General features: G+C 44.2%; 2 protein-coding genes and 1 pseudogene across 2 annotated transcripts; 1 reads left to right on the top strand and 2 right to left on the bottom strand.

Annotated features, from left to right (window-relative positions):
• The first annotated feature begins 14,519 nt into the window (after positions 1 to 14,519).
• IFNE (interferon epsilon) lies at positions 14,520 to 15,146 on the top strand. The gene has a single exon (XM_028115272.1). The coding sequence runs from the start codon at positions 14,520 to 14,522 to the stop codon at positions 15,144 to 15,146; it is 627 nt and encodes a 208-aa protein (XP_027971073.1).
• An 11,317-nt stretch (positions 15,147 to 26,463) lies between these two features.
• On the bottom strand, positions 26,464 to 29,234 carry LOC114218198 (interferon omega-2-like; annotated as a pseudogene).
• Positions 29,235 to 35,490: 6,256 nt separating this feature from the next.
• Positions 35,491 to 36,189, bottom strand: LOC148162414 (interferon alpha-1/2-like). The gene has a single exon (XM_088019274.1). It carries the CDS (start codon positions 36,052 to 36,054, stop codon positions 35,491 to 35,493), a length of 564 nt encoding a protein of 187 aa, XP_087875400.1. The 5' UTR covers positions 36,055 to 36,189.
• Positions 36,190 to 72,089: the final 35,900 nt, after the last annotated feature.

Here is a 72,089-nt window from a genome sequence, read left to right as displayed (position 1 = left end):
TTTAAAAAGTGGTTTTGCCTGTACTTATATCTCAATAAATTACAAAAGGCTTTGTTTGCAATGTTCTGCCCATCTTTTAATGCTCTCAGCTTCCTACCTTCCTCCTTCCCTGCCATACATATATGCAGTTTTTCTTCTCACATTTGTGTGTGATCTTCTAATTATGGCTGAATAGTCATGAATTAGAGATGGAAAATTTCAGTTTTGCTAAAATCTAAAATTAAGCACTATACTGTGCAGAATCATAGTTTTCTTTAAAAAGAAATCACTGTCCTTAAACTGGCTGGGATGTTAATGTGAAAGTACAAAGGATGTGGCCATGAGCTACTATTCAGAATTACGTGTATTTTTTTTAAATCCTCGTAATGAATATAAAATGATCTCCTCCTTGGTCTCTGAAATTCCAACAAATAACTTCAAAGTCTTGTAGTACTACAATACTTTGTATTCAGCGCTCAATTCCGAATAACAGCTGACCAGCAACATTTCATAGTGCCCATTTCCCCCTTTGATGATATAAGGTGTTTTCTTTAAAAACGTTCTTTTCTTCTTGGTACATAAAGATCATGCCTGCTGATGGTTCAAAAAGAAACACAATTCTGAGAGCTTCAGAAACTGATGTAACTAAACCATCTTGAAAGTGTCAGTACACCACCAGCCAGGCAGTCCATTCATTTCAGGGTGATCTTAATCTTGTTCTGACCTTCAGGAAGGGTGAGATGAATAGGAAGAGGCTCCATTTATATTCCCAAGGTGAATGAATGGTTTCATTATATGACCTGACTGAATCTGCTGCCCAGTCATAGTGACAAAGAGGACATTTGTTTCTGTGCCTAAAGACTTCTTTTAAAAAAAACCTGTATTAACCTGCCCCAAAAAGGAGAGCTGTCACCACACAGGATGCTTATCAGAGAGACTGTCATAGTTCCAGCTTACTCCACCCATGCCCCAGTTGCTACCTGTTGTTGGGTGTGTGTCACCATTTCCAAGCCATCTTCTCTTGAATTTCAAGAAGGGACACTCTGGGCAGCTGTCTCTCAGTTTTATATCCTTAGAATGACCTTCCTCATCTTGTGTTCACACATGACCCAAGGAACATAACACACAGATTGGGTTTCCTGGCTTCTAGGGTTAGCCAGAATAAAGTTTGACACTGATAGATGGGGTCAAACTAAGGCACCCTCAGGACGTTCATCATGAAGATACATTGACCCAATGAATGTTAATAAGTGTAATTATGCCCCCCAAAATTGAAATTTAATTTAAGTAAATCTGTTAAATACTCCTCCCTCTTTGAGCTCCAGGCAAAGGTGTTTGTTCTTTATAAAGAACTTTATAAAATCTGCTGCACCTTTAATAAGATTTTTTTTTTTAAGCGGGCGCCTGGGTGGCTCAGTTGGTTAAGCGACTGCCTTCGGCTCAGGTCATGATCCTGGAGTCCCGGGATCGAGTCCCACATCGGGCTCCGTGCTGAGCAGGGAGTCTGCTTCTCCCTCTGAACCTCTTCCCTCTCATGCTATCTCTCATTCTCTCTCTCTCAAATAAATAAAATCTTTAAAAAAAAGATTTTTTAAGCAGTGGTATCTTGTCTTAGTTTTTCGTTTATTTATGTAGAAGAACATCTTGTTTATTGGAGACAGTAATTCTTATTCTAGGTCCAAGAGTATTTTATCTGGAATTGAGGTAAACTTGGATTCCTGGCATGGCAGTCTGTAGAGCATTTGCTATTCTCCCATCTCACAGGTCTTTTGATAATAATCTGAGAATTTCCTGGAATCACTTTAGGCCATAGTCTTCCCACTAGTGATCCTTCCAGTCCTGGTTATTGACTGTGTCAAGAGAAGTGTGTGACCAGGTAGTCAGACTATGTTACTTAGCAAACTCATTAATCTCTAGACCAGCTCAGGCACCAGTCTTCGTATCTGCTTTCTGGTGGTTACACAAGGTACCAGTATTGATTTTAGACAACTCTGTCACTTGATAATTGCTCAGAGCCCTGAAAAATGTCTGCTAGATTAAGAAGGCAAAGGGCAAAGTTTACAGCTCTTTAATATTTTATAATCTACTGATTTATTTTTCTCTTTGCTCTACCAACGAGTGAAGCTTGTTGAGTTTGTCTCAAAACTCAGAGAATAATGAATCCCAAATGTGAAGAGCCCCAGGAGGTTACAGTGGTTTCTCTGGTGTTTTTCTTTTTGGGTACCTCAAATGTTTCTTCAGGAAAGGAAGCAGTGACAAATCTAAACTGAGAGAGTTGACATCAGGGACCAGTGGTATGGAATCTTAGTTCAGTTCCCATATCAGGAAGATTTCATAGTATCAAATAAAATAAATATGAATTGGAGGGGCAGGGGAAGGACTCCAGAAGGACAGGAAACAAATTTTACCAATACTAGAAAGTTTATATATGTTACTTTATTTAATCCTTATAACTGCTTTGCAAGGTTATTATTACACACCTATTTTATAAAAATGGTGGCTTACTGCTGTTAACTGGCTCTCCAAGAACTGGGCAGCTCGCGTGCTACTTCAGTGCCAGGACTATCTCAGTGCAAACACAGATTCTTTCAAATATATCATTTTGTCCCAAGGAAACAAGACAGCATTCATTACAACAATGTGAAGTCCACTGGCACATTTCCTAAAATATATATTTTGGCAGATCTTTTTCTATAATGATTTCCATCTAGAATCCTTGTTAACTTTTTTAGGTCAAAAGAGTAGTATCCATTAAGACATTGTATACTATTCTGGAAGAGATATGTTCACTCACATTATCCGGCCCATTAGATTTAAATGTGGCAAAAGTTTGGTGCAAAAGGACCCAGGACCCCTTGGCACCCAGGACCACCGCCTTAAATAACGCGCGCGTGCGCGCACGCGCACACACACACACACACACACACACACACACACCCCACAGCTTTTCCTGAGCCTGGTTCAGGCCTTCCAAACAGTCATATTTACTTTCTTGAGCATAAGTAAGAATTTTAGGATTCACCTACCAGCTATTGACAAAAGAGTTATGTGCCTATGTGCCAAGGATATGATAAATAACTTCTCACATGTTATCTCAATTATTGCTATGTATTGTTATATATCAAGCCTTCTCTCTATCTCAATTTTACAGATGGGGCAATGAGCTCAAAATTTTAGAGATGTGTGCAAGTTCACCTAGCTAAATTACAGAGCTAGAATTAGAGCCTGTGTCTATCTTGATTCTAAAATTGTTCTCTTCCCTGTGACATGTTTACATTTGCCCTTCTACTCAGAGTCCCTCTGCTTGGATGATATTTCTTCCTTAGTTGTTAGCTGTGGTTTTCTCAAGACACTGTAAAATGTAAAATGAGAAGCACTCAGGGAAATGAGAATACCTTAGAGTCACGTGGAGCTGGGTTTTAATTCTACTTATGACCTAACCATTTTTGTTGTGTCTTTGTTGTTTAGTTGTTAATCCTATCTAGTGACATTTTCAGATACTGTATTTTTCAAATCTTGAATGTCTCTTTGGTTCAGTTTTTTATTTTCCATTTCCCTTCTCATTGTATTTATGTTCGTTTTCCATGTGGATCTTATTTATAATAGCTGCTTTAGTATCTTTGTGTGCTATTTCCATCATCTCTCAGTCCATTTCTGTTAACCCATTTTTTCCTGAATATGGGTCACATTTTCCTATTCCTCATAGGTATAGTAGTTTTATATTGAATGCCAGACATTGTGATTTTATGTTTTAGTGTGCTGGATTTTGTTGTATTTCTTTAAAGAATTTTGGGTTCTGTACTGGCAGGCAGTCATTGGTTGTAGATTAGTTGGTTTTTTGTGTGGTTTTTTTTTTCCCAGTCTTGTTCTTAAGCTCTTTCTGGACAGGTCTAGATGAGTCTTAAGGATTAATTTAGCTTCCTATTTGAGAGTGGCTCTTTTGGGGTTCTTTATTGAATGCCGTATGTGTTCAAGAAGGTCTCCTCTAGGCGGCTGGTGGGAACTTGAATGATTTCTGACCCCGGTTGTGCTCTTTTGCTTCAAGCTCCATGATAATTATTTTCTTCCTCTGGACATTATACTTGTTTGGCCTTGTAGGGCTTCACCTGATGTGTGCACAGACTAGGATTCACCAAAGACTCAAGAGTACCCCTATGAAAATTTCTGGAACTTTTTCTCTGCATAGCTAGCTCCCTCATTTTGGGTACTCTACTCTGTACGTTCTGGCTGCTTTGGCCTCCCCAAACTCTGATCTCTGTTTCTTCAACTCAGAGAGATTGTCTAGGGAGGCTCCTCCTCCCTGCTGCCTAGTCTAGAAATTGCCTCCAATCAGAAAGCCTCATTTGCTTCTCATCTCCCAGGAATCACAATCTTAAACTACCTATCATTCAGTGACTACAAATAGTTGTTGCCTATATTTTGTCTAGTTTTCTAGTTATTTACTGTGGGAGGGTAATTCTTGATCCTATTACTCCCTCATGATCAGAAGTGTAAGTCCCTGTGGTTGGAAATGTTATTTAACTTTTTTAAATCACAGGTGTTTTTTTTTTTCTTTTCATTTTTAAAGAGGAGATAAGACCTACCTCTCAAGCACATTTTAAGATTAGAATTAATATTACTGTATTCTCTTTGTACTGCACATTTGGATTTAATATGTCTGTGTCTTGATTTCCTTATTTGTGCAATGGGGATTGTGTGGATTAAATGAACTAGTATCTGTATTACATGGTTCTAAGTAACTTTGCCAAAAGTAATGCCTTGCACACAGTAAGAGTTATAGGTGTTAGCTAAATAAATAATTTTAGACAATTGTGGAGATGTTGTCTGCTGTCAGAAAGAAAATAATCCTACAATTAGCCAACAGCAAACACACGTGGAGTTTAGAGGACATACAAGAAATTTCTTAATTTTCCCCACTGAGATACTTTTCAGTTTATAGAGACCATTTTCATGGTTGTCCAGGGCTCCATCTCTCTTCTCCTGCCCTTCATTTTCCCTCAGTCTTAACATCTTTTGCCTTCCCTGCCCAGTTACCTGGTTCACTACTGGCTGCATGATGAAATGTTTTCAAGATCATGATGACCATTCTTGCAAGCATCTTTGAAGAGCTTTGTTGTACCTTTTACTGTTGATCTTAGAAAAGATTAGGTTTTTTTAATTTTGTCAGAAGGGATCATATATAGCAGAAATCTTTCTCTTGTTATCAGGACCACTTCTTATAACTTTGATGTGTTTGATGTGCTAAGCAACAGATGTTGCCTTACAATATTTTATCAAAGAATCCTGCTGAGGGTTGGGGGTAAAGAAAAGAAGGAGGTGATAAATACCAAATCCACAAAGCTTTTTGAGAAAATATGTATGTAGCATATGTAATATATATTAAGTGGTGGCTATTATTTGGATATTGCCATGTGAGTGGATATGTAAGTAGCATTGTTATCTAACCAAGTATTAATATTAAGACTAGAGAAAATAGGAAGTCATTTGCGAAATGTGATCAGGGAAATTTAGGTGGACTATATTGCCCCTGAACCTGATCATTTAGGTATAATCCAGACTCACCTATTATCAATTCCAGGGTTTAATACTTCCACTACTCTCTTACTAATATCTTAGGGTCCCTTGTTTCATTATCATTCAGTTGAACACCCCCTGACAAAGTCCCAATCCTGGATGGACTGTGGACCTTCTCTGCTTCTATTTAAAGCAAGGTAAATTGATGTTATTATTAACTAGGGTCACTAAGCAACCTAACCAGGTATATTAGTTAACTAATACACACATATACATTAAATATGAAATATAATTATATATTATTTTGATGCCTACTTTTTTGCCCATTCTTCCTGCTAAAGACCAAGCCTGCCATGAGTTCCCTCTCTTCTTCCTCTCTCTACTGGCTTCTTCCGGTCAACAGGTTGCCTTTCTTACCTTAAAAACAAACCAAAATAAAAAAAAAAATAACAAAGCCTTCCAAGATTGAACATCCCATTCTTGTTTTCACTTTATTTTTCTCCTCCATGGAGTGATCAAATTTTTGAAGGCATCACTAATTGTTTTTTCCATTTCATCTTAAAAGCATTAAAATCTGTCTCCCACCCAGACTATTCTGATGAAAATTCTATTTACGAAAGTCACTAATGACTTCCATGTCATTAACTCCAATGTGTGCTTTCAAGTACTTCCTTTGCTTATCCACTCAGCAGCATTGGACACTGTTACACTGTCCTTTCTTGAAGACTGATTTCCCTTCTACTGATCTAGATACTCTATTTCCCTTTGTCGTATCCTCTTCTCATTCCTTAAATACTGGTGTTCCTCGGGGGTTGATCTTAGGCGACTTGCTTTTGTCACTCTGTATATGGAAGTTCTAAGCCAGGCGGTCTATAAATGGAAAGAAAAGATGCTCCCAACTGATCTTATTCTGATCCACTTTTTTTTTTTTTACGATTTTATTTTTCAACAGAGAGAGACAGAGAGAGAGGAAACACAAGCAGGGGGAGTGGGAGAGAAGCAGGCTTGCCGCGGAGCAGGGAACCCGATGTGGGACTCGATCCCAAGACCCTGGGATTATGACCTGAGCCGAAGGCAGACGCTTAACGACTGAGCCACCCAGGCGCCTATTCTGATCCACTTTTATGTTATGTTATGTGTTATAAATTCTTTATACATTACTGTTTTTTCCTTCTCATCCTACCTAATCCAGTTAAGCTCTATTCCAGGGATCTTTATCACTGGCTCACAGAATAGGCCTAAATAGTGATAGGAAGATAATAAGCAATCAATAAAACTTTGTTGAATGAGTTAATGTCATGAGGTCCAGTACATGTTGCGTAAGTGCTTTTAGAGCATGCACCCACTTGATCCTTCTTTCTTTGGATTAATTGACATTTATTGAAAAAAAACATTGATGGAAGGTAGGCTTCATCTTATTTCCATCTGTGATTGATTAACAGGGGACTGTGCTTGGAGAGCTATGTTGAACGTACTTGTCCAGGGGTCAGTGGAAAGAGGTGTTGCAATCTATTAATACTGTGCCTCATACAACATAATAATATCATTTATAGAGCATGGACCATGTGCCAAACACTGATAAGCACATTATTTCAATTAGAGGTCACAACAGCTGCATGAGATACTGTTATTACCCTTGTCTTTGCATTGATATAACTGAGATACAGAGATGTTAATAACTTGCCCAAGACCACACAGCAAACAAATGGCAAAGTTGAGATTTAAATGTAGTCTGTCACACTTTGGAAGCCATGGACTTAAGCATCATGCTATACTCATAAGGTGGAGTGGTAGTCTTTTCTTTCCCTGTATTTTTGCCATTCCTGGCCTAAATTAAACTATGAAGATGGGACAGAAGAACAGTATAGGTCATGTTAGTATGGAGAAAGAAGATTACTCTGCCCAATGAGGCCTCAGTTATCACTCATCTCAAAAATGAATTATTTCATTAAAAAATACATGCACAAGCAAACACACACATACTTTTTTCCCCTTTTGAAATAGTCACAAAAATTGCAAATATAAGAGAATCTTGGTTTTGTAACTAGTTAAGAGTAAGCTGCCAGTCTGATGCCCCAATATTCTCACACACTCTAATGTGTATTTCCTATAAAGAGGAACATTTCTCCTGCATAACCACAATGTCATCATCAAAACTAAGAAATTAACATCCTGGGGTACCTGGGTGGCTCAGTCAGTTAAGCATCCGACTCTTATTAAGTATCCAACTCTTGATTTTGGCTCAGGTCATGATCCCAGTTGTGAGATTGAGCCCCAAGTCAGGCTCCATGCTGAGCATGGAGTTTGCCTAAGATTCTCTCTCTCCCTCTCTGTCTTCCCATCCCCCACACTCACACACTCTCTCTCTAAGGAAAAAATTATAGAAAAGGGAAATTAACATCGTTACATTAGAACCATGTAATACTCAGCCTTCATGTTTAGATTTGTCCAGTTGTACCAATAATATCCTTAATAGCAAATGGACACTGTTAAAAATCACTGTGGGGGCGCCTGGGTGGTTCAGTTGTTAAGCGTCTGCCTTCGGCTCAGGTCATGATCCCAGGGTCCTGGGATCAAGCCCCGAATCGGGCTCCCTGCTCCGCGGGAGGCCTGCTTCTCCCTCTCCCAATCCCCCTGCTTGTGTTCCCTCTCTCGCTGTGTCTCTGTCAAATAACTAAATAAAAATCTTTTTAAAAAAATCACACTGTAGTGTTCAGTTGACATATTCTTCAGTTTCACAGAGTCTCCAGCAATCCACCAATGACAGTTCAGGTTTCCTACCCCAACACTGGTTCCCACAGGGGTTTCTACTTGTGACTCTCCTTTGGAAAGCTGTTAGTCCCTGGATTCTCCTGCCTCTCTCCCCAGTTTAGGGGGCGTTGGTTTGCCCTGTGTCTTCCTCTATCTTATGGATCCAAAAAGAGTGATTGATTTTTCAGTCTGCTCAGCTTTTTACTTAATAGGATAGAGTAATGACTTCTAAGCTCCTTATATGCAGAATAGGAAACCAGAGTCCCTTTAGTCTCCTTTAATCTGGAACAGTTCCTGTCTTTCTTTCACAACCTTAAACTGTTACAGGGCAATTATTCTGTAGAATGTTCCTTAATTTTGGTTTAAGTGATGTTTCCTCATGATTAAATTCAAGTTATTTACATTGGTGGAAATAGCCCAGAAGGGATGTTGTGCTATTTTGAGTTACATCTTATAAGGTGGTGCATGATTTCAATTTGTCCCATTATTGATGAGGTTCACTTTGATCCTTCGAATAAAGATGGCATCTAGGCATTTTTTTTAAGATTTTATTTCTTTATTTTGATAGAGAGAGACAGCGAGAGAGGGAACACAAGCAGAGGGAGTGGGAGAGGGAGAAGCAGGCTTCCCGCTGAGCAGAGAGCCCTACGTGGGGCTCCATCCCAGGACCCTGGGATCATGACCTGAGCCAAAGGCAGATGCTTAACGACTGAGCCACCCAGGCGCCCCAACATCTAGGCATTTTGATGTGACTGCCAGGCTTTCCACTATTTAACTCGTTAAAACTAGTAAGTATTTAGGTAGCTATGTGAGGTAATGGATATATTAATTAGCTTGACTGTAGTAATCATTTCACAATGTACATGTATATCAAAACATCATGTTGTATACCTTAAATATATACAACTTAAATAAATAAACAATCAAGTAATTTCTAGGGCAGTATTTTGAAACTTTGTCCACAAGAACTTTGCCTTCCTCACCCCACTTTGGCTGTGACTCTTCACAGAAACTGTACCCCCACAGATACTCCACTCACTTTTCTCAGGCTCCAACACCACATGCCAGGTTAGCTCTCCATTTGGACGCTTGCCTCATCCTTTTTGAACCCTGGCATCCCACTTTGGACTACCATGCATCCCTGCCCCTTCCAGCACAATGCTTATTTTTTTCTGCCCATCTATTGGCTTTAGGACTAAATTTTTCAGGAAGGGAACAGGAAGCAGATATTATAGGTCATTTAAGACCACTTCTAACTATAGCATTCTAGGACAGATAAATTTATATGGTTAAATATTTGCAAGTTTATGCTCAGAAAATGGGGGTAAATGTGTGTTGAAACCACTGGGACAAAGGACCATGCCTAAAGTAATCACCGAGCCTGGGGAAAGTGAGGCACTGAGTAGCCTGGACAGGGCTAGATGTGTCGGATGGGGACTCAGGCCAGAAGCACAAGATCCAAGAGGAGGCAGAGAAGTCAGGCCATCCGTAACAATAACCCTCAGAAAGGGAGAGGTGATGACAGTGAATAACCAGAAAGCAACAAATGTCCATTAAAGCATTCAAGGCAGGAAAAGGGAAATATTTAACAATACCTTAATATGAGTTAGAGTGATTAGTAATCTTATGCATTATGGGAACAATTCATTTTTTCAAAGTAATAATGTGTTGCTGACCACATGTTATTAAACCACTAGATGCCACGAACTTTTTGATTTCTCTTGCCAACAGTGCAAGTTGATAACCAGGCTCTAAGTAATTGATGTTATGCTGCCATCCTTTGGTCGACTTTAAAATGTCTTCCTTACTAATGAACTATTTGGTATGTTTTTAATATACAGAGGTAACCAGAATTTTAATTACAGCATTATATTTTTTAGATTGACAATGTTAAATGTGAAAAAAGGTGAGTAGATAAAAATGTATACTTGTGCAATAAACTTAAAAGTCATTTACGAAGTCCATTCTAGTCAGATAGATTGCCACTCTTAGTTTATTCCATTTTCTTCAAAGACTTTGTCTTTTTTTTAGACAACTGACTGAGCCACCCAGGCGCCCCTAGCTATACCACTTTATTTTTATGGTAGTTTCTTTAGGGCTTAAAGTTTATATATCTTTATTTAGCATATTACAGTTTATTTTCAAATAATACTACATATAGCTTAAAGTTCAGTGCAGAGGATATTACAACAATATATTTCTTTCTCCTTCCTCTCATCCTTTTTGCTATTGTTGTCACACATTTTCATGTTTTAAACCCCACAAACATTGATACTATATGTATTTTAAATAGCCAATTACATTTTAAAGAGATTTTTAAAATGAGAAAATATTTCATCTGTATTGACTGATTATCAAGTATTTACCCACATAGTTACCCTTTCTGGTCTTGTTCATTCCTTTTGGTAAATCTAAATTTCTATTTGGTATCATTTTTCTTGAATAACTATTCTTCTTCTTGCATAACTTCCTTTAATAATTATCGTATCTTGGGTCTGCTGGCAATGAATTCTCTTGGCTTTCTGTGTGTCTGAATAAGTATTTTGTCTTCAGTTTGGAAATATATTGTTGCTGAGTATAGAATTCCAGGTGGAGATAGTTTTTCTTTCAGTACTGTAAAGATACTGTTCCACTGTCTTTTGGCTTGCATGATTTTTGAAGAGAAGACGGCTGTCATCTTAATTTTATTTCTCTGTGCACCATATGTCTTCTTTTTCCCTGACCGATTTTAAGGTATTCTTTCTACCATTATATTTCAGCAATTTGATGATAATGTGCCTTGGTGTGATTTTCTTCTTGTATCTTCTATTAGGATTTTCTTAAGCTTCTTGAATCTGTGGGTTTATCATTTTAATTAAATTTGGAAAAGTTTCAGACATTTTTTATTTCAACATTTTTTATCTCCTTCTGGGACTCTACAGAAATATCAGACCCATTCAGTATGATCATATAGGCGACTGATGTTCACTTAGTCTTTTTCTCTTTTGATAGTTTCTATGGTGATGTCTTCGAGCTCACTGATACTGTTTTCTGCAGTATCTTATCTGAATGTTAATCCATCTAGTGTATTTATTGCTTTAGGTAGCATGTTTGTCATCTCTAGAAATTCACTTTGCTCCTTTTTGATATCTTCCATTCTTTCTTCATCACATTCATCTTTTTTCCTATCTTGTTGAGCTTATGAGGTAAATTTATAAGAGGTGTTCCAGCCTCCTTGTCTGCTAATTCTGTCATTTGTGTCATTTCCAGGCATTGTTTCTTGATTATCTTTTCTACTGTTTTTAGGTCCTATTTTCCTGCTTCTTTGTATGTCTGATAGCTTTTGACTAGATTCAGAACATTGTAATTTTGACATTACTGGATTTGTGAAGTCCTTCATATATGGTTGGGCTTTGTTTTAGGACATAGTTGAGTTGCTATGAGGACACAGTTTAGTTACATAGTTGAGTTACTATGTTGATTCCTTTGGGGCTTGCTTTTAGTATGGATGGAGCAGACTTCAAAGTCTAGGGCAATGTCCTCTCACTACCAAGGGACTATCCTCATAAGGACTGTACTCACTGGTCCCTATTCTAGGAAATCTGCACTTTGCCTGGTGGAAATATGAAATATTCCCAGGCTTCTGTCCACCCTGGGGATAGTTGGCCCATTCCTTTCTGAGCATTCTTTCCCTGGTCTCCAGATCCTAAGTGACATGGGCTCTAGATACTCTTAAAAAATGTTGTGTGTATGCATGTGTGTGTGTGCATGGGCTTGAGTGTGTATCTGTACACATGGCTGTGCATGTGGAGAGTCATGAATGACATTCAGAGCCCATGAGACAGTAAAGCCTGGTGCGTGGGTCCCTTTTGTCTAAATCTAAGGACGGTATTAAGGGAATCCACTGCAAGCTTACACTACTTTAGAGAAAAACAATGGAAAACTATCAGGATAGTGAAAAAAAAGTGCTAAGTATTAAGCATCACTGATTAAGACAAAGTCTTTGGGGACACCTAGGTGGCTCAGTCAGTTAAGCATCTGCCTTTGGTTCAGGTCATGATCCCAGGGTCCTGGGTTCAAGTCCCATGTTGGGCTCCCGGCTCAGCAGGGAGCCTTCTTCTCCCTCTGCCTGCCACTCCCCCTGCTTGTGCACTCTCTCTCTCTGACAAATAAAATAAATAAAATCTTTTTAAAAAGCGGTATAGCTGATAAACCAATAGTGGAGATAAAATGGAATTATTTTTTGTAATCAATCCCAGAAAAGGGGAAAAAATTAACAATTAAAAAATAAATAGCAATATGGTAGATGTAAATCCTGCTGTAGTACATTAATTATATTTACCTATGTGCATAACCACATTAAATGTAAATGTGACAAGTAAAAAAGTAGCCATATATGAGACAGAACAAGAAAGGCAATTTTTAAAAGATATACAGTGCTGTGAGGATCCAGAAGAGAGATTATAGCTTCTTTTTTTTTAAGATTTTATTTATTTATTTATTTGACAGAGAGAGGCAGCAAGAGAGGGAACACAAGCAGGGGGAGTGGGAGAGGGAGAAGTAGGCTCCCCGCTGACAGGGAGCCTGATGCGGGGCTCGATCCCAGGACCCTGGGACCATGACCCAAGCCCAAGGTCTGACTGAGCCACCCAGGTGCCCCGAGAGATTATAACTTCTTAAAAATAAAATCAAGGCTGTAAAGAAGAAGTAATCCTTAGTCCTTGCACAGACAGGTACTGGGGGTGAAGGAGGTGTGGGTGATGTTTCTGAGAGAGAAAGCATCCAATAAACAACACACACACCCTGTCTAGCTGCATTAAGGAAATAGTGAGTCATTAACCTTATCTGGAGTTCAGGTTCCCTCACACAACATTTGGAGCAAGAGTGGGAGATAAGATTGGAAAGGTAGGTTGGAGGCATATTCAAGAGGATTTAAAATATGGAACTGGGTATTTGCCATTCAAGAGGCATTATTTATTTAAAGATATTGATGTAAAATTTACCATAGTTATAGGTACCCTAGGGAATATACACTAGCCAACTGCCCCCGATCTGTTTACATATAACTTTATTATTTATAATGGTTACATAGCAGGGCACCTGGGTGATGCTGTTGGTTAAGCATTAGACTCTTGGTTTCAGCTCAGGTCTAATCTCAGGGTCGTGAGATCGAGCCCCAAGTAAGGCTCTGTGCTCAGTATGGAGTCTGCTTGGGCTTCTCTCTCCCTCTCCCTCTCCCCCACTGTGCACATGCTCTCTCTCTCTCCCTCTCTCTTTCTCTCAAATAAATTTTAAAAATCTTTTTTAAAAATGGTTACATAGCATTTTTTTAAAAATTTTATTTATTTGAGAGAGAGCGGGCACAAGCGGGGGGAGGCAGAGGGAGAAGCAGACTCCCCACTGAGCAGGGAGCCCAATATGGGACTTGATCCCAGGACCCTGGGATCATGACCTGACCTGAAGGCAGGTGCTTAACCGACTGGGCCACCCAAGCACCCCTACATAGCATTTAATTATATGGATTTACCAACATTTATCTAACCCTTCCCTTATTTTTGGACCTATAGGCCATTTCTAATATTCTGCAGTTACAATAATTTTATAACAACCTTCTTTTGCTAATTTTTTTCTCTTTCACATTACCTTTCATAGGCCAGAAACTTAGATATTCAACTGCTTGAGTAAGATATGAAACAATTTAAGATTGCTCATATGTATTTTAAGGTTAATTTGCTCAAACATTTGTGCAAATGTACAGTTCTACTTGAGGTTTTAAATTTAGTAGTCTGTATAGATTTTAATTTTTCCCCCCGAGTGCCCTATAGGTGCTGCTAAACCTCTGATAAGTATTACTCAGATATATATTTAATATAGATATTTAAAGAGTACTCCTTTAAAAAATACTCTCAATAAAAGAACTTTAATAAGCTTGACTAAATATTTAGAAAGCATATTGTGTTGAGTGAAACTTTGTATGTAATAGGGTAATAGAAAATCATACTGGATGACTAGTCTGTAATTATCTGAAGGAACACATACAATGAAACAAGTTCTTTTGGTTACTTCGTCAAACAGCCAACACAATGGGGAAAGTGGAGGAAATGTCCCATAAACGCTATAAAAAGGGAACCAGAAAACCTAACATGTAATCTTAGAGTAATGACAGCACTAGAAAACAAAACCTACAAAAGAGAACACCTTCCAGAACTATCTGAGATGCATGAAAAGCAAACATTCACTAAAGCTGGAGCTGTACTAAGTCTGTACAGAGATAAGTGGCATATTTGACCTTCACCATGATTAACAAGCATTTCTTTGAAATTGTGTTAGTGCTGTTGGCCTCTTCTACTCTCTTCTCCCTCGGATTGAAACTGGCTCTCATCCAACAAAGAGTAAACAGAGAGAGTTTAAAACTCTGGAATAAATTGCAAAAATCATCAATTCAGCAGTGTCTAGCACAGAGGACAAACTTCCTACTTCCCCAGCAGTCTATGCATCATCACTGGTACCAGAGAGGACAAGCACTGGCCATTCTTCATGAGATGCTTCTGCAGATCTTCATCCTCTTCAGGGCAGATATTTCTCTGGATGGTTGGGAGGAAAGCCACATGGAGAATTTCCTCACTGAACTTCATCAACAGCTGGAATACCTAGAAATGCTTAGAGGCCTGGAAGCAGAGCAGAAAAGTGGCATTCTCAGTGATGAGAACCCTAGGCTGCAGGTTAAAATGTACTTCTGGAGGATCCATGATTACCTGGAAAACCAGGAGTACAGCCGCTGCGCCTGGACCATTGTTCGAGTAGAAATCAACCGGTGTCTGTTCTTTGCCTTCCAACTGATAAGAAAGCTAAGAAAACAAGAAATGGATTCCTTGAAGAATGTAGAGCAAGAGCCAACTGCAGGCTTTAAAAGCATAGGGTAAGTGGAGGGGTGGGAGGACTTTTCCAGACACTATTATTCCTTTTTTCATAAGTTGGTAGTATTGTTTTGGTTTTGTGTGTGTGTGTGTGTGTGTGTATTTTAAACCTGTTCTTTAAGATTATGCATATTGACAATTGTCTGTATCTTGTAATGTCACTTTGTATTTTCTATTCATCTTAAGTTTTATGAGTTAAAGTGGATTCATTAACGTTTCATAATTGGTTCTTCAAATGGGTATATTTTCATCAAAGTTGACCAGGTAAATAAAATGAAATATGTCTCCACTGTAATAATACTTTTCTTAACATAGAACATCCATTCCAATGATTCCTTTGCCAGAAATTAGTAGACACAATGAAAAATACTAGGGATAATGTGCACTGCGAGATTTGAAAATATCAATACACACTGAATATTTGTTACAGGTGACACAATAGAAATAGGGCCAAGGGACGTAAGCAAGCAGATTGCAGAGGGAAAACAAATGCATGAGAAGAGATTCAACCTCACTTCAGATTACTGATCTCATGTTTTCCCACAATACCATCCTAGGTGGGAGATAGCTGATGAGGAGGGTTTTTTTCTTTTTCTTTTTACTGCCTTTTCACAGCAGCAGATTCAATGGTCTTTCTCCTTCTTAAAGAAGCTGAATATAGAGACTAGGATACCCCAGGTGCACCCCGTGACAGTAACCGTCTTCTCAGGAAAATGATCCAAACCAAGTTTTTGTCTGGAGGGGTTTCTGTTCCTCATGCCTGTGATTGTATGAAATCAGACCTACAACCGTAACCCAACTGGATGAGGAATACGATGTGAACACAAAGGAAATCAAACCTCTGAAAGATAGAAGATTCTAAGGTAAAAGATGGCAGACTGGTTCAGTAATCCAGAAGTATAGATGTTTGGTAAATACAGAGATTTGGGGGGCATTCTTGGAATTGCCTTTGGCTGAAATGAGTCATTTAGACCAAGTTTTCTCCCCTGTTATCCAATGACTGGATGTGGGAGGAAGAAGGCTCAGACACCTCACTCACCCTCTGAAGGGTCATTGCAGCTTCATAGCCCTGTCCCCCACCCAGGTTTTGACTGAAGCCATGTTGTGACTGGCCTGAAATTCAGCTTTTCCTCTCTTCCACCTCTGCCTTCTCTTCTTATATGTGTTGTGCCCATAGCCCTCCCTAAAAAAAACTCCTTGCATGGCAACTTTGTCTCGGAGTCTGCTTTCTCAGCACCTGACTTCCAAAAGCGTTAATCCACAGACCTTCCATTTGAGGCCATAGAAAAGCCAAATTCAGGGACGCTGGGGTGGCTCAGTCGGTTAAGCGTCTGCCTTTGGCTCAGGTCATGATCCTGGGGTCCTGGGAATGAGTCCCGCATTGGGTTCCCTGCTCAGCGGGGTGTCTGCTTCTCCCTCTCCCTCTGCTGCTCCCCCTGCTTGTGCTCTCTCTCTCTCTCTCCCTGACAAATAAATAAAATCTTAAGGAAAACCCAAATTCACATATTGCCTTGGTCAAGTATATATTAGCTTCCTAATATGTGTTACTATCTCATTCTTGCTCTTTATGACTCCTTAAAATTTTTCACTTCACAGAAAACCCTTAGAGTCTGATTTGCCTAAATCTGTTTGCCTCTCCAGAGCACAACTACTACCATGTCACAAATCACACTGTACTATGAGGGATTACTTCTCTTTCAACAAAAGTATGACCTACTTCAGGGTGGGGAAATGACTTCTTAACTCTTTGCCTAGCACATTCTTGAACACATAAAGGGCAATCTAAATATTGAATGAATAAGGACATTTAAAATGCATGTTAACAGAAAGAAGAGATATACAGGGGATGCCTGAGTGGCTCAGTCGGTTAAGCATCTGCCTTTGGCTCAGGTCATGATCCTGGGGTCCTTGGGCTCCCTGCTCAGTGGGGAATCTGCTCCCTCTCCCTCTGCTGCTCCCCCTGCTTGTGCTCTCTCACTCTCTCTCCTTAAAAAATCTTAAAAAAAAAAAGAAAAATATGTAAATACCATATTGTCATGGTCATTTATATGTGTGAGAAGACACTCTACCTCGAGATGAGGAAGTCTTGTTTATGTGTCTGCTAAGAGGTTAAGTTCTTATTTTTGTTTTTCAGTTTGTCTACTTTTCCTGGATGGACAATTTGGATAAGCTATGTCTTGCAGTAAAAAATAAAGTCTCTTTCTTTCTCTAATGAAAGGTTGTTTTTTATCCTTGCATGGTATGGGGACAATAAGATAATCACATGACATGTAGAGCAGAAGTGCTGGTGGGAGCCCCTCTTCTAATTGTTCTGCTTATCTGAGAAAATCCTTTCCTGAACCCACTCTTCACGGGCCTTTGATCCCTGTCTGCTGGTGATGGTTAGTCATGTTTTCAACTGCCAATTAATATAGAAACCACTGACACTAAACTTGAATATTTCCTATTCTCGGTTCACTTAAAAAAATGTAGTAGAAAAATATAAAACAATACATGTAAATAGTGTAAATGGCTCACTTTTACAGTTGTATAAAGTGTAACACTTCTCCCATTTTTCTGTTCAAAAGACCACTTGTCTTGTTATTGTCCAAGGTGGGTGGCTGCCAGTTTTTCCACCCACTATTAGTAGAGATTTGTTGACAAAATTCCTTATTTCTTTGGCTTGTATACCTGAAACATTATGGGTAAGGAAGATAGCCAGCATGTAGCATCTGGAGACTAGTAGCCAGAGTCACATTACAACGATGCAAGGAAGTGATCATAACACAAAAATGGTCCCATGGTTTTACCTTCAATTCAAGAAGAATCCATCTTCTTAGAAACCTGTTCAGACAAGTTTTAGTCACTGGAGGTGGAGATGTGTACCTCTTGGGAAGGGTGAAGCAAGGTTCAAGGAGAACAAAGAATAGGGTTAGCCTTGACCCATAAATCATGTGACTTTTTCTACCTAAGAGAGCTAAGTGCACATTGTTGTAGTGAAATTTATTCCAAGTTTCAACATAAGCCTTATAATTAATAAGGTGTTTCCCTAGGAGAAAATTTAATTATTCCAAATAACAGAAATTCATGTGGGTTCTTGTCAGATAAACAAGGTAGTTATCAATGTGGATAAAAATATTTATGATCAAAATGGAGTTAATTTGAGAGCATTAAAAATTGAATTTTTAGCTGGTATATTATTCAGTATAGTGGACTTATTTTAGTAACAGCTCCTAATCTATTGTCACTCCTTGGGAGGAAGGTTTGAGTGGAAGAGAAAGAGGCTCACTGAAACTGGGAAGGAAATAAGCATATTTCCAGAGCAAATTATGGGATTACATGAGAAATACCTTGAAGGACCTATTTGTGCCCACTAGAGGGGGAAGAAAAAGAAGATGCATTCTTTGGGTGGGATAGGGTTCAGGAACTGAAACAAAAAAGTCCTCAAAATACCTCTGGCTAAGTGGATTTCTACTATGGGTTGAAATTAGAAGGGCAAAGGGAGGTGTTTGGACATTTCAAGGTCTCAGCTGTAGCCTTCTACAGGGAAATTGTCTCAGAAGACACACAAACTAGGGTCCTGTGCAGGAAGGATGTTAGAGATTTCACCAACAGATTCATCTCTAAGTTCTGGGCAAAAAGTTCCTTGGAACACTTGGGCCCATATCTGAGGCATTAGACATCAAAAACCACATGTGGCATTATCCATACATGGGGTAGAGCACATGGTTCCAGAGGAAAGAGTTCTTCCCTAAAGCATCTCTCTCAGATTGTTGTGTGCAACTAATGCCTAATATATTAAAAATAAACAAAACATAAACAAAAAAACTAACTCTCCTCATGACCCTGAGGTCAGACCTGAGCCGAAACCAAGAGCCGGTTGCTTAACCGACTACATCACCAACATGCCCCAATACATAATTTTTTTAATTTTTTAATTTTTTAAAAAATGATCAGCTTTTTTTTTAGGATTTTATTTATTTATTTGACAGAGAGCACAAGCAGGGGAGCAGCAGACAGAGAGAGAAGGGGAGGGAGAAGCAGGCTCCTCCCTGAGCAGAGAACCTGACGTGGGACTCAATCCCAGGACCCTGGGATCATGACCTGAGCTGAAGGCAGACACTTAACGACTGAGCCACCCAGGCGCCCAATACATAAATTTTTTTAAAAGTCTTTCCAGTAAAGAACTATCAAAATAAAAAGACATATAAAAAATCTCAAAAAATATTGATATTAATATTTTCAACATAAAAAACTGAAAAAAGTTTAACTGCAATAGCAATGTCAGCAAGAAATACAGAAGCAATTTACAAAAGCAGATATATTACAAGTAGATAATATACATAGATAGCCTTCCTAGGGATCATACATATAAATGAAAAAATCTGATAAACAACAAGAAGGTTTGGAGATGGCTGGGCTAAGAGCACACACCTATACACAGTAGAAGTGTAAAATTTTCAAACATGGGTGGTTATTTTGGTAAAATCTACCAAAATTTTTAAACCACTGGACCCAGCAAATGCAGTTCTCGATATTTATATTACAGAAATACTCTGTCCATACATCTGCCTAAATGTGTGCCCAAATTTATTTATTGCAGCATTATTTTTATAAAAGATAATTGCAGCCAAATTAATGTGCTCTTATAAAAGATTAGATAAGTAAACAATGGGCATTCCATATTATAGACTACTGTATAGCCATTAAATTCATTTACATAAAGAATATTCACTTGCATCCAGGCTCATGTTAAATACTAATGCATAGATTGTTTCAAATTTTTCCCAGTAGTCTGTTAACCTTAAAAAAAAACAACTGCCAGTTATTTACCAGAATAGATAGTTTATTCAGGAATAGCACAGAATTGCAATCAGGCACAGCAAGGTATAGCAAAAGAGTAGGCAAGTTTGGAATAAAAAGAAGGAATGTAGGGGTGCCTGGGTGGCTCAATAGGCTAAACGTCTGCCTTGGGCTCAGGTCATGATCCCAGGGTCCTAGGATCAAGTCCCCCATAGGGCTCCCTGCTCAGTGGGGAGTCAGCTTCTCCTGCTACCCCTCCCCCCTGCTTGTGCGCTCTCTCTCTCTCTCTCTCATGCTCTCTCTCTCAAATAAATAAATAGAACCTTTCAAAAAAAGGAATGTACTTTTATAGAGAAAAGTGGTAGGGGGCATGGGGGGAGCTGTTATAAACAAAATTCCATTGGAAAAAACCAGGAGCTCAAAGTATAGTGGCTTCTCATTGGCTGAATTGTGACTTATTTCTCATTGGCTGGGCTTTTGCCAGGGGAGGAAGAAAGTTTTCTTCCTCCTGCTGGAATAGTAAAGTAGTATTGGCTTACAAGGTCCATCTCTTCCTATTGGATTTGCAATTGACTTTGGTCGCGATGGTAAGGCATGAGAGTTGCCTGTGTCCAACCTCCCAACTCCATTTTGATGAGGTTTCTCTTTATTAATTTTCACATGTTGTATAGAAAAATCCATGTTACTGATCACATTATTGATTGTGATAACTAGCTTAGAAACAATGTGTACAAAAATGTTCTGTCATTTTATTTAAACAGCAAACGTATTTATGGGAATCTAGAATAAGTACATAGTGCAAAATAAAGGGGAAAGGCAGGCTTTAAAATGGTGATGTCAGCCTAATACCAGTTCTATGTTGTTATTTACGATCTAATCTGACCACATCACACCATTCAATATAATTGGTTTTTAAGGGAATTTGGGGAACTTTTTTTCCATCCCGATTTTAATAACTTTGTTCTCTGGTATCCCTTTGCTAAGAAGCATATTGGAATGGCTTAGGGCTGGTTAAAAAAAAAAAAAAAAGCTTTAGCTGTCTTCATTAAGGATGAATAGAACATGGTGCTATGTTAATTAACCAGATGCATTAAGGCATATGAATACCTAGAGTTACTTTCTCAATGTTGACACACTGAGCAAACCATTCTAGTGACTGATGTTATTCTGCCCTCTAGTGGTTAAAATTGAAAATCCCTGTTTGACTACATTCCAGGAAAACAGCTTTAAGGCAGGATCTTTATGAAATTTTCCCCTTAAAAGGACAAGCCAAAAATGAAAAACAGCACGGAAAACTTGATGTATATACATGATCAAATAATCAGAGCAGAAATATTTTGATCTCATCATATTTCAGATTTGCACTGTTTTGCCCATTACATCATTCAAAAGTTTTCAAAACTGCAACATTTCAACTCAATTTTAAAACGTTTTTCTTTTTTTAAAGATTTTATTTATTTATTTGAGAGAGAGAATGAGATAGAGAGAGCATGAGATGGGGGGAGGGTCAGAGGGAGAAGCAGACTCCCCGCTGAGCAGGGAGCCTGATGCGGGACTCGATCCCCGGACTCCAGGACCATGACCCGAGCCGAAGGCAGTCCCCCAACCAACTGAGCCACCCAGGCACCCTTTCAACTCGATTTTAAGCATTCACAATCAACAGTGGAGTCCTACAGATGCTTCCCAGTGCCATTTCCTGAACAGAGTACCATATATTCAAGCCTTAAGAGAGTAAGGTTTTTCAAAGGCAGAAAAAAGAGACCACACAACATATCCAAACATAAATAAAGCTGACCAAGTCTTAGTATTCTAAGTGCTTTTTATACACTATTTCCTTGAAGGCACTAGAGTCTTTGCTGCTTTAGTTCAATAGCTTTCATCCAGTTCAGGCAAACACCTACACAGGCATACATGTATGAATGACACAGAATCGCTTCTGGACCAGCTAACTCAGATTTTCCCAGTGTTCACAGATATTTCAACCAAGGTTATTTGTTGACCTTCTAAATAGTCAAGTGGCATTGACTACATCCCCCTATTATACAGCCCATTCTCTCGACATTGTTCTCCTATACTAAGCCTCACTTAGGATGGATGTGGCTATTTCATGGTGCTTCCTAAACCTCAGCTTGCCTGGACATATTTCCATCTTTCTTTTGTAGATATGACCGAAGGAGTAGCTTAAATAAGAAGCGGTACCAGAATGAGATCGATATACATCAGCTGAGAGCTCGCCAGGTCTATGACTCAAGCTGCACAGTTTTACTATGCACAGTCTCCTTTTCTAGTTCTTGTCTATAAACCATGTCTGAGTCTTTACTGGTTCATGTTCCCAAACTGTTACAGTAAAACTGGGGGCTTATCATTCTTTGACTTACTCTAGCCAAGGGCCAGTCAACAGCTTTGGGGATAGGATGAGGAGGCTGGGGGAGGGAGATTATACTCACTATTGACTCATCTACTTTACCTTAGAAAGTGGGGAGAAATCAAAATATTCTTTAAGTCAAAATTTAGCCATCAATAAGAAATTTTCTCTAACTCAGTGTGATTTTAATTTAAAAACCTCAATATTAACTCATAATTCACAATCCTTGCAAATCTTGCTTCTTCCACCAGGCCTAACATTTACTCCATTTTTTCTGTCATCCCCTCTGCCCACATACATACACCTTCCTCAAGATAATAATTACAAACTTTACTTCAAGAAATATCCTATATTTTGTATATATCAACATCAATCTGGGGAAGTCACCTTATTTTAGTTCAAGGAAAAAGACAGATATAAGGTCTCCTGCCCAGGGCACAGGTGAGCACACCGAGCATACCCTTGCTCTTTTGGATCCACTCTTCCTACTTCTTTGCCCAAAATATTCCCTCCTGTCCAACATAAAAATCCCATTGGCTTGTTTTGGCTTCTTTCCAGTTCTGCTTTTCTTTCTAGTCAATGCCTCATCCTGAACACACAGGATAAAGAATCAATCAGACAAATTCAGGATTTTCTTTGGAGAGAGTCCCTAAGATAAGAAAGAGAGTGAACGAATTTTCCCATGTTAGTAATTTCTGTTTCTGTTGCTACCTAATAAGCTTTTTTCCCTTTTGTGTCTTTATGTACAACACATAATAATTATGTGTTGTTGGGGCACCTGGGTGGCTCAATTGTTAAGTGTCTGCCTTTGGCTCAGGTCATGATCCCAGAGTCCTGGGATCGAGCCCCACATCAGGCTCTCAGCTCGGCTGGAAGCCTGCTTCTCCCTTTCCCACTCTTCCTGTTTGTGTTCCCTCTCTCACTATGTCTCTCTCTGTCAAATAAATAAATAAAATCTTAAAAAAATAATTATGTGTTGTTGAATGAATGAATGAATGAATACAAATAAATGAGGAGTATCAGGATCTTGGCAGGAGTGGTGGTGATTAAGCACTGCACATGAACTGACAACCTTTGAAGGCCACCGCTTGTATGCTGAAGATACTCGGGGAGATTTTTCTAGTAGTCTGCCCATGTTCTCTGAGATTTCAGAGTATTAGGGGAGGCCATTCTGTGCTACAACATCTCTGGTATGGGGGAAGCCTCTTAGGTGGTGGTAACATTCTTGGAGTTGTCAAAATAAGCCATCTATTTTTGCCTTTAAGTGAGTTCAATCTTCATCTTCAAATACACTTAGAACTCTCTTAGAGCTAGAATATTTTGTTACATACAGCATTTATGTTAAGTGCCTGGAGATTCTCCCTCATCCTAAGAACTTAATGTATCTATTGGTCCTGAACAAAAATGCTTCACTGAGATTCTACCCCAGAATCAGTCTGGGAAATATAAGTATTCTGGTTTCTCGTGTAGATCTTTCCTGGAAAAACATCACCTCTCTTGCACTTTATGTTTGCATTGACTCAGATACAAAAATTGAACACATGAACACATAACTTTTGAGAAATTGCATGCATTGGGATGGCTGGGTGGCTCAGTCAGTTAAGTGTCTGCCTTCAACTCAGGTCATCATCCCAGGGTCCTGGGATCGAGTCCTGCATCGGCCTCCTTGTTCAGCAGGGAGTCTGCCTCTCCCTCTGCCTGCCACTCCCTCTGCTTGTGCGCTCTCTCCCTCTCTGACAAATAAATAAATAAAATCTTTTTTTTAAAAATTGCATACATTGTTACAAAATAAAGTTATACATTGTAATGAAAACATTGTTCTATAAAATATAAATACCATGAGCAAAATAAAATATGTAAAAACAAATTTAAACCTGTCAGATGATTCATATTTCTTTGCTTTTAAGGTCACTATTGTTGATTCCAGGTTTCAGTTTTCGGTTGGTAGCCCACCTTCTGAAATGCATAACCACCTGGACTTTGTATAAATCATTTGTCACTGTTTTGTGAGAGCCTAGTTCTCTTCCGTTTTTCCTTAGTTTTCTTTTTTTTCAAATAAAAGATGGTTTGTTTGTTTTTTAAGATCCTATTTATTTATCTGAGAGAGAGAGCATGAGTCGGAGGTGGGGGAGTAGACTCTCCTTGTAGCAGGGAGCCCAACATGGGGCTCAATCCCAGGACCCAATATCATGACCCAAGCCGAAGGCATACACCCAACCAACTAAACCACCCAGGCACCCCTTTCCTTAGTTTTCTTTACAGGTTTGTTAATGAAGAGAAAGCACCTACTGATTTCCACTGTGACAATTGCTTAAACACAGAGATGTTAACACACATTTTCCTGGAAGCAACACCTTATTTCTCTCCTCCACTTCACAAACAAGCTTAGAGAGATAATCTTCTATACATGGTATCCCTAATTCTCATTCTTCTGTTTCCTCTTCAACCTACACCTATCTGGTTTCTACCCCATTAATTCCACTAAACCAGAACCATGCTAAGGTCACCAGTGGTGTCTGCTTGCAGGTCCACTGGGACAGTTCATCCACACCTGCCCCACAAGCACCACTCTGACCCGTATTCCCTTCAGGAGTCTTGTCCCCATGTGACCTTTCAACTGCACTGGCCCCTCCCGCCTCAGTGCCCTTGCAGACTTTCTTCTGCCTGCCCATTAAATGTTGAGAGTCTACAAGACTACATTTGGGTCTCTTCTCATTGTCCTCTCTACTTAGAAAATGACTACATCCATTCCCTTGCCCTCATTCGCAGATACTCAATAAGGAATCCCAAACTGACACCTCCCTCATGGCATTTTTGTAAATTCTAGACCCACATTCCCAAATGCCAGTAAGACTTCTGCATTTATATGTCTCCCAGGCACCTTAGAAAGGACACCTAATACTATTTTTCCTTTCCAGCGTCATTTGTATCTAAAGCTTCTTGTGCAGGGACGCCTGGGTGCCTCAGTCAGTTAGGCATCTGACTCTTGATTTTGGCTCAGGTCATGAACTCAGGATTGTGAAATGGAGCCCTGGGTCAGGCTCTATGCTGGGTGTGGGACCTGCTTGAGATTCACTCTCTCCCTCTCCCTCTGCCTCTACCCCCTTCTCCAGCTCTAAAAATAAATAAATAAATATATAAAAATAAACAAAGTTGCTTGTGTAAGAACATCATTTTCCTTTGCTTCTCTTTGTAGTTTTTAACATAATTGAAAATAAAATAAACAGTAGTACCATATTTATGTATCCTTCCCTGTGAGACTAAGTTTCAATACAGCAGGAACTACATGTGCTTTATTTATCTCTAGTTTTTTTTTCATAAAAAAAGATTTAGATTTATTTATTGATTTATTTATTTGAGGAGGGTACACAGGGAGAGGGAGAAATCTCAAGCAGACTCTCTGCTGAGTGTGGAGCCTGACCTGGGGCTTGATCTCACAGCCCTGAGATCATGACCTGAGCCAAAATGAAGAGTATGAGGCTTACTGACTAAGCCACCCGGGTGCCCTTTTTCCCATTTTTTTAATTTTTTTATTTTTTTTCATTAGTTTTTGATGTAGTGTTCCATGAGTCATTGTTTGTGCATAACACCCGGTGCTCCACGCAGAACGTGCCCTCTTTAATACCCATCACCAGGCTAACCCATCCCCCCACCCCCCTCCCCTCTAGAACCCTCAGTTTGTTTTTCAGAGTCCATCGTCTTTCATGGTTCATCTCCCCCTCCGACTTACTCCCCTTCATTCTTCCCCTCCTGCTATCTTCTTTTTTTTTTTCTTAACATATATTGCATTATTTGTTTCAGAGGTACAGATCTGTGATTCAACAGTCTTGCACAATTCACAGTGCTCACCATAGCACATACCCTCCCCAATGTTTATCACCCAGCCACCCCATCCCTCCCACCCCCCACCACTCCAGCAACCCTCAGTTTGTTTCCTGAGAATAAGAATGCCTCATATCAGTGAGGTCATATGATACATGTCTTTCTCTGATTGACTTATTTCACTCAGCATAACACCCTCCAGTTCCATCCATGTCGTTGCAAATGGCAAGATCTCATTCCTTTTGATGGCTGCATAATATTCCATTGGGTATATATACCACCTCTTCTTTATCCATTCATCTGTCGATGGACATCTTGGCTCTTTCCACAGTTTGGCTATTGTGGACATTGCTGCTATAAACATTGGGGTGCACGTACCCCTTCGGATCCCTACATTTGTATCTTTGTGGTAAATACTCAGTAGTGCAATTGCTGGATCGTATGGTAGCTCTATTTTCAACTGTTTGAGGAACCTCCATACTGTTTTCCAGAGTGGCTGCACCAGCTTGCATTCCCACCAACAGTGTAGGAGGGTTCCCCTTTCTCCGCATCCCCACCAACATCTGTCATTTCCTGACTTGTTAATTTTAGCCATTCTGACGGGTGTGAGGTGGTATCTCATTGAGGTTTTGATTTGGATTTCCCTGATGCTGAGCAATGTTGAGCACTTTTTCATGGGTCTGTTGGCCATTTGGATGTCTTCTTTGGAAAAATGTCTGTTCACATCTTCTGCCCATTTCTTGATTGGATTATTTGTTCTTTGGGTGTTGAGTTTGATAAGTTCTTTATAGATTTTGGATACTAGCCCTTTATCTGATATGTCATTTGCAAATATCTTCTCCCATTCTGTCGGTTGTCTTTTGGTTTTGTGGACTGTTTCTTTTGCTGTGCAAAAGCTTTTTATCTTGATGAAATCCCAATAGTTCATTTTTGCCCTTGCTTCCCTTGCCTTTGGCAATGTTTCTAGGAAGAAGTTGCTGCGGCTGAGGTCGAAGAGGTTGCTACCTGTGTTCTCCTTTAGGATTTTGATGGACTCCTGTCTCACATTTAGGTCTTTCAACCATTTGGAGTCTATTTTTGTGTGTGGTGTAAGGAAATGGTCCAGTTTCATTCTTCTGCATGGGGCTGTCCAATTTTCCCAGCACCATTTGTTGAAGAGACTGTCTTTATTCCATTGGACATTCTTTTCTGCTTTGTGAAAAATTAGTTGACCATAGAGTTGAGGGTCCATTTCTGGGCTCTCTATTCTGTTCCATTGATCTATGTGTCTGTTTTTGTGCCAGTACCATACTGTCTTAATGATGACAGCTTTGTAATAGAGCTGGAAGTCCGGAATTGTGATGCCACCAGCTTTTCTTTTCTTTTTCAACATTCCTCTGGCTATTCAGGGTCTTTTCTGGTTCCATACAAATTTTAGGATTATTCGTTCCGAAGATTTTATTTTTAAGTAATCTCTACACCCACCGTGGGGATTGAACTCACAACTCTGAGATCAAGCGCTGCCTTTCTACTGACTGAACAAGCCAGGTGCCCCAGTTCACCTCTAGTTCTTGACCACAATTACACATTTGTCATTTAGATACTCTATTTTGACATATACTGAATGGAATGGATGAGTAAATAAATTTTACTATCTGTTCTTCAGTAACATTTACAAAACAATTTGGATTTTGATTTTAGAGCAAACAATCCAATAAGTTTTATTGGTAAGTATTTAATATGTAAAACAAAGTGCAAATTTAATAACATGGAAGGTAAATACATTTTGTAAATTTTAATGCAGTGAAAAGATAAACATTTCATTATGTATAATTTTTGATCTATAAATATGATAGGTACAAGAAGAAATGAATGAATGAATGAGCCAGAAAGTATCAGGGCAGTCATCTCTTAGGAATTAATGATCCTGAAGCTGGATTTTTTAACATATATTTTTTTAAGATTTTACTTATTTATTTGACAGAGAGAGACACAGCGAGAGAGGAAACACAATCAGGGGGAGTGGGAGAGAGAGAAGCAGGCTTCCCGCTGAGCAGGGAGCCGGATGGCGGGGCTCCATCCCAGGACCCTCGGATCATGACCTGAGTGGAAGACAGACGCTTAACGACTGAGCCACCCAGGTGCCCCTTTTTAACATATTCTTGCTTCATACTATTCACGAAATATTTGCTGAATTAAATTCAATAAATTCTCTACTAAGGCAGAAATGAGAGCCCCTTGCAGTGGTGACCAGACATAGGTGCGGGGTGGCGGGGGAGGGGGGTATGGCAAATTTGTCCGTGACAATCATTTCAAGATGACCCCACGTCCCTTCCCTAATTCCTAACCTGTCTTGCCAGTTGGCGGATGAAGACAAGGATCTCATGATTTCCACTCTGACAATTTCCCAGGCGCAGTCACTGTACTTCTCTTCCAGGAGACGGATTTCCCGGAAGTACCTCTTCAGGGCCGATGTCGGGCGGTCAGTTCCCAGGGCAGAATCTTCTGGTCCCACAGCCCACAGCAAACAGGAGTCCAGGTCTGGCAGCCGCCGATGGAGGCTAGAACGCAGCTGGTCCAGCAGGGGGAGCTCCAGGCAGCCGAGGAGTGCTCCGTGAGGAAGAGGTTGAAGGTAGGCTGGAGCAGCCCCTGGAGGAAGGACGTAGCCGGCCGCTCGCTGCCCTCCACCATCTCCCGCGGGAATCTGAAGGCGTTTCTGTCCTGCAGACAAAAGAAAGGGGACAGTCTCCTTACGTGGCTCAGAAGCGCGAAGTGCTCCCTGCTCACCAGCGCGTGGCTCTGAGGCAAGGCACAGCCCTGAGAGCCCTCAGGGCCTCAGGTGAGCACCCCCAGGGCGGGGAGCAGAGAGTGCAGGAGCGCCACGGGGAAGACGAGGCTGCTGCTGGTCTGGCCAGGCTGGGCGTCTGGTGAACCTGGGGCCGAGGTTCTCTGAAGACAGGCTTTCCCAGCATGGCTTTTCAGTGGGGAACACAGAAATTTCCACTTTCTGAACGTTCCTCTTCGCTTTTACTTTTTGTTTGTTTTCATTTATGTATTCTCCCTATTATCTAAGAAGACGTGTTCCACCTAGATCATTATTTTCACAACAGAAGCTTATTTTCCCAGTAAACTTACAATGGGTCCATCGACGTGGATACTTAGCCAAATGAGAGACATCTTTGTCTTAAAGACTGAGGTTGTGTAGGTATGTAAGGACTCAATACACACCCACCTACACACATATCTATTTTACTATAGAAATATTGCTCTTCTGGGCGCCCGGGTGGCTCAGTTGGTTAAGCGACTGCCTTCCGCTCAGGTCATGATCCTGGAGTCCCGGGATCGAGTCCCACATAGGGCTCCCTGCTCAGCGGGGAGCCTGCTTTACCTCTGACCCTCTTCCCTCTCGTGCTCTCTATCTCTCTCTCTCAAATAAATAAATAAAATCTTAAAAAAAAAAAGAAATATTGCTCTTCTTTGTGTGAGGACAAAATTTGGCCTTCATACTGGACGAAGTGTTTACCCTCCTTCCCTTACACAGGGAGACGGGCTCCTTGGTGTCTGTGGTTTTGAATCTTGTTAGGTACCGACCAAACCAGGTATGGTACAGAAGCTCTCTAGAACCAGAACTGAGTTTTATTTATGTTATAGTCACAACAGAGTCTTATGGTAATGAGTGAAAGTTTCTCCAATTATTCTCTTCATTCTAAAAATAATTCATGGAGGTCCATGTGGTTAGGGTTCACTGGGGCCTCAGGAGCAAGACTAGTACAGACACTGTCCTTTATCTGTCATTTTATAAACTGTCTACACTGCTCCTTGGCTGTGCCAGTGTCCCCAGCAGGAAGCCTGGTTCCTGTCTGGATGCGGAGGTGTGAAGGTTCTAATTGCAGATAAATGGATTTTCCCAGCCACACCTCCCTGACAAGGTAGTTCTCACCTCTACTAACATTTGTCCTCTGGAGTGACTGAGTGGCTTCCACCCAAGCTCTCCCGGACTCACTCCCTGAGGGCAGGCTGAGCATGTCCTGAGGACTCCAGACGCCCCTGCTGTGCAGGGACCCGTTTCCTTGTCAGCAAACCAATGCCTCGCCCTAGATCCTTGCCCTTGCCCCTGGAGTGTTTGTGCTGGGGACCTTATCTCTCGGTGCTGACCTCCTCCTCTCCTGACCGGGTGTCAAAATGTCAACAGCCCTCAGATGCTAAGGGTGAGCTTTTGTTTTCTCCAAGGAGAGGAAAGACCCCACTGTAATCATTGTACCTGGAGTAAGGGAATACATTTATTTTGCCACCGCAATTCTTATTTTTCAATTTTGAAAGCTTTTTTTAACTAGGCTCCAGCCACAGGGTGGAGCCCGACCTGGGGCTTGAACTCACAGTGTGAGATCAAGACCTGAGGTGAGAGTCAGAATCAGATCCTCAACGGACTGAGCCACTCAGGCTCCCCTAGTGTTCTAATTTTACTTAAACTATGGTACACCTCTTTGGCTTAAAATGTCTGGACTGGGCACGGGGCATTCACGGATTGTGTCTCCCAGGAGAACCTTCCAGCACAGAAAGTAATGACTTTCAGTAGTTCATTCAGTCTGCGTCTTTCTATTAGGCATCTTTGTCTGGTCGTTTCTGGTGCTCAGAATGCAGAGGGGGTGAGGCCCAGGCTATGATGTCAGGGAGAAACAGCCTTCTTGCCTTTCCTGATTCATGATATTGCATTTTCACTTGAAGGTAACAACAACAAAAAGAATTTGAATATCTTCATTTTACCACAGTGCGATCCTGGACACACCCCGACTTGCTGCTCCCGCATCCTGTTCGGCATCATCGTGAGGATCATAGAAAGGGAAGGAAAAGAAAGATCAAGGGGCTGCCCTGGGTTTCTCTGTCATTTTCAAGACATTAGTTTTCTGTTTCTCATTTCAACTTTCCTAGAAAGCAAAACATGACAGTGGTGTATGGGGCGGGCGGGGGTGGGAGACAAATGTTCCATCTGAATGTCACAGAAGTGAAAGACTGGCCTCTGCTGAGAAAAATGGCAAAGGGTACGTCAGCAAAATTCAACGCAGCAACACTGGGGACCAGCAGCTCTGGCAGAGGGGGAGAATGAAGGCTGTACGGAATTACCCCACGTCAAGGCAGTGGCTGCCTCGGCCAGGCTCACACAAGACCAAGTCCTGGGTCCCGGGCGGCCCTCAGCTTTCCAAGACCAGCCAACTGATTTTTCTGTCATTCAATCCACATATGCTCAGCTCTGAGGAGAGATGAGAAGAGTCCCACCAACCAGCTCACAAGAGAATGGCGACCAGAACCCCAGCGGCTCACCCTCTGAGGAAGGAGAGAGGATACTCGCCCTGCCTGAGCGCTCTACCTCGTTGATCAATCCACTCAGGCAAGGAAAAGATTGCCTTGGGAAATCCAGCATTAAGACGAAGGGAACTGGATGATCCTAAACGATTCTGCTCTTCTTCTGGATAAGAATAAGGATGATGATGTTTTATGACGCTAACACCCAAAGCTGATTGCGGGCTAACGCTTCTGAGATCCTTGAAACCATTAACTCAATCCTCTGAATTCCCCCATTTGGATTCCACTTCTTTATACAGCTGTTTGGAGAGAAATAGAAACCCGGAGGGATGAATTATTCTGAAGCTACCAAAGACGCAAGGTTGAACATGAGCAGTTGAGAGGTACTGTCTTGACTGGAAGCACCTGTTAAAAGCGGTGAAGGATAGACATGGAGAGAGGATGGAAGAAGCAGGAGAGGCTGTGGCATGAAATTAGTCAGGAGGGGAGGGTGAAGGATCAAGGATTCCAGATTCCACGTCAAACGTAAAGTGCTCTGGTGGTAGATGACAACGGGGGGTGTGGTGTGAGTCAACTGAACTGATGGTCTTGAAGTTCTCAGAAGAGTTGGCAGACTCCCTTTTAAAAACTCATAAGGCAGGAGACTTTTCTGCCAAGGAAAGAGAACTTGCAGCTGGTCCTGGAGTAACCGTCCTCCTTGCAATACCCTGCAGGCTGCTGTCGTGTCAGTGTCTCCCGTGCTGGGGACACTGCTGTGGGCCACGTCTTGCGTAGGAGAACGCCCTGCTCGCAGGGTCTCCTTGAATCATCTCGGTCTCGGGAACGATATGGAGACACAGTTGACTCAATGCTGCCCATTCCTACTGTTGCACCTCCTGAGGACGGGTCGCTGATCCAGAGGACACATCCACATTTCTCTTCTCCGTCCAGGTTCCCAAGTTGCTGCTGACCTCCCGCACCTTCATGTTTCCAGACGTGCAGCTGTGGTTTTTAGAGCAAAGGAGCATCCTGCGCCTACTTGAATCACAACATAGGAGACCTCAAGCACAGGCATGGCTGAGCTCCCGGATTTCTTGGGGGTAGATGGGTGGGCAGGGTTCCCTGTGTTTAGTGTGTTTCTGTGCCGGCCTGGATGTGTGGGGGACCTTCAGCTCCGCAGCGCGCGAGTCAGCCGGCAGGCAGGGGTGGAGGGAGGCCGCGCACGTACCTTTGTCCTGAAGCTGCCAGACCTTGCCTGCTTGTGGCAGGTAAACTGCATGGTGGTCTCTCGCAGCCCATCAGTGGGCTCCTGGCCCCGAGGCCTGCCTCCTCCACATGCCCTGGCTGGTTGACCAGAAGCAGCTGCGGACGGAAAGCTGGTGGTGGTGCTCACTCCCCTCGCCCTTGCCCCTGGCCCTGCCAATTGGTTCTCCAACACTGTCCAGTATTTCATAATCCATAATACTGGGATCGAAACTGAAGGTGGCTATAGGGATTTTCAGGACAAGACTTACTCTTTGTCATAGGCAGAGTCAGGACACAGTTTTATGACAGGTCCCATTTGTGCAGAGATCCCAAGCCTGGCCTCCATCTTGGTCGTCGCCCTGGTCGCACGTGGCCACCAGGGGGCAGTCCTCCCGGAGAGGCGCTTCATTAGCCCACCCTTCCACCTGATCCTGCTTTCTGTTTCCTTTTCGCCACAGCTGCTATTACATCACATTGGATGGAAATCAGAACAAAGCCTCTCTTGCCGTTGCTCCTGCCAAACCTAGAGATTTCATTTTAGTTTTGCGTTCTACTCGCGATGTGCTGCCCTTTAGAGAAACCTTTAAGCTGAGACACAAACGAACGGAAAGCTGTTGCGTGAACAGGCTGAGAGGTCAAGAGATGAGTGCCAGGGGTGCCACGGGTACCGTCCGGACTTCTGCCTTACAGAGGAAGGAAACCGCTAGGAGGGCAACGTGTCCTAGAATGCGGAGGGGGAGGGCAGGGACGGGTGCCAGAAGGTTAAAGAAATAGCATGTTCTTCTCCACTTCCACCTAGAGACTTATTCTCAACTCTCACATATTCACACAAGCCACCGTTTCATCACTGAATATAAACAAAAACCCTTCTTTGCAATGGGGAATGAACTGGTCGGCCTTCTGTAGATTTCACTAGACAAGTCCGGTTTTGGAGGCTGCCACCTTTGGAAAGGACATACTGTTCCCGAGAATTCTGCAGAAAGACACAAACAATATTCTCATAAGTAGCAGTCGTCAGAATTAAAACAAGACGGTATGTACCATATTTAAGTCGTCCCTTTATGGAGAATGCATGCTGGGTGCCTTTACGGGCATGAGTTCAGTTAATCTTCACAGTATTCTGTTATACTTGTTAAACCTATCAAACACTGGAGAAAAAGAAATGGGGTAAAATGCTACTGTAGTCACAGGGTCACAATGAGGACCTAAGGAGCCTAATTAATGAAACCAGTCATTCCAAAAAAAAAAACATTCTTTCATCAGTAGTAATAGACAATCTGATGAAGGATTTAATGAGTTATCTATTCCTGCCTAGTGAATTATTGAAGCTGAGCAGCTCCCTGATATACAAGGTAGTAAGAACCAAGACAGGACAGACCATTGTCTGTAATGAAGTCAGGATTCCAAAGAATACAGTATTCAACCCATTAAGAAGGTTTGCCAAAACATCAAACCCATGAAATCATTCCGGAAGAAACATACGGCATAAAAGGGCAAACTAGGCACAGAAAAACGGACCCCATTATCCCCAGATCCCATGCTACATTCTCCGCCACTTCAGACGCACTGACTTCTCTTATTAATGCTCCCATCGGCTCCAGAGTGGTCTCTGCTTATGATTCCCCCCAACCGACTCTCATGAGGTCCGCAAAGGCATCTAGTTTCCTGACACGCCAGGCAGTTTCAATCCACATCTTCCAGGAATCCACTGATGGTCTTCGAAGCACATCTCTGTCCTTAAATATACTCATCGGCATCCTCTCTTATTATCCACGTACTGTCCGACCATGAGTCCACTGTCTCCTTTGTGGCTCTTCTCTCCCCTCCCTTTAAAGGTTGGAGAGCCTCAGAATCAAGTTCATGTGTGTTTCTCACACTACACGGTCTGCCCGCATGAACACCTCTGTTGCTGGCCTTCCCTGCTAGATATGGACCTCAGCCATGGCATTTCTTGTCAAACGCAAGATCACCTCTCCCCTGACACTGGACATTTGTGCCTGCATGTCTACCAGTCCCCTGTCGAAGGTTCCCCAGCTTTTATGGGTACTTCCTGACCTTCTCCATTCCAGCATCAGGTGAGAGAATTCACTTCCTTCCCTTCTTCGTTATAACACTAAGTCTGAGCATTGTTCTCAGATTCCAGTCCCAACAACAACCAAGATGTAGACAACAGGACCTTTCTTTGTCATGTCCTATAGCCTAAGGGCAACGTACAACTTGTCTTAGAGGAAGTCAGTGGTTGCTGCAGATGTTCGTGATCTGATGGATAAAGGCATTCTGCTGACCATTTTCTTTTTAGACATTTTATTTATTTACTTGAGAGAGAGAGCATGAGACAAGGGTGGGTTAGAGGGAGTAGCAGACTCCCCGCAGGACAGGGATCCTGACTCGGCACTCGATCCTGGGACTCCCGGGTCATGACCTGAGCCAAAGGCAGTCGCTCAACCAACTGAGCCGCCCAGGAGCCGATCTGCCGACCATTTTTCAGCCAAGCTGCAATTAGCCGTGGTGTTACTCTTTGAACGCTTCCCATAGTGAAAGTTCAATTAAAAAAAAGAGAGATAAACTGATTAAATATAAGAATACATTTTATTCTATTGCTGACACCTACAGCTGCACATACTAATATATGAATAGAAATCTTATAAATATTTACATAAATAAATATTTAAATAGATAAATAGATATGAGCATGGTCAGCTGTAAGCCACTACAGCTTGTAGAGTTGACATGTCGCTTAATACTTCTGAAAACCTTTAACAAATGGTATCTGTTGATGTCACCATAACAGCAGAAATGACAGTCTTTGACACGGAAGAACCAGGGAAAGTGTGATATTATTCGTCAGAGGGAATCATTTCCATGGCGACCCGGGTCTCATTTCTTGCTCCTTAACCTTTCTTGCAAGATCGTTGATGCAAACAAGGAGCTCGTGATTTCTGCTCTGACAATCTCCCAGGCACAAGGGCTGTATTGCTTCTCTTGCAGATAGAGGGAGATCCTCTGGAAGTAGTTCCTCAGGATGGAGTCCACCTTCCTGAGGGGAGTCTCTGCCACCCCCGCCTCCTGCATGGCACAGGCTTCCAGGTGAGTCAGCTGCTCAGAAAGTCCCGAGCAGAACTCCTCTAGGAGGGTCTCGTTCCAAGCAGCAGATGAGGCCCCTGTGCAGAAGAGGTGGAAGATCCTCTGGTTCATCCCATGGACGACAGAGAGGGCTTGAGCCTTCTGCAACTGCTTGCCATCAAGCACCTCCTGCGGGAAGGCAAAGGCCCTTGCGTACTTGTCACAAGAGCTAGCAGACATTCTCCTCATTTGTCCCAGGAGCGTCAAGGCCCTCCAGGCGAACAGGCCATGGTTCGGAGGCAGGTCACATCCCAGAGAGCAGAGGGAGTGGCAGCTGAGCACCCCCAGGGCCACCAAGAAGGGAAAGGGCAGGGCCATTGGGGAACCTGCGAGACGCTGCTTGGCTGGCCTGGCTGGGGTGGGCAAGTCTGGGAACCGTGGCTCTGGGTTCTCTGACCATCTTCCCTTGTGTGTGTGGCTTAAGTAGGGGACAGAGGAGTTTTCAATTTCTGAACGTTTCCCTTACTTTCTACTTCTCTTTTTGCTTTCCTTTCTGCACTTTCTCTTTGGATTTACAGCATCGGATTCCCAACCATTTTTTAGTTTTTCCAATATTATCTCTTGCCTCTAGAGTCTTCGTTGATGTGTTTAATTGGACATTCCATGAAAACTTCATAGCATGGATGCACAGTATATCTCGTTACAGAGTGTATTCATATGTGTGCTTTATAGGTAAAACAGAAAGTATAAAGTTTATCCACGTCAGCGTTAAGAATGACTAAAAATGTTAAGCTGAAAGTTAAATTTTAACATTATTGATGCTTAAGTATAGAAGTAAATTGGACGAGTGACTGTAATTTACTTACAGAAATAAATTGTAATACATAAAGTACATATGCAAATTAACAGTTTCTGAAAAGACATAAAGATTTTGGTGTACTTAAACAGGTAAACTCCTTCCAAATTGCTAAAGCAAGTGAAAGGTTAAATTATTATTAACATCTCTTCTTAGTGTCCTCAATTTTAATGTTGCCTCATATGACACAATCATTTGTATCTTCACCTGCTACTAGATACTCTTGAAGGCATTGTCAAAATATGTTTTCTGTGTAGCACTAGGTAATTACTGATGTGTTGAATAAGTGTTGTACAACTAAATCGTAAAATATAATCCGTTTGCATTTTATTGTCAAAGCCTGCGTCACATCAAGGCTCAGACAAGCAACATGCACACGACATCCGATGGCAGCTCACAAGTAAGCACAGATCGCCTCTCCACGTCAGACTTTGAGATCTAGGAAATGATGGCGACAGACTCCTTCAGTCCTAAGTTATTCCTCTGATTCCTAGGTTTGTCGCACTCATCTTGCAGACCGTTTGGGTATCGTCCAAGTATTCTATGTCATCCTTTCTTGCGTTATAGCCAGGAAAATCCAATGCGAGACAGTAAATACTAAGGTTTTGTTAGACCGCTCCAAGGCTGTGCCAGTGTCCCCCAGGAGGAAGCCTTGTTCTTGTCTGGATGCGGAGGTGTGAAGGTTCTAATTGCAGATAAATGGATTTTCCCAGCCACACCTCCCTGACAAGGTAGTTCTCACCTCTACTAACATTTGTCCTCTGGAGTGACTGAGTGGCTTCCACCCAAGCTCTCCTGGACTCACTCCCTGAGGGCAGGCTGAGCATGTCCTGAGGACTCCAGACGCCCCTGCTGTGCAGGGGCCCGTTTCCTTGTCAGCAAACCAATGACTGGCCCTAGATCCTTGCCCTTGCCCCTGGAGTGTTTGTGCTGGGGACCTTATCTCTCGGTGCTGACCTCCTCCTCTCCTGACCGGGTGTCAAAATGTCAACAGCCCTCAGATGCTAAGGGTGAGCTTTTGTTTTCTCCAAGGAGAGGAAAGACCCCACTGTAATCATTGTACCTGGAGTAAGGGAATACATTTATTTTGCCACCGCAATTCTTATTTTTCAATTTTGAAAGCTTTTTTTAACTAGGCTCCAGCCACAGGGTGGAGCCCGACCTGGGGCTTGAACTCACAGTGTGAGATCAAGACCTGAGGTGAGAGTCAGAATCAGATCCTCAACGGACTGAGCCACTCAGGCTCCCCTAGTGTTCTAATTTTACTTAAACTATGGTACACCTCTTTGGCTTAAAATGTCTGGACTGGGCACGGGGCATTCACGGATTGTGTCTCCCAGGAGAACCTTCCAGCACAGAAAGTAATGACTTTCAGTAGTTCATTCAGTCTGCGTCTTTCTATTAGGCATCTTTGTCTGGTCGTTTCTGGTGCTCAGAATGCAGAGGGGGTGAGGCCCAGGCTATGATGTCAGGGAGAAACAGCCTTCTTGCCTTTCCTGATTCATGATATTGCATTTTCACTTGAAGGTAACAACAACAAAAAGAATTTGAATATCTTCATTTTACCACAGTGCGTTCCTGGACACACCCCGACTTGCTGCTCCCGCATCCTGTTCGGCATCATCGTGAGGATCATAGAAAGGGAAGGAAAAGAAAGATCAAGGGGCTGCCCTGGGTTTCTCTGTCATTTTCAAGACATTAGTTTTCTGTTTCTCATTTCAACTTTCCTAGAAAGCAAAACATGACAGTGGTGTATGGGGCGGGCGGGGGTGGGAGACAAATGTTCCATCTGAATGTCACAGAAGTGAAAGACAGGCCTCTGCTGAGAAAAATGGCAAAGGGTACGTCAGCAAAATTCAACGCAGCAACACTGGGGACCAGCAGCTCTGGCAGAGGGGGAGAATGAAGGCTGTACGGAATTACCCCACGTCAAGGCAGTGGCTGCCTCGGCCAGGCTCACACAAGACCAAGTCCTGGGTCCCGGGCGGCCCTCAGCTTTCCAAGACCAGCCAACTGATTTTTCTGTCATTCAATCCACATATGCTCAGCTCCGAGGAGAGATGAGAAGAGTCCCACCAACCAGCTCACAAGAGAATGGCGACCAGAACCCCAGCGGCTCACCCTCTGAGGAAGGAGAGAGGATACTCGCCCTGCCTGAGCGCTCTACCTCGTTGATCAATCCACTCAGGCAAGGAAAAGATTGCCTTGGGAAATCCAGCATTAAGACAAAGGGAACTGGATGATCCTAAACGATTCTGCTCTTCTTCTGGATAAGAATAAGGATGATGATGTTTTATGACGCTAACACCCAAAGCTGATTGCGGGCTAACGCTTCTGAGACCCTTGAAACCATTAACTCAATCCTCTCAATTCCCCCATTTGGATTCCACTTCTTTATACAGCTGTTTGGAGAGAAATAGAAACCCGGAGGGATGAATTATTCTGAAGCTACCAAAGACGCAAGGTTGAACATGAGCAGTTGAGAGGTACTGTCTTGACTGGAAGCACCTGTTAAAAGCGGTGAAGGATAGACATGGAGAGAGGATGGAAGAAGCAGGAGAGGCTGTGGCATGAAATTAGTCAGGAGGGGAGGGTGAAGGATCAAGGATTCCAGATTCCACGTCAAACGTAAAGTGCTCTGGTGGTAGATGACAACGGGGGGTGTGGTGTGAGTCAACTGAACTGATGGTCTTGAAGTTCTCAGAAGAGTTGGCAGACTCCCTTTTAAAAACTCATAAGGCAGGAGACTTTTCTGCCAAGGAAAGAGAACTTGCAGCTGGTCCTGGAGTAACCGTCCTCCTTGCAATACCCTGCAGGCTGCTGTCGTGTCAGTGTCTCCCGTGCTGGGGACACTGCTGTGGGCCACGTCTTGCGTAGGAGAACGCCCTGCTCGCAGGGTCTCCTTGAATCATCTCGGTCTCGGGAACGATATGGAGACACAGTTGACTCAATGCTGCCCATTCCTACTGTTGCACCTCCTGAGGACGGGTCGCTGATCCAGAGGACACATCCACATTTCTCTTCTCCGTCCAGGTTCCCAAGTTGCTGCTGACCTCCCGCACCTTCATGTTTCCAGACGTGCAGCTGTGGTTTTTAGAGCAAAGGAGCATCCTGCGCCTACTTGAATCACAACATAGGAGACCTCAAGCACAGGCATGGCTGAGCTCCCGGATTTCTTGGGGGTAGATGGGTGGGCAGGGTTCCCTGTGTTTAGTGTGTTTCTGTGCCGGCCTGGATGTGTGGGGGACCTTCAGCTCCGCAGCGCGCGAGTCAGCCGGCAGGCAGGGGTGGAGGGAGGCCGCGCACGTACCTTTGTCCTGAAGCTGCCAGACCTTGCCTGCTTGTGGCAGGTAAACTGCATGGTGGTCTCTCGCAGCCCATCAGTGGGCTCCTGGCCCCGAGGCCTGCCTCCTCCACATGCCCTGGCTGGTTGACCAGAAGCAGCTGCGGACGGAAAGCTGGTGGTGGTGCTCACTCCCCTCGCCCTTGCCCCTGGCCCTGCCAATTGGTTCTCCAACACTGTCCAGTATTTCATAATCCATAATACTGGGATCGAAACTGAAGGTGGCTATAGGGATTTTCAGGACAAGACTTACTCTTTGTCATAGGCAGAGTCAGGACACAGTTTTAGGACAGGTCCCATTTGTGCAGAGATCCCAAGCCTGGCCTCCATCTTGGTCGTCGCCCTGGTCGCACGTGGCCACCAGGGGGCAGTCCTCCCGGAGAGGCGCTTCATTAGCCCACCCTTCCACCTGATCCTGCTTTCTGTTTCCTTTTCGCCACAGCTGCTATTACATCACATTGGATGGAAATCAGAACAAAGCCTCTCTTGCCGTTGCTCCTGCCAAACCTAGACATTTCATTTTAGTTTTGCGTTCTACTCGCGATGTGCTGCCCTTTAGAGAAACCTTTAAGCTGAGACACAAACGAACGGAAAGCTGTTGCGTGAACAGGCTGAGAGGTCAAGAGATGAGTGCCAGGGGTGCCACGGGTACCGTCCGGAATTCTGCCTTACAGAGGAAGGAAACCGCTAGGAGGGCAACGTGTCCTAGAATGCGGAGGGGGAGGGCAGGGACGGGTGCCAGAAGGTTAATGAAATAGCATGTTCTTCTCCACTTCCACCTAGAGACTTATTCTCAACTCTCACATATTCACACAAGCCACCGTTTCATCACTGAATATAAACAAAAACCCTTCTTTGCAATGGGGAATGAACTGGTCGGCCTTCTGTAGATTTCACTAGACAAGTCCGGTTTTGGAGGCTGCCACCTTTGGAAAGGACATACTGTTCCCGAGAATTCTGCAGAAAGACACAAACAATATTCTCATAAGTAGCAGTCGTCAGAATTAAAACAAGACGGTATGTACCATATTTAAGTCGTCCCTTTATGGAGAATGCATGCTGGGTGCCTTTACGGGCATGAGTTCAGTTAATCTTCACAGTATTCTGTTATACTTGTTAAACCTATCAAACACTGGAGAAAAAGAAATGGGGTAAAATGCTACTGTAGTCACAGGGTCACAATGAGGACCTAAGGAGCCTAATTAATAAAACCAGTCATTCCAAAAAAAAAAACATTCTTTCATCAGTAGTAATAGACAATCTGATGAAGGATTTAATGAGTTATCTATTCCTGCCTAGTGAATTATTGAAGCTGAGCAGCTCCCTGATATACAAGGTAGTAAGAACCAAGACAGGACAGACCATTGTCTGTAATGAAGTCAGGATTCCAAAGAATACAGTATTCAACCCATTAAGAAGGTTTGCCAAAACATCAAACCCATGAAATCATTCCGGAAGAAACATACGGCATAAAAGGGCAAACTAGGCACAGAAAAACGGACCCCATTATCCCCAGATCCCATGCTACATTCTCCGCCACTTCAGACGCACTGACTTCTCTTATTAATGCTCCCATCGGCTCCAGAGTGGTCTCTGCTTATGATTCCCCCCAAGCGACTCTCATGAGGTCCGCAAAGGCATCTAGTTTCCTGACACGCCAGGCAGTTTCAATCCACATCTTCCAGGAATCCACTGATGGTCTTCGAAGCACATCTCTGTCCTTAAATATACTCATCGGCATCCTCTCTTATTATCCACGTACTGTCCGACCATGAGTCCACTGTCTCCTTTGTGGCTCTTCTCTCCCCTCCCTTTAATGGTTGGAGAGCCTCAGAATCAAGTTCATGTGTGTTTCTCACACTACACGGTCTGCCCGCATGAACACGTCTGTTGCTGGCCTTCCCTGCTAGATATGGACCTCAGCCATGGCATTTCTTGTCAAACGCAAGATCACCTCTCCCCTGACACTGGACATTTGTGCCTGCATGTCTACCAGTCCCCTGTCGAAGGTTCCCCAGCTTTTATGGGTACTTCCTGACCTTCTCCATTCCAGCATCAGGTGAGAGAATTCACTTCCTTCCCTTCTTCGTTATAACACTAAGTCTGAGCATTGTTCTCAGATTCCAGTCCCAACAACAACCAAGATGTAGACAACAGGACCTTTCTTTGTCATGTCCTATAGCCTAAGGGCAACGTACAACTTGTCTTAGAGGAAGTCAGTGGTTGCTGCAGATGTTCGTGATCTGATGGATAAAGGCATTCTGCTGACCATTTTCTTTTTAGACATTTTATTTATTTACTTGAGAGAGAGAGCATGAGACAAGGGTGGGTTAGAGGGAGTAGCAGACTCCCCGCAGGACAGGGATCCTGACTCGGCACTCGATCCTGGGACTCCCGGGTCATGACCTGAGCCAAAGGCAGTCGCTCAACCAACTGAGCCGCCCAGGAGCCGATCTGCCGACCATTTTTCAGCCAAGCTGCAATTAGCCGTGGTGTTACTCTTTGAACGCTTCCCATAGTGAAAGTTCAATTAAAAAAAAGAGAGATAAACTGATTAAATATAAGAATACATTTTATTCTATTGCTGACACCTACAGCTGCACATACTAATATATGAATAGAAATCTTATAAATATTTACATAAATAAATATTTAAATAGATAAATAGATATGAGCATGGTCAGCTGTAAGCCACTACAGCTTGTAGAGTTGACATGTCGCTTAATACTTCTGAAAACCTTTAACAAATGGTATCTGTTGATGTCACCATAACAGCAGAAATGACAGTCTTTGACACGGAAGAACCAGGGAAAGTGTGATATTATTCGTCAGAGGGAATCATTTCCATGGCGACCCGGGTCTCATTTCTTGCTCCTTAACCTTTCTTGCAAGATCGTTGATGCAAACAAGGAGCTCGTGATTTCTGCTCTGACAATCTCCCAGGCACAAGGGCTGTATTGCTTCTCTTGCAGATAGAGGGAGATCCTCTGGAAGTAGTTCCTCAGGATGGAGTCCACCTTCCTGAGGGGAGTCTCTGCCACCCCCGCCTCCTGCATGGCACAGGCTTCCAGGTGAGTCAGCTGCTCAGAAAGTCCCGAGCAGAACTCCTCTAGGAGGGTCTCGTTCCAAGCAGCAGATGAGGCCCCTGTGCAGAAGAGGTGGAAGATCCTCTGGTTCATCCCATGGACGACAGAGAGGGCTTGAGCCTTCTGCAACTGCTTGCCATCAAGCACCTCCTGCGGGAAGGCAAAGGCCCTTGCGTACTTGTCACAAGAGCTAGCAGACATTCTCCTCATTTGTCCCAGGAGCGTCAAGGCCCTCCAGGCGAACAGGCCATGGTTCGGAGGCAGGTCACATCCCAGAGAGCAGAGGGAGTGGCAGCTGAGCACCCCCAGGGCCACCAAGAAGGGAAAGGGCAGGGCCATTGGGGAACCTGCGAGACGCTGCTTGGCTGGCCTGGCTGGGGTGGGCAAGTCTGGGAACCGTGGCTCTGGGTTCTCTGACCATCTTCCCTTGTGTGTGTGGCTTAAGTAGGGGACAGAGGAGTTTTCAATTTCTGAACGTTTCCCTTACTTTCTACTTCTCTTTTTGCTTTCCTTTCTGCACTTTCTCTTTGGATTTACAGCATCGGATTCCCAACCATTTTTTAGTTTTTCCAATATTATCTCTTGCCTCTAGAGTCTTCGTTGATTGTTTAATTGGACATTCCATGAAAACTTCATAGCATGGATGCACAGTACATCTCGTTACAGAGTGTATTCATATGTGTGCTTTATAGGTAAAACAGAAAGTATAAAGTTTACTACGTCAGCGTTAAGAATGACTAAAAATGTTAAGCTGAAAGTTAAATTTTAACATTATTGATGCTTAAGTATAGAAGTAAATTGGACGAGTGGCTGTAATTTACTTACAGAAATAAATTGTAATACATAAAGTACATATGCAAATTAACAGTTTCTGAAAAGACATAAAGATTTTGGTGTACTTAAACAGGTAAACTCCTTCCAAATTGCTAAAGCAAGTGAAAGGTTAAATTATTATTAATATCTCTTCTTAGTGTCCTCAATTTTAATGTTGCCTCATATGACACAATCATTTGTATCTTCACCTGCTACTAGATACTCTTGAAGGCATTGTCAAAATATGTTTTCTGTGTAGCACTAGGTAATTACTGATGTGTTGAATAAGTGTTGTACAACTAAATCGTAAAATATAATCCGTTTGCATTTTATTGTCAAAGCCTGCGTCACATCAAGGCTCAGACAAGCAACATCCACACGACATCCGATGGCAGCTCGCAAGTAAGCACAGATCGCCTCTCCACGTCAGACTTTGAGATCTAGGAAATGATGGCGACAGACTCCTTCAGTCCTAAGTTATTCCTCTGATTCCTAGGTTTGTCGCACTCATCTTGCAGACCGTTTGGGTATCGTCCAAGTATTCTATGTCATCCTTTCTTGCGTTATAGCCAGGAAAATCCAATGCGAGACAGTAAATACTAAGGTTTTGTTAGACCGCTCTAAGGCTGTGGCAGTGTCCCCCAGCAGGAAGCCTGGTTCTTGTCTGGATGCGGAGGTGTGAAGGTTCTAATTGCAGATAAATGGATTTTCCCAGCCACACCTCCCTGACAAGGTAGTTCTCACCTCTACTAACATTTGTCCTCTGGAGTGACTGAGTGGCTTCCACCCAAGCTCTCCCGGACTCACTCCCTGAGGGCAGGCTGAGCATGTCCTGAGGACTCCAGACGCCCCTGCTGTGCAGGGGCCCGTTTCCTTGTCAGCAAACCAATGCCTCGCCCTAGATCCTTGCCCTTGCCCCTGGAGTGTTTGTGCTGGGGACCTTATCTCTCGGTGCTGACCTCCTCCTCTCCTGACCGGGTGTCAAAATGTCAACAGCCCTCAGATGCTAAGGGTGAGCTTTTGTTTTCTCCAAGGAGAGGAAAGACCCCACTGTAATCATTGTACCTGGAGTAAGGGAATACATTTATTTTGCCACCGCAATTCTTATTTTTCAATTTTGAAAGCTTTTTTTAACTAGGCTCCAGCCACAGGGTGGAGCCCGACCTGGGGCTTGAACTCACAGTGTGAGATCAAGACCTGAGGTGAGAGTCAGAATCAGATCCTCAACGGACTGAGCCACTCAGGCTCCCCTAGTGTTCTAATTTTACTTAAACTATGGTACACCTCTTTGGCTTAAAATGTCTGGACTGGGCACGGGGCATTCACGGATTGTGTCTCCCAGGAGAACCTTCCAGCACAGAAAGTAATGACTTTCAGTAGTTCATTCAGTCTGCGTCTTTCTATTAGGCATCTTTGTCTGGTCGTTTCTGGTGCTCAGAATGCAGAGGGGGTGAGGCCCAGGCTATGATGTCAGGGAGAAACAGCCTTCTTGCCTTTCCTGATTCATGATATTGCATTTTCACTTGAAGGTAACAACAACAAAAAGAATTTGAATATCTTCATTTTACCACAGTGCGATCCTGGACACACCCCGACTTGCTGCTCCCGCATCCTGTTCGGCATCATCGTGAGGATCATAGAAAGGGAAGGAAAAGAAAGATCAAGGGGCTGCCCTGGGTTTCTCTGTCATTTTCAAGACATTAGTTTTCTGTTTCTCATTTCAACTTTCCTAGAAAGCAAAACATGACAGTGGTGTATGGGGCGGGCGGGGGTGGGAGACAAATGTTCCATCTGAATGTCACAGAAGTGAAAGACTGGCCTCTGCTGAGAAAAATGGCAAAGGGTACGTCAGCAAAATTCAACGCAGCAACACTGGGGACCAGCAGCTCTGGCAGAGGGGGAGAATGAAGGCTGTACGGAATTACCCCACGTCAAGGCAGTGGCTGCCTCGGCCAGGCTCACACAAGACCAAGTCCTGGGTCCCGGGCGGCCCTCAGCTTTCCAAGACCAGCCAACTGATTTTTCTGTCATTCAATCCACATATGCTCAGCTCTGAGGAGAGATGAGAAGAGTCCCACCAACCAGCTCACAAGAGAATGGCGACCAGAACCCCAGCGGCTCACCCTCTGAGGAAGGAGAGAGGATACTCGCCCTGCCTGAGCGCTCTACCTCGTTGATCAATCCACTCAGGCAAGGAAAAGATTGCCTTGGGAAATCCAGCATTAAGACGAAGGGAACTGGATGATCCTAAACGATTCTGCTCTTCTTCTGGATAAGAATAAGGATGATGATGTTTTATGACGCTAACACCCAAAGCTGATTGCGGGCTAACGCTTCTGAGATCCTTGAAACCATTAACTCAATCCTCTGAATTCCCCCATTTGGATTCCACTTCTTTATACAGCTGTTTGGAGAGAAATAGAAACCCGGAGGGATGAATTATTCTGAAGCTACCAAAGACGCAAGGTTGAACATGAGCGGTTGAGAGGTACTGTCTTGACTGGAAGCACCTGTTAAAAGCGGTGAAGGATAGACATGGAGAGAGGATGGAAGAAGCAGGAGAGGCTGTGGCATGAAATTAGTCAGGAGGGGAGGGTGAAGGATCAAGGATTCCAGATTCCACGTCAAACGTAAAGTGCTCTGGTGGTAGATGACAACGGGGGTTGTGGTGTGAGTCAACTGAACTGATGGTCTTGAAGTTCTCAGAAGAGTTGACAGACTCCCTTTTAAAAACTCATAAGGCAGGAGACTTTTCTGCCAAGGAAAGAGAACTTGCAGCTGGTCCTGGAGTAACCGTCCTCCTTGCAATACCCTGCAGGCTGCTGTCGTGTCAGTGTCTCCCGTGCTGGGGACACTGCTGTGGGCCACGTCTTGCGTAGGAGAACGCCCTGCTCGCAGGGTCTCCTTGAATCATCTCGGTCTCGGGAACGATATGGAGACACAGTTGACTCAATGCTGCCCATTCCTACTGTTGCACCTCCTGAGGACGGGTCGCTGATCCAGAGGACACATCCACATTTCTCTTCTCCGTCCAGGTTCCCAAGTTGCTGCTGACCTCCCGCACCTTCATGTTTCCAGACGTGCAGCTGTGGTTTTTAGAGCAAAGGAGCATCCTGCGCCTACTTGAATCACAACATAGGAGACCTCAAGCACAGGCATGGCTGAGCTCCCGGATTTCTTGGGGGTAGATGGGTGGGCAGGGTTCCCTGTGTTTAGTGTGTTTCTGTGCCGGCCTGGATGTGTGGGGGACCTTCAGCTCCGCAGCGCGCGAGTCAGCCGGCAGGCAGGGGTGGAGGGAGGCCGCGCACGTACCTTTGTCCTGAAGCTGCCAGACCTTGCCTGCTTGTGGCAGGTAAACTGCATGGTGGTCTCTCGCAGCCCATCAGTGGGCTCCTGGCCCCGAGGCCTGCCTCCTCCACATGCCCTGGCTGGTTGACCAGAAGCAGCTGCGGACGGAAAGCTGGTGGTGGTGCTCACTCCCCTCGCCCTTGCCCCTGGCCCTGCCAATTGGTTCTCCAACACTGTCCAGTATTTCATAATCCATAATACTGGGATCGAAACTGAAGGTGGCTATAGGGATTTTCAGGACAAGACTTACTCTTTGTCATAGGCAGAGTCAGGACACAGTTTTAGGACAGGTCCCATTTGTGCAGAGATCCCAAGCCTGGCCTCCATCTTGGTCGTCGCCCTGGTCGCACGTGGCCACCAGGGGGCAGTCCTCCCGGAGAGGCGCTTCATTAGCCCACCCTTCCACCTGATCCTGCTTTCTGTTTCCTTTTCGCCACAGCTGCTATTACATCACATTGGATGGAAATCAGAACAAAGCCTCTCTTGCCGTTGCTCCTGCCAAACCTAGAGATTTCATTTTAGTTTTGCGTTCTACTCGCGATGTGCTGCCCTTTAGAGAAACCTTTAAGCTGAGACACAAACGAACGGAAAGCTGTTGCGTGAACAGGCTGAGAGGTCAAGAGATGAGTGCCAGGGGTGCCACGGGTACCGTCCGGACTTCTGCCTTACAGAGGAAGGAAACCGCTAGGAGGGCAACGTGTCCTAGAATGCGGAGGGGGAGGGCAGGGACGGGTGCCAGAAGGTTAAAGAAATAGCATGTTCTTCTCCACTTCCACCTAGAGACTTATTCTCAACTCTCACATATTCACACAAGCCACCGTTTCATCACTGAATATAAACAAAAACCCTTCTTTGCAATGGGGAATGAATTGGTCGGCCTTCTGTAGATTTCACTAGACAAGTCCGGTTTTGGAGGCTGCCACCTTTGGAAAGGACATACTGTTCCCGAGAATTCTGCAGAAAGACACAAACAATATTCTCATAAGTAGCAGTCGTCAGAATTAAAACAAGACGGTATGTACCATATTTAAGTCGTCCCTTTATGGAGAATGCATGCTGGGTGCCTTTACGGGCATGAGTTCAGTTAATCTTCACAGTATTCTGTTATACTTGTTAAACCTATCAAACACTGGAGAAAAAGAAATGGGGTAAAATGCTACTGTAGTCACAGGGTCACAATGAGGACCTAAGGAGCCTAATTAATAAAACCAGTCATTCCAAAAAAAAAAACATTCTTTCATCAGTAGTAATAGACAATCTGATGAAGGATTTAATGAGTTATCTATTCCTGCCTAGTGAATTATTGAAGCTGAGCAGCTCCCTGATATACAAGGTAGTAAGAACCAAGACAGGACAGACCATTGTCAGTACTGAAGTCAGGATTCCAAAGAATACAGTATTCAACCCATTAAGAAGGTTTGCCAAAACATCAAACCCATGAAATCATTCCGGAAGAAACATACGGCATAAAAGGGCAAACTAGGCACAGAAAAACGGACCCCATTATCCCCAGATCCCATGCTATATTCTCCTCCACTTCAGACGCACTGACTTCTCTTATTTATGCTCCCATCGGCTCCAGAGTGGTCTCTGCTTATGATTCCCCCCAAGCGACTCTCATGAGGTCCGCAAAGGCATCTAGTTTCCTGACACGCCAGGCAGTTTCAATCCACATCTTCCAGGAATCCACTGATGTTCTTCGAAGCACATCTCTGTCCTTAAATATACTCATCGGCATCCTCTCTTATTATCCACGTACTGTCCGACCATGAGTCCACTGTCTCCTTTGTGGCTCTTCTCTCCCCTCCCTTTAATGGTTGGAGAGCCTCAGAATCAAGTTCATGTGTGTTTCTCACACTACACGGTCTGCCCGCATGAACACCTCTGTTGCTGGCCTTCCCTGCTAGATATGGACCTCAGCCATGGCATTTCTTGTCAAACGCAAGATCACCTCTCCCCTGACACTGGACATTTGTGCCTGCATGTCTACCAGTCCCCTGTCGAAGGTTCCCCAGCTTTTATGGGTACTTCCTGACCTCCTCCATTCCAGCATCAGGTGAGAGAATTCACTTCCTTCCCTTCTTCGTTATAACACTAAGTCTGAGCATTGTTCTCAGATTCCAGTCCCAACAACAACCAAGATGTAGACAACAGGACCTTTCTTTGTCATGTCCTATATAGCCTAAGGGCAACGTACAACTTGTCTTAGAGGAAGTCAGTGGTTGCTGCAGATGTTCGTGATCTGATGGATAAAGGCATTCTGCTGACCATTTTCTTTTTAGACATTTTATTTATTTACTTGAGAGAGAGAGCATGAGACAAGGGTGGGTTAGAGGGAGTAGCAGACTCCCCGCAGGACAGGGATCCTGACTCGGCACTCGATCCTGGGACTCCCCGGTCATGACCTGAGCCAAAGGCAGTCGCTCAACCAACTGAGCCGCCCACGAGCCGATCTGCTGACCATTTTTCAGCCAAGCTGCAATTAGCCGTGGTGTTACTCTTTGAATGCTTCCCATAGTGAAAGTTCAATTTAAAAAAAGAGAGATAAACCGATTAAATATAAGAATACATTTTATTCTATTGCTGACACCTACAGCTGCACATACTAATATATGAATAGAAATCTTATAAATATTTACATAAATAAATATTTAAATAGATAAATAGATATGAGCATGGTCAGCTGTAAGCCACTACAGCTTGTAGAGTTGACATGTCGCTTAATACTTCTGAAAACCTTTAACAAATGGTATCTGTTGATGTCACCATAACAGCAGAAATGACAGTCTTTGACACGGAAGAACCAGGGAAAGTGTGATATTATTCGTCAGAGGGAATCATTTCCATGGCGACCCGGGTCTCATTTCTTGCTCCTTAACCTTTCTTGCAAGATCGTTGATGCAAACAAGGAGCTCGTGATTTCTGCTCTGACAATCTCCCAGGCACAAGGGCTGTATTGCTTCTCTTGCAGATAGAGGGAGATCCTCTGGAAGTAGTTCCTCAGGATGGAGTCCACCTTCCTGAGGGGAGTCTCTGCCACCCCCGCCTCCTGCATGGCACAGGCTTCCAGGTGAGTCAGCTGCTCAGAAAGTCCCGAGCAGAACTCCTCTAGGAGGGTCTCGTTCCAAGCAGCAGATGAGGCCCCTGTGCAGAAGAGGTGGAAGATCCTCTGGTTCATCCCATGGACGACAGAGAGGGCTTGAGCCTTCTGCAACTGCTTGCCATCAAGCACCTCCTGCGGGAAGGCAAAGGCCCTTGCATACTTGTCACAAGAGCTAGCAGACATTCTCCTCATTTGTCCCAGGAGCGTCAAGGCCCTCCAGGCGAACAGGCCATGGTTCGGAGGCAGGTCACATCCCAGAGAGCAGAGGGAGTGGCAGCTGAGCACCCCCAGGGCCACCAAGAAGGGAAAGGGCAGGGCCATTGGGGAACCTGCGAGACGCTGCTTGGCTGGCCTGGCTGGGGTGGGCAAGTCTGGGAACCGTGGCTCTGGGTTCTCTGACCACCTTCCCTTGTGTGTGTGGCTTAAGTAGGGGACAGAGAGGAGTTTTCAATTTCTGAACGTTTCCCTTACTTTCTACTTCTCTTTTTGCTTTCCATGACACTTTCTACTTGGGTTTGGAGCATGGGTTTCTCAACCGTTTCTTTTTCTTATCGCCCCCTCCCTTTACAGTCTTTTGAATGTTCATGTAATTGAACCTTCAAGAAAGCTCACCAGCACAGATCTGCAGTCTATATCTTTATGTATGTATACCCCTTCTTTATAGATAAAAAAGAAAGTGTCCATTTTACTGTGTTTATTTAATTCAGGGTGGAGAATGACTAAAACTTTCAAACTGAAAGCTCAATTTAATACCTTTTGACTCTTCACTGGATAACTAACTTTGATTAGCGACTTCCAATTTTTTACTTATTTCAATGGAAATATAAAAGTATAATGCAAATTAAGAATTTCTACAAAGACATATTAATGATATCAATGTACTTAAATATTTAGAAATCCTTCCAATTTGCTAACAGTCAGTGAAAAATTAAAGTATTTATTGGACATTTGTTTTTAGTGTACTGTATTTAGGTGTCCTCAATGAGGAAATAATTTTTAAATGCACTTGCTGCTTCATACTCATCAAGTTATTCTCAAATATTTTTTCTATGTAGCACTAGATAGAATTACTGATGTGTTGAATAAGTATTGCAGAATGATGGGGCGCCTGGGTGGCTCAGTTGGTTAAGCGACTGCCTTCGGCTCAGGTCATGGTCCTGGAGTCCCGGGATCGAGTCCTGCATCAGGCTCCCTGCTCGGCAGGGAGTCTGCTTCTCCCTCTGACCCTCTCCCCTCTCGTGCTCTCTATCTCTCATTCTCTCTCTCAAATAAATAAATAAAATCTTTAAAAAAAAAATAAGTATTGCAGAATGAAATCATAAAGTGTAATCTATTTGTATTTATTTCCAAAGCCGGCATCACAACAAGGCTCAGACACCCGCAACGTCCACCAGGTAGCCGATGGCGGCTCACAAGGAAGCAAAGATCACCTCTCCAGGTAAGACATTAAGATCCAGGAAACGATGGAGAGAAAGTCCTCCAATCCCAGATTATTCCTGTTATTCCTAGGTGGGGCACTATCTTGCAGACATTTGCCGTATCTTCCACAAATTCCATGTCCATGCTTCTTGGGCCATACCCAAGAAAACCCAATGCCAGACAATAAATACTGAGGATAAGGTTTTGTTAGACCGCTCGCTCCAAGGTTGAGCTTTGCTGTACCACACACCTTGGAATATTGAAGACTTGTTCCCAACCCTAAGAACTACTTGCTACATTGTTGGAAGCAACTGTAACAACTGTTCTGCCTGGTGCGGGGCTGCTGGTGATGGGAGAGACTGTGCAGCTAAAGAAGCAGGGAGGATGGGAAAAAACTCAGGACCTACTGCTCACTTTGGCTGTGAATATAACTGCTCTTTTTTACAAAAAAAAAAAAGATATTTTTGTAAAAGTTCCTAAAAACCCAGGGAAATTGTCTGATGACACTAAAGGAGTCAGTTAATTCCAGGAAAGAGCCTTTTTTTGCCCTGGAGGAAACACACCCACCAGGGACGGACTTCTACATACAAGACAAGGCCAGTCTCCAGACTTGGTCACTGTCTAGCTCACCTTTCCCACTCGCTGGCAGCCCCCCGGAAAGACTGTGACCGGCCACGGCACAGCAACCTTCCGCTCCTGTGTCCCCTTTGCTATAGCCACTGTTACATCACTGCAGCAGGGACATTCCCTCAGGTCCAGAAATAGTCAGCAGGAGAAAGGAAGAGAGTTTCAAAAAACCTAGAAATTTCAAACAACTTTTGCTCTTCCTCGGTGGCCTTGTAATAGGAAGTGAAATGGCCAGACGGAAACCACAAAGCAGAAGGAAGCAACTGTGTGAATGGGCAGGAGAGGCTCCTCAGGAGGAAGGGAGGAGGGCAGAACTCCCTGGGGGGTTTCTACCGTGGGGGAGAGGGAGACACTGCGATTTGGGGAGGAGGGAAACCCTGTGATTTGGAAGTGAAAGGATGTGATCTGGGGAAGCAGGGAGGAAGCGGAAATGTGCTCTACCAGAATGTCTAGACTATGTGTACGTCCGCACTGTGTATATGGATACATAGGATCTCATTGTGTCTATAATTCCATTCCATTCATTGGCCACCTCTCCCAATTGGGTATTTTAGAGAATCAGCAGTTTGCAGTCAGTTACAGAGAGAAGGCTAGGAGAAGATCACCTTTCGCTTAGAGACGTCTATGAAAATAATCCTAGTCATCATCTGTTAAACTCTCACTGAGTGGAAGATACTAGATACATTTAAAGGTGCTAGTCCGTTATTACAACAACTCTAGGAATATTCCCACCCCACGTTACGTTTGGGAAAACGGAACTTCAGAGATCTCAAGTGAGTTTCTCAGGATCAAACAACTAGATCGAAAGCAGAATCTAGAAGCGGTGGGTAGTCCTCTAGCCCCTGTGATAACTTACTACCTCGGGTTCATCTTGGGAAATTCTGAAACTTCTCTTCTTGCAAACTTTCTGGAGATCATTCTTCCCTGGTTGTGTCCCACCTGCACCGGCTGCCCCCTCTCTGTGCCCTTTGCAGGCTCCCCTTCTCTTTCTCAGCCTTAAAAGTTAAAGGTGCTCTGAAGCTTTAGGGCATTTTCTCATTCCACGCTCAATTGAGACAGAAGGGCTTTCAGTACCGTGCCTCAATTTCTGAATATGCAAGACACAATGGGGATTGAGTGTCTCCAGGATGTGACTTGTTGGAGATTCCAGATTCACACATGCATCTACCAGTGGGAAGTCAGCTTTCCCCTTTTCTTGACATCCCTGCTTCAAGCTCCTGGTGACAGAATCCCTTGTCCTCTACTTCTCCGAAGAGGTAGCCTCAGACTCTTTGAGAAGGATTCTTGTCCCCCTCCCTCTGCTGGAAAAGCCAGCAGATTTCCCACTGACCTTCCCGGGGAGAGCCTGGTGGGGATTCTGAAGGTCAAACTCACAAACCTGTGGGCTGCAGTAAGTACGGATCCCTGGAGTTGGGAAGCCTCGAGTGGAAGCACACAGAGCCTCAAGCAATGCTTCAGTTATAGCTCGTGTTCCTCCCAATACGTTCTCCTGGTAAGGTGTGATTGTCTGCATGCTCTTTTGCTCTAGTTACCCGCGCTGGGGCTGGCCCTGGGACCGCAGCTGTGAGTGGATCTAAGAAGAGTTGTTGTTTTCAATTGTCTTGCATTGTGTGGTTGTTTCTGTTGTTGCTGTTGTTGTTGATGTTGCTCCTGCTGTGACGTCAGGAAAAAGTTCCAAGTGGTTCAGCGTTGGACAGGAAACCAAGGATCCTGCAATACATGAACCCGTGAACATCTTCAGTATAGTCTCACCTACATAAGGATGCCCTTAGAGATCCTCATGTTCACAGACACATTTTAAGCACAATTTTGAGCAATTTAACTCAATGCGTTCTATGACTAAAGCAGAAAGAAGAGTCCTTAGAAAGATGGAACACATGGGCATGTGACTTAAAGTTGTAGGTCAAGAATATCATTTTCAGGTTCCTTTCCTGCTTTCTAGTTTTGTTTTTTTTTAAATTTCCCTTTCCTTATTTCTTCATTTGTATATGAAGAGACGGGTCTCCTTCTCCTGATTTTGACTGAGAGCGTCAAGGTCTGCTGGAGCATCTCATGCAGGACAGAGATGGCCCAGGCCTTCTCGACCTGGGGGGCCACCCACCATGTCCCAGAGGAGATGTCCCTCAGTCAGGGGAAGGGACAGACCCTCCTCCTCTGTATCAGAAGCAACAAGTCCCCCTGTGTAGCCGCCCAGGGCCTGGAGGCAGGTCACAGCCCAGAGCTGAGATGCCGCCACAGGGGGAGCCCCGCGGAGGGGCTGGGTACTGCACCTGAGGGCTTGTGGTGGCCTGGGGGACCAGTGGGGGGCACCGTGGCCCTCAGGTCCTCTCCCATTCTTTCTACTCATGACTCTTAAATACAACACGGTCGTTTTCATTTGCAGAATGTTCCTGTACACTTACCTGTTTTAATTTTTGTTTGCTTTTTTATATTTGCTTTTCATACATTAGAGGAGATTAGAATACATCATTCATATCCATTATTTTTTCAATTCTTCATCAAAGTTTAATTGGCCCAAAAAAGGTAAATCTCTCAAAACGATTTCCTCTCTGTACTCACTAGCTTCCTTTCTGTTCCTCACCCTTCCTCCTCCTCCAGTACGGTTTTTGGTGATTAATCCAGTTAAACCAGTCTGCACCTGGGTCACACCCCTCTACTTCCCGCCTGGGGGCACTTTCCATGCACCTTTTGCTCTGATGCAATTCCTTGAAGCCTTTTTCTGCTTTGAAATAGACTCTTAAGCAATATTCGCTCTTAGCCTACCGCCTTAGAGCCATTCCTCCTTTATTTGCAGTGTGGCTCTTTTCTCTCTTAACCACTCGACCTTGAGGCATCGCTTTTAAGTTCTTTTCTCATTCAACATCTCTTCCATCGGGACCACATCCTTGCCTGGGCTTTAAGTGAATGGAATGGCTTGTAAATGGCAGACTCAAGGATCCATTTGATAAAGAATGTTCACACTTGGATGTCTACCAGTCTAATGTGGAAGGTATCTAGTGCTTCTGATTCTATGTCGTGACATCTGTGTTTCCTCGTCTTCTTCTACACTTCATATTTACCCTTCTTCTCATTCTACGCTTTAACTTAACTGATATTACTTCCCCTATAATTATCAATACAGACAGGGCATTGATTTGTTAAGTCCGCCTTTATCCTGATGACAACATACAAACTGGCTTAAACGAAGCCTGTGGTATTACTTCAAATGTGAATCACGAATAATGTGTCACTGAGTTCTACAATGCATTCTTTCATCAGGTTGTCATTACACTTGTTTCCTCTTTCAATAACAAACAAATACAATTGTTCTATAGAAACATTTAATGAACAAAAAATAAAAATCTTAATGAATCTAAAGCACATATACTTCTCTTCACCACAAAGGGAATATACACCTAGTATTATACAATAAAAAATAATTTAAATCTTATAAATAGTGAAATTCATATATAGTTCCACAGGTAGATCAGCATGGTCATCGAAAAACGACAGATGTTTGTAGAGTTGACTTTATGTTGCTTAATACTCCTGAGATGATGTGAAAAATTGATTCCATTCATGACACCAGGACAGCAAAAGTGACAGTTTGACATGGCAGAACTCCAGAGAACGTGGTATTATCAGCCAGATGGAATGATTTCCATGGCGACCCGGGTCTCATTTCTTGCTCCTTAACCTTTCTTGCAAGATCGTTGATGCAAACAAGGAGCTCGTGATTTCTGCTCTGACAATCTCCCAGGCACAAGGGCTGTATTGCTTCTCTTGCAGATAGAGGGAGATCCTCTGGAAGTAGTTCCTCAGGATGGAGTCCACCTTCCTGAGGGGAGTCTCTGCCACCCCCGCCTCCTGCATGGCACAGGCTTCCAGGTGAGTCAGCTGCTCAGAAAGTCCCGAGCAGAACTCCTCTAGGAGGGTCTCGTTCCAAGCAGCAGATGAGGCCCCTGTGCAGAAGAGGTGGAAGATCCTCTGGTTCATCCCATGGACGACAGAGAGGGCTTGAGCCTTCTGCAACTGCTTGCCATCAAGCACCTCCTGCGGGAAGGCAAAGGCCCTTGCGTACTTGTCACAAGAGCTAGCAGACATTCTCCTCATTTGTCCCAGGAGCGTCAAGGCCCTCCAGGCGAACAGGCCATGGTTCGGAGGCAGGTCACATCCCAGAGAGCAGAGGGAGTGGCAGCTGAGCACCCCCAGGGCCACCAAGAAGGGAAAGGGCAGGGCCATTGGGGAACCTGCGAGACGCTGCTTGGCTGGCCTGGCTGGGGTGGGCAAGTCTGGGAACCGTGGCTCTGGGTTCTCTGACCATCTTCCCTTGTGTGTGTGGCTTAAGTAGGGGACAGAGGAGTTTTCAATTTCTGAACGTTTCCCTTACTTTCTACTTCTCTTTTTGCTTTCCTTTCTGCACTTTCTCTTTGGATTTACAGCATCGGATTCCCAACCATTTTTTAGTTTTTCCAATATTATCTCTTGCCTCTAGAGTCTTCGTTGATGTGTTTAATTGGACATTCCATGAAAACTTCATAGCATGGATGCACAGTATATCTCGTTACAGAGTGTATTCATATGTGTGCTTTATAGGTAAAACAGAAAGTATAAAGTTTATCCACGTCAGCGTTAAGAATGACTAAAAATGTTAAGCTGAAAGTTAAATTTTAACATTATTGATGCTTAAGTATAGAAGTAAATTGGACGAGTGACTGTAATTTACTTACAGAAATAAATTGTAATACATAAAGTACATATGCAAATTAACAGTTTCTGAAAAGACATAAAGATTTTGGTGTACTTAAACAGGTAAACTCCTTCCAAATTGCTAAAGCAAGTGAAAGGTTAAATTATTATTAATATCTCTTCTTAGTGTCCTCAATTTTAATGTTGCCTCATATGACACAATCATTTGTATCTTCACCTGCTACTAGATACTCTTGAAGGCATTGTCAAAATATGTTTTCTGTGTAGCACTAGGTAATTACTGATGTGTTGAATAAGTGTTGTACAACTAAATCGTAAAATATAATCCGTTTGCATTTTATTGTCAAAGCCTGCGTCACATCAAGGCTCAGACAAGCAACATCCACACGACATCCGATGGCAGCTCGCAAGTAAGCACAGATCGCTTCTCCACGTCAGACTTTGAGATCTAGGAAATGATGGCGACAGACTCCTTCAGTCCTAAGTTATTCCTCTGATTCCTAGGTTTGTCGCACTCATCTTGCAGACCGTTTGGGTATCGTCCAAGTATTCTATGTCATCCTTTCTTGCGTTATAGCCAGGAAAATCCAATGCGAGACAGTAAATACTAAGGTTTTGTTAGACCGCTCCAAGGCTGTGCCAGTGTCCCCCAGGAGGAAGCCTTGTTCTTGTCTGGATGCGGAGGTGTGAAGGTTCTAATTGCAGATAAATGGATTTTCCCAGCCACACCTCCCTGACAAGGTAGTTCTCACCTCTACTAACATTTGTCCTCTGGAGTGACTGAGTGGCTTCCACCCAAGCTCTCCTGGACTCACTCCCTGAGGGCAGGCTGAGCATGTCCTGAGGACTCCAGACGCCCCTGCTGTGCAGGGGCCCGTTTCCTTGTCAGCAAACCAATGACTGGCCCTAGATCCTTGCCCTTGCCCCTGGAGTGTTTGTGCTGGGGACCTTATCTCTCGGTGCTGACCTCCTCCTCTCCTGACCGGGTGTCAAAATGTCAACAGCCCTCAGATGCTAAGGGTGAGCTTTTGTTTTCTCCAAGGAGAGGAAAGACCCCACTGTAATCATTGTACCTGGAGTAAGGGAATACATTTATTTTGCCACCGCAATTCTTATTTTTCAATTTTGAAAGCTTTTTTTAACTAGGCTCCAGCCACAGGGTGGAGCCCGACCTGGGGCTTGAACTCACAGTGTGAGATCAAGACCTGAGGTGAGAGTCAGAATCAGATCCTCAACGGACTGAGCCACTCAGGCTCCCCTAGTGTTCTAATTTTACTTAAACTATGGTACACCTCTTTGGCTTAAAATGTCTGGACTGGGCACGGGGCATTCACGGATTGTGTCTCCCAGGAGAACCTTCCAGCACAGAAAGTAATGACTTTCAGTAGTTCATTCAGTCTGCGTCTTTCTATTAGGCATCTTTGTCTGGTCGTTTCTGGTGCTCAGAATGCAGAGGGGGTGAGGCCCAGGCTATGATGTCAGGGAGAAACAGCCTTCTTGCCTTTCCTGATTCATGATATTGCATTTTCACTTGAAGGTAACAACAACAAAAAGAATTTGAATATCTTCATTTTACCACAGTGCGTTCCTGGACACACCCCGACTTGCTGCTCCCGCATCCTGTTCGGCATCATCGTGAGGATCATAGAAAGGGAAGGAAAAGAAAGATCAAGGGGCTGCCCTGGGTTTCTCTGTCATTTTCAAGACATTAGTTTTCTGTTTCTCATTTCAACTTTCCTAGAAAGCAAAACATGACAGTGGTGTATGGGGCGGGCGGGGGTGGGAGACAAATGTTCCATCTGAATGTCACAGAAGTGAAAGACAGGCCTCTGCTGAGAAAAATGGCAAAGGGTACGTCAGCAAAATTCAACGCAGCAACACTGGGGACCAGCAGCTCTGGCAGAGGGGGAGAATGAAGGCTGTACGGAATTACCCCACGTCAAGGCAGTGGCTGCCTCGGCCAGGCTCACACAAGACCAAGTCCTGGGTCCCGGGCGGCCCTCAGCTTTCCAAGACCAGCCAACTGATTTTTCTGTCATTCAATCCACATATGCTCAGCTCCGAGGAGAGATGAGAAGAGTCCCACCAACCAGCTCACAAGAGAATGGCGACCACAACCCCAGCGGCTCACCCTCTGAGGAAGGAGAGAGGATACTCGCCCTGCCTGAGCGCTCTACCTCGTTGATCAATCCACTCAGGCAAGGAAAAGATTGCCTTGGGAAATCCAGCATTAAGACAAAGGGAACTGGATGATCCTAAACGATTCTGCTCTTCTTCTGGATAAGAATAAGGATGATGATGTTTTATGACGCTAACACCCAAAGCTGATTGCGGGCTAACGCTTCTGAGACCCTTGAAACCATTAACTCAATCCTCTCAATTCCCCCATTTGGATTCCACTTCTTTATACAGCTGTTTGGAGAGAAATAGAAACCCGGAGGGATGAATTATTCTGAAGCTACCAAAGACGCAAGGTTGAACATGAGCAGTTGAGAGGTACTGTCTTGACTGGAAGCACCTGTTAAAAGCGGTGAAGGATAGACATGGAGAGAGGATGGAAGAAGCAGGAGAGGCTGTGGCATGAAATTAGTCAGGAGGGGAGGGTGAAGGATCAAGGATTCCAGATTCCACGTCAAACGTAAAGTGCTCTGGTGGTAGATGACAACGGGGGGTGTGGTGTGAGTCAACTGAACTGATGGTCTTGAAGTTCTCAGAAGAGTTGGCAGACTCCCTTTTAAAAACTCATAAGGCAGGAGACTTTTCTGCCAAGGAAAGAGAACTTGCAGCTGGTCCTGGAGTAACCGTCCTCCTTGCAATACCCTGCAGGCTGCTGTCGTGTCAGTGTCTCCCGTGCTGGGGACACTGCTGTGGGCCACGTCTTGCGTAGGAGAACGCCCTGCTCGCAGGGTCTCCTTGAATCATCTCGGTCTCGGGAACGATATGGAGACACAGTTGACTCAATGCTGCCCATTCCTACTGTTGCACCTCCTGAGGACGGGTCGCTGATCCAGAGGACACATCCACATTTCTCTTCTCCGTCCAGGTTCCCAAGTTGCTGCTGACCTCCCGCACCTTCATGTTTCCAGACGTGCAGCTGTGGTTTTTAGAGCAAAGGAGCATCCTGCGCCTACTTGAATCACAACATAGGAGACCTCAAGCACAGGCATGCCTGAGATCCCGGATTTCTTGGGGGTAGATGGGTGGGCAGGGTTCCCTGTGTTTAGTGTGTTTCTGTGCCGGCCTGGATGTGTGGGGGACCTTCAGCTCCGCAGCGCGCGAGTCAGCCGGCAGGCAGGGGTGGAGGGAGGCCGCGCACGTACCTTTGTCCTGAAGCTGCCAGACCTTGCCTGCTTGTGGCAGGTAAACTGCATGGTGGTCTCTCGCAGCCCATCAGTGGGCTCCTGGCCCCGAGGCCTGCCTCCTCCACATGCCCTGGCTGGTTGACCAGAAGCAGCTGCGGACGGAAAGCTGGTGGTGGTGCTCACTCCCCTCGCCCTTGCCCCTGGCCCTGCCAATTGGTTCTCCAACACTGTCCAGTATTTCATAATCCATAATACTGGGATCGAAACTGAAGGTGGCTATAGGGATTTTCAGGACAAGACTTACTCTTTGTCATAGGCAGAGTCAGGACACAGTTTTATGACAGGTCCCATTTGTGCAGAGATCCCAAGCCTGGCCTCCATCTTGGTCGTCGCCCTGGTCGCACGTGGCCACCAGGGGGCAGTCCTCCCGGAGAGGCGCTTCATTAGCCCACCCTTCCACCTGATCCTGCTTTCTGTTTCCTTTTCGCCACAGCTGCTATTACATCACATTGGATGGAAATCAGAACAAAGCCTCTCTTGCCGTTGCTCCTGCCAAACCTAGAGATTTCATTTTAGTTTTGCGTTCTACTCGCGATGTGCTGCCCTTTAGAGAAACCTTTAAGCTGAGACACAAACGAACGGAAAGCTGTTGCGTGAACAGGCTGTGAGGTCAAGAGATGAGTGCCAGGGGTGCCACGGGTACCGTCCGGACTTCTGCCTTACAGAGGAAGGAAACCGCTAGGAGGGCAACGTGTCCTAGAATGCGGAGGGGGAGGGCAGGGACGGGTGCCAGAAGGTTAAAGAAATAGCATGTTCTTCTCCACTTCCACCTAGAGACTTATTCTCAACTCTCACATATTCACACAAGCCACCGTTTCATCACTGAATATAAACAAAAACCCTTCTTTGCAATGGGGAATGAACTGGTCGGCCTTCTGTAGATTTCACTAGACAAGTCCGGTTTTGGAGGCTGCCACCTTTGGAAAGGACATACTGTTCCCGAGAATTCTGCAGAAAGACACAAACAATATTCTCATAAGTAGCAGTCGTCAGAATTAAAACAAGACGGTATGTACCATATTTAAGTCGTCCCTTTATGGAGAATGCATGCTGGGTGCCTTTACGGGCATGAGTTCAGTTAATCTTCACAGTATTCTGTTATACTTGTTAAACCTATCAAACACTGGAGAAAAAGAAATGGGGTAAAATGCTACTGTAGTCACAGGGTCACAATGAGGACCTAAGGAGCCTAATTAATAAAACCAGTCATTCCAAAAAAAAAAACATTCTTTCATCAGTAGTAATAGACAATCTGATGAAGGATTTAATGAGTTATCTATTCCTGCCTAGTGAATTATTGAAGCTGAGCAGCTCCCTGATATACAAGGTAGTAAGAACCAAGACAGGACAGACCATTGTCTGTAATGAAGTCAGGATTCCAAAGAATACAGTATTCAACCCATTAAGAAGGTTTGCCAAAACATCAAACCCATGAAATCATTCCGGAAGAAACATACGGCATAAAAGGGCAAACTAGGCACAGAAAAACGGACCCCATTATCCCCAGATCCCATGCTACATTCTCCGCCACTTCAGACGCACTGACTTCTCTTATTAATGCTCCCATCGGCTCCAGAGTGGTCTCTGCTTATGATTCCCCCCAAGCGACTCTCATGAGGTCCGCAAAGGCATCTAGTTTCCTGACACGCCAGGCAGTTTCAATCCACATCTTCCAGGAATCCACTGATGGTCTTCGAAGCACATCTCTGTCCTTAAATATACTCATCGGCATCCTCTCTTATTATCCACGTACTGTCCGACCATGAGTCCACTGTCTCCTTTGTGGCTCTTCTCTCCCCTCCCTTTAATGGTTGGAGAGCCTCAGAATCAAGTTCATGTGTGTTTCTCACACTACACGGTCTGCCCGCATGAACACCTCTGTTGCTGGCCTTCCCTGCTAGATATGGACCTCAGCCATGGCATTTCTTGTCAAACGCAAGATCACCTCTCCCCTGACACTGGACATTTGTGCCTGCATGTCTACCAGTCCCCTGTCGAAGGTTCCCCAGCTTTTATGGGTACTTCCTGACCTTCTCCATTCCAGCATCAGGTGAGAGAATTCACTTCCTTCCCTTCTTCGTTATAACACTAAGTCTGAGCATTGTTCTCAGATTCCAGTCCCAACAACAACCAAGATGTAGACAACAGGACCTTTCTTTGTCATGTCCTATAGCCTAAGGGCAACGTACAACTTGTCTTAGAGGAAGTCAGTGGTTGCTGCAGATGTTCGTGATCTGATGGATAAAGGCATTCTGCTGACCATTTTCTTTTTAGACATTTTATTTATTTACTTGAGAGAGAGAGCATGAGACAAGGGTGGGTTAGAGGGAGTAGCAGACTCCCCGCAGGACAGGGATCCTGACTCGGCACTCGATCCTGGGACTCCCGGGTCATGACCTGAGCCAAAGGCAGTCGCTCAACCAACTGAGCCGCCCAGGAGCCGATCTGCCGACCATTTTTCAGCCAAGCTGCAATTAGCCGTGGTGTTACTCTTTGAACGCTTCCCATAGTGAAAGTTCAATTAAAAAAAAGAGAGATAAACTGATTAAATATAAGAATACATTTTATTCTATTGCTGACACCTACAGCTGCACATACTAATATATGAATAGAAATCTTATAAATATTTACATAAATAAATATTTAAATAGATAAATAGATATGAGCATGGTCAGCTGTAAGCCACTACAGCTTGTAGAGTTGACATGTCGCTTAATACTTCTGAAAACCTTTAACAAATGGTATCTGTTGATGTCACCATAACAGCAGAAATGACAGTCTTTGACACGGAAGAACCAGGGAAAGTGTGATATTATTCGTCAGAGGGAATCATTTCCATGGCGACCCGGGTCTCATTTCTTGCTCCTTAACCTTTCTTGCAAGATCGTTGATGCAAACAAGGAGCTCGTGATTTCTGCTCTGACAATCTCCCAGGCACAAGGGCTGTATTGCTTCTCTTGCAGATAGAGGGAGATCCTCTGGAAGTAGTTCCTCAGGATGGAGTCCACCTTCCTGAGGGGAGTCTCTGCCACCCCCGCCTCCTGCATGGCACAGGCTTCCAGGTGAGTCAGCTGCTCAGAAAGTCCCGAGCAGAACTCCTCTAGGAGGGTCTCGTTCCAAGCAGCAGATGAGGCCCCTGTGCAGAAGAGGTGGAAGATCCTCTGGTTCATCCCATGGACGACAGAGAGGGCTTGAGCCTTCTGCAACTGCTTGCCATCAAGCACCTCCTGCGGGAAGGCAAAGGCCCTTGCGTACTTGTCACAAGAGCTAGCAGACATTCTCCTCATTTGTCCCAGGAGCGTCAAGGCCCTCCAGGCGAACAGGCCATGGTTCGGAGGCAGGTCACATCCCAGAGAGCAGAGGGAGTGGCAGCTGAGCACCCCCAGGGCCACCAAGAAGGGAAAGGGCAGGGCCATTGGGGAACCTGCGAGACGCTGCTTGGCTGGCCTGGCTGGGGTGGGCAAGTCTGGGAACCGTGGCTCTGGGTTCTCTGACCATCTTCCCTTGTGTGTGTGGCTTAAGTAGGGGACAGAGGAGTTTTCAATTTCTGAACGTTTCCCTTACTTTCTACTTCTCTTTTTGCTTTCCTTTCTGCACTTTCTCTTTGGATTTACAGCATCGGATTCCCAACCATTTTTTAGTTTTTCCAATATTATCTCTTGCCTCTAGAGTCTTCGTTGATGTGTTTAATTGGACATTCCATGAAAACTTCATAGCATGGATGCACAGTATATCTCGTTACAGAGTGTATTCATATGTGTGCTTTATAGGTAAAACAGAAAGTATAAAGTTTATCCACGTCAGCGTTAAGAATGACTAAAAATGTTAAGCTGAAAGTTAAATTTTAACATTATTGATGCTTAAGTATAGAAGTAAATTGGACGAGTGACTGTAATTTACTTACAGAAATAAATTGTAATACATAAAGTACATATGCAAATTAACAGTTTCTGAAAAGACATAAAGATTTTGGTGTACTTAAACAGGTAAACTCCTTCCAAATTGCTAAAGCAAGTGAAAGGTTAAATTATTATTAATATCTCTTCTTAGTGTCCTCAATTTTAATGTTGCCTCATATGACACAATCATTTGTATCTTCACCTGCTACTAGATACTCTTGAAGGCATTGTCAAAATATGTTTTCTGTGTAGCACTAGGTAATTACTGATGTGTTGAATAAGTGTTGTACAACTAAATCGTAAAATATAATCCGTTTGCATTTTATTGTCAAAGCCTGCGTCACATCAAGGCTCAGACAAGCAACATCCACACGACATCCGATGGCAGCTCGCAAGTAAGCACAGATCGCTTCTCCACGTCAGACTTTGAGATCTAGGAAATGATGGCGACAGACTCCTTCAGTCCTAAGTTATTCCTCTGATTCCTAGGTTTGTCGCACTCATCTTGCAGACCGTTTGGGTATCGTCCAAGTATTCTATGTCATCCTTTCTTGCGTTATAGCCAGGAAAATCCAATGCGAGACAGTAAATACTAAGGTTTTGTTAGACCGCTCCAAGGCTGTGCCAGTGTCCCCCAGGAGGAAGCCTTGTTCTTGTCTGGATGCGGAGGTGTGAAGGTTCTAATTGCAGATAAATGGATTTTCCCAGCCACACCTCCCTGACAAGGTAGTTCTCACCTCTACTAACATTTGTCCTCTGGAGTGACTGAGTGGCTTCCACCCAAGCTCTCCTGGACTCACTCCCTGAGGGCAGGCTGAGCATGTCCTGAGGACTCCAGACGCCCCTGCTGTGCAGGGGCCCGTTTCCTTGTCAGCAAACCAATGACTGGCCCTAGATCCTTGCCCTTGCCCCTGGAGTGTTTGTGCTGGGGACCTTATCTCTCGGTGCTCACCTCCTCCTCTCCTGACCGGGTGTCAAAATGTCAACAGCCCTCAGATGCTAAGGGTGAGCTTTTGTTTTCTCCAAGGAGAGGAAAGACCCCACTGTAATCATTGTACCTGGAGTAAGGGAATACATTTATTTTGCCACCGCAATTCTTATTTTTCAATTTTGAAAGCTTTTTTTAACTAGGCTCCAGCCACAGGGTGGAGCCCGACCTGGGGCTTGAACTCACAGTGTGAGATCAAGACCTGAGGTGAGAGTCAGAATCAGATCCTCAACGGACTGAGCCACTCAGGCTCCCCTAGTGTTCTAATTTTACTTAAACTATGGTACACCTCTTTGGCTTAAAATGTCTGGACTGGGCACGGGGCATTCACGGATTGTGTCTCCCAGGAGAACCTTCCAGCACAGAAAGTAATGACTTTCAGTAGTTCATTCAGTCTGCGTCTTTCTATTAGGCATCTTTGTCTGGTCGTTTCTGGTGCTCAGAATGCAGAGGGGGTGAGGCCCAGGCTATGATGTCAGGGAGAAACAGCCTTCTTGCCTTTCCTGATTCATGATATTGCATTTTCACTTGAAGGTAACAACAACAAAAAGAATTTGAATATCTTCATTTTACCACAGTGCGTTCCTGGACACACCCCGACTTGCTGCTCCCGCATCCTGTTCGGCATCATCGTGAGGATCATAGAAAGGGAAGGAAAAGAAAGATCAAGGGGCTGCCCTGGGTTTCTCTGTCATTTTCAAGACATTAGTTTTCTGTTTCTCATTTCAACTTTCCTAGAAAGCAAAACATGACAGTGGTGTATGGGGCGGGCGGGGGTGGGAGACAAATGTTCCATCTGAATGTCACAGAAGTGAAAGACAGGCCTCTGCTGAGAAAAATGGCAAAGGGTACGTCAGCAAAATTCAACGCAGCAACACTGGGGACCAGCAGCTCTGGCAGAGGGGGAGAATGAAGGCTGTACGGAATTACCCCACGTCAAGGCAGTGGCTGCCTCGGCCAGGCTCACACAAGACCAAGTCCTGGGTCCCGGGCGGCCCTCAGCTTTCCAAGACCAGCCAACTGATTTTTCTGTCATTCAATCCACATATGCTCAGCTCCGAGGAGAGATGAGAAGAGTCCCACCAACCAGCTCACAAGAGAATGGCGACCACAACCCCAGCGGCTCACCCTCTGAGGAAGGAGAGAGGATACTCGCCCTGCCTGAGCGCTCTACCTCGTTGATCAATCCACTCAGGCAAGGAAAAGATTGCCTTGGGAAATCCAGCATTAAGACAAAGGGAACTGGATGATCCTAAACGATTCTGCTCTTCTTCTGGATAAGAATAAGGATGATGATGTTTTATGACGCTAACACCCAAAGCTGATTGCGGGCTAACGCTTCTGAGACCCTTGAAACCATTAACTCAATCCTCTCAATTCCCCCATTTGGATTCCACTTCTTTATACAGCTGTTTGGAGAGAAATAGAAACCCGGAGGGATGAATTATTCTGAAGCTACCAAAGACGCAAGGTTGAACATGAGCAGTTGAGAGGTACTGTCTTGACTGGAAGCACCTGTTAAAAGCGGTGAAGGATAGACATGGAGAGAGGATGGAAGAAGCAGGAGAGGCTGTGGCATGAAATTAGTCAGGAGGGGAGGGTGAAGGATCAAGGATTCCAGATTCCACGTCAAACGTAAAGTGCTCTGGTGGTAGATGACAACGGGGGGTGTGGTGTGAGTCAACTGAACTGATGGTCTTGAAGTTCTCAGAAGAGTTGGCAGACTCCCTTTTAAAAACTCATAAGGCAGGAGACTTTTCTGCCAAGGAAAGAGAACTTGCAGCTGGTCCTGGAGTAACCGTCCTCCTTGCAATACCCTGCAGGCTGCTGTCGTGTCAGTGTCTCCCGTGCTGGGGACACTGCTGTGGGCCACGTCTTGCGTAGGAGAACGCCCTGCTCGCAGGGTCTCCTTGAATCATCTCGGTCTCGGGAACGATATGGAGACACAGTTGACTCAATGCTGCCCATTCCTACTGTTGCACCTCCTGAGGACGGGTCGCTGATCCAGAGGACACATCCACATTTCTCTTCTCCGTCCAGGTTCCCAAGTTGCTGCTGACCTCCCGCACCTTCATGTTTCCAGACGTGCAGCTGTGGTTTTTAGAGCAAAGGAGCATCCTGCGCCTACTTGAATCACAACATAGGAGACCTCAAGCACAGGCATGCCTGAGATCCCGGATTTCTTGGGGGTAGATGGGTGGGCAGGGTTCCCTGTGTTTAGTGTGTTTCTGTGCCGGCCTGGATGTGTGGGGGACCTTCAGCTCCGCAGCGCGCGAGTCAGCCGGCAGGCAGGGGTGGAGGGAGGCCGCGCACGTACCTTTGTCCTGAAGCTGCCAGACCTTGCCTGCTTGTGGCAGGTAAACTGCATGGTGGTCTCTCGCAGCCCATCAGTGGGCTCCTGGCCCCGAGGCCTGCCTCCTCCACATGCCCTGGCTGGTTGACCAGAAGCAGCTGCGGACGGAAAGCTGGTGGTGGTGCTCACTCCCCTCGCCCTTGCCCCTGGCCCTGCCAATTGGTTCTCCAACACTGTCCAGTATTTCATAATCCATAATACTGGGATCGAAACTGAAGGTGGCTATAGGGATTTTCAGGACAAGACTTACTCTTTGTCATAGGCAGAGTCAGGACACAGTTTTATGACAGGTCCCATTTGTGCAGAGATCCCAAGCCTGGCCTCCATCTTGGTCGTCGCCCTGGTCGCACGTGGCCACCAGGGGGCAGTCCTCCCGGAGAGGCGCTTCATTAGCCCACCCTTCCACCTGATCCTGCTTTCTGTTTCCTTTTCGCCACAGCTGCTATTACATCACATTGGATGGAAATCAGAACAAAGCCTCTCTTGCCGTTGCTCCTGCCAAACCTAGAGATTTCATTTTAGTTTTGCGTTCTACTCGCGATGTGCTGCCCTTTAGAGAAACCTTTAAGCTGAGACACAAACGAACGGAAAGCTGTTGCGTGAACAGGCTGTGAGGTCAAGAGATGAGTGCCAGGGGTGCCACGGGTACCGTCCGGACTTCTGCCTTACAGAGGAAGGAAACCGCTAGGAGGGCAACGTGTCCTAGAATGCGGAGGGGGAGGGCAGGGACGGGTGCCAGAAGGTTAAAGAAATAGCATGTTCTTCTCCACTTCCACCTAGAGACTTATTCTCAACTCTCACATATTCACACAAGCCACCGTTTCATCACTGAATATAAACAAAAACCCTTCTTTGCAATGGGGAATGAACTGGTCGGCCTTCTGTAGATTTCACTAGACAAGTCCGGTTTTGGAGGCTGCCACCTTTGGAAAGGACATACTGTTCCCGAGAATTCTGCAGAAAGACACAAACAATATTCTCATAAGTAGCAGTCGTCAGAATTAAAACAAGACGGTATGTACCATATTTAAGTCGTCCCTTTATGGAGAATGCATGCTGGGTGCCTTTACGGGCATGAGTTCAGTTAATCTTCACAGTATTCTGTTATACTTGTTAAACCTATCAAACACTGGAGAAAAAGAAATGGGGTAAAATGCTACTGTAGTCACAGGGTCACAATGAGGACCTAAGGAGCCTAATTAATAAAACCAGTCATTCCAAAAAAAAAAACATTCTTTCATCAGTAGTAATAGACAATCTGATGAAGGATTTAATGAGTTATCTATTCCTGCCTAGTGAATTATTGAAGCTGAGCAGCTCCCTGATATACAAGGTAGTAAGAACCAAGACAGGACAGACCATTGTCAGTACTGAAGTCAGGATTCCAAAGAATACAGTATTCAACCCATTAAGAAGGTTTGCCAAAACATCAAACCCATGAAATCATTCCGGAAGAAACATACGGCATAAAAGGGCAAACTAGGCACAGAAAAACGGACCCCATTATCCCCAGATCCCATGCTACATTCTCCGCCACTTCAGACGCACTGACTTCTCTTATTAATGCTCCCATCGGCTCCAGAGTGGTCTCTGCTTATGATTCCCCCCAACCGACTCTCATGAGGTCCGCAAAGGCATCTAGTTTCCTGACACGCCAGGCAGTTTCAATCCACATCTTCCAGGAATCCACTGATGGTCTTCGAAGCACATCTCTGTCCTTAAATATACTCATCGGCATCCTCTCTTATTATCCACGTACTGTCCGACCATGAGTCCACTGTCTCCTTTGTGGCTCTTCTCTCCCCTCCCTTTAATGGTTGGAGAGCCTCAGAATCAAGTTCATGTGTGTTTCTCACACTACACGGTCTGCCCGCATGAACACCTCTGTTGCTGGCCTTCCCTGCTAGATATGGACCTCAGCCATGGCATTTCTTGTCAAACGCAAGATCACCTCTCCCCTGACACTGGACATTTGTGCCTGCATGTCTACCAGTCCCCTGTCGAAGGTTCCCCAGCTTTTATGGGTACTTCCTGACCTTCTCCATTCCAGCATCAGGTGAGAGAATTCACTTCCTTCCCTTCTTCGTTATAACACTAAGTCTGAGCATTGTTCTCAGATTCCAGTCCCAACAACAACCAAGATGTAGACAACAGGACCTTTCTTTGTCATGTCCTATAGCCTAAGGGCAACGTACAACTTGTCTTAGAGGAAGTCAGTGGTTGCTGCAGATGTTCGTGATCTGATGGATAAAGGCATTCTGCTGACCATTTTCTTTTTAGACATTTTATTTATTTACTTGAGAGAGAGAGCATGAGACAAGGGTGGGTTAGAGGGAGTAGCAGACTCCCCGCAGGACAGGGATCCTGACTCGGCACTCGATCCTGGGACTCCCGGGTCATGACCTGAGCCAAAGGCAGTCGCTCAACCAACTGAGCCGCCCAGGAGCCGATCTGCCGACCATTTTTCAGCCAAGCTGCAATTAGCCGTGGTGTTACTCTTTGAACGCTTCCCATAGTGAAAGTTCAATTAAAAAAAAGAGAGATAAACTGATTAAATATAAGAATACATTTTATTCTATTGCTGACACCTACAGCTGCACATACTAATATATGAATAGAAATCTTATAAATATTTACATAAATAAATATTTAAATAGATAAATAGATATGAGCATGGTCAGCTGTAAGCCACTACAGCTTGTAGAGTTGACATGTCGCTTAATACTTCTGAAAACCTTTAACAAATGGTATCTGTTGATGTCACCATAACAGCAGAAATGACAGTCTTTGACACGGAAGAACCAGGGAAAGTGTGATATTATTCGTCAGAGGGAATCATTTCCATGGCGACCCGGGTCTCATTTCTTGCTCCTTAACCTTTCTTGCAAGATCGTTGATGCAAACAAGGAGCTCGTGATTTCTGCTCTGACAATCTCCCAGGCACAAGGGCTGTATTGCTTCTCTTGCAGATAGAGGGAGATCCTCTGGAAGTAGTTCCTCAGGATGGAGTCCACCTTCCTGAGGGGAGTCTCTGCCACCCCCGCCTCCTGCATGGCACAGGCTTCCAGGTGAGTCAGCTGCTCAGAAAGTCCCGAGCAGAACTCCTCTAGGAGGGTCTCGTTCCAAGCAGCAGATGAGGCCCCTGTGCAGAAGAGGTGGAAGATCCTCTGGTTCATCCCATGGACGACAGAGAGGGCTTGAGCCTTCTGCAACTGCTTGCCATCAAGCACCTCCTGCGGGAAGGCAAAGGCCCTTGCGTACTTGTCACAAGAGCTAGCAGACATTCTCCTCATTTGTCCCAGGAGCGTCAAGGCCCTCCAGGCGAACAGGCCATGGTTCGGAGGCAGGTCACATCCCAGAGAGCAGAGGGAGTGGCAGCTGAGCACCCCCAGGGCCACCAAGAAGGGAAAGGGCAGGGCCATTGGGGAACCTGCGAGACGCTGCTTGGCTGGCCTGGCTGGGGTGGGCAAGTCTGGGAACCGTGGCTCTGGGTTCTCTGACCATCTTCCCTTGTGTGTGTGGCTTAAGTAGGGGACAGAGGAGTTTTCAATTTCTGAACGTTTCCCTTACTTTCTACTTCTCTTTTTGCTTTCCTTTCTGCACTTTCTCTTTGGATTTACAGCATCGGATTCCCAACCATTTTTTAGTTTTTCCAATATTATCTCTTGCCTCTAGAGTCTTCGTTGATGTGTTTAATTGGACATTCCATGAAAACTTCATAGCATGGATGCACAGTATATCTCGTTACAGAGTGTATTCATATGTGTGCTTTATAGGTAAAACAGAAAGTATAAAGTTTATCCACGTCAGCGTTAAGAATGACTAAAAATGTTAAGCTGAAAGTTAAATTTTAACATTATTGATGCTTAAGTATAGAAGTAAATTGGACGAGTGACTGTAATTTACTTACAGAAATAAATTGTAATACATAAAGTACATATGCAAATTAACAGTTTCTGAAAAGACATAAAGATTTTGGTGTACTTAAACAGGTAAACTCCTTCCAAATTGCTAAAGCAAGTGAAAGGTTAAATTATTATTAACATCTCTTCTTAGTGTCCTCAATTTTAATGTTGCCTCATATGACACAATCATTTGTATCTTCACCTGCTACTAGATACTCTTGAAGGCATTGTCAAAATATGTTTTCTGTGTAGCACTAGGTAATTACTGATGTGTTGAATAAGTGTTGTACAACTAAATCGTAAAATATAATCCGTTTGCATTTTATTGTCAAAGCCTGCGTCACATCAAGGCTCAGACAAGCAACATGCACACGACATCCGATGGCAGCTCGCAAGTAAGCACAGATCGCCTCTCCACGTCAGACTTTGAGATCTAGGAAATGATGGCGACAGACTCCTTCAGTCCTAAGTTATTCCTCTGATTCCTAGGTTTGTCGCACTCATCTTGCAGACCGTTTGGGTATCGTCCAAGTATTCTATGTCATCCTTTCTTGCGTTATAGCCAGGAAAATCCAATGCGAGACAGTAAATACTAAGGTTTTGTTAGACCGCTCCAAGGCTG

The sequence above is a fragment of the Eumetopias jubatus genome, unplaced genomic scaffold, assembly GCF_037043125.1.
Source record: "Eumetopias jubatus isolate StellerSeaLion01/CBP00866 unplaced genomic scaffold, mEumJub1_p1.0 scaffold_15, whole genome shotgun sequence".
NCBI lineage: Eukaryota > Metazoa > Chordata > Mammalia > Carnivora > Otariidae > Eumetopias > Eumetopias jubatus.
This window is presented reverse-complemented; position numbering and strand designations above follow the sequence as displayed.

What these genes read in the sequence shown, in the direction of transcription:
- IFNE (XM_028115272.1), top strand. Translation starts at nt 14,520, where the DNA reads ATGATTAACAAGCATTTCTTTGAAATTGTGTTAGTGCTGTTGGCCTCT.
- LOC148162414 (XM_088019274.1), bottom strand. Translation starts at nt 36,054, where the DNA reads ATGGCCCTGCCCTTTCCCTTCTTGGTGGCCCTGGGGGTGCTCAGCTGC.